At 44.0% G+C, this 72,089-nt stretch overlaps 1 long non-coding RNA gene across 1 annotated transcript; it reads left to right on the top strand.

Annotated features, from left to right (window-relative positions):
• Positions 1–36,968: 36,968 nt before the first annotated feature.
• Positions 36,969–53,213, top strand: LOC138794607 (uncharacterized). Its single transcript, XR_011363472.1, has 4 exons — positions 36,969–37,092; positions 37,559–37,611; positions 48,175–48,285; positions 52,949–53,213. It is a non-coding gene; the product is annotated as an uncharacterized lncRNA (long non-coding RNA).
• Positions 53,214–72,089: the final 18,876 nt, after the last annotated feature.

The raw sequence follows: 72,089 nt of genomic DNA, 5'->3' as shown, positions 1-72,089 counted from the left end.
GGCTTACCCGACCCCTGACTCGCTCAAGAGAGTATGACATTAGCCATCAGGGTCGACCGACGTTTGAGGGACAGGCAGCGAGAGAAGGGTACTTCAGATCTCCCTAGAACTTCATTGCCCCAGTCACCTACCCTAAACCATCTTCTCCTGTTACACCCACACCAGAAGAGCCTATGCAGGTGGATTTCACTGACTCCAAGGTCAGGCGTACGTATCGACAACAGATCAATCTCTGTCTGTACTGTGGGAAGGCAGGTCATCGAGTTCGGGAATGTCCCTCCAGGCCAGGACCACCGGCGGAAAACTCCAGCGCCTGAGAGATTATCGAGGGGGTCTCTCAGGCGCACAGGTAACCTTCAAAAATAAAGTGTTGCTACCTATCTCTCTGGTTTTGGGGAGTAAAAATATTAATGGGTATGCCCAGATTGACTCTGGGGCCTCTGCAAATTTCATTAACCCTATGTTTTTTTCAGGTTTAGAGATATGTCCCCTGCTGCTTCAGCGTCCAGTTAATGTCGCTAAAGCAGATTCTGCCCCCTTTGCCCAAGGTGATGTACGATATAGGACCCCATGTCTGAAAGTTAAGGTGGGGTCGGTCCATATTGAAAACCTTGAGTTTTTGCTTATGCATAATTTGTCATCCGATGTTATTTTGGGATTGCCCTGGCTGGAAGCACATAATCCTGTCTTTGATTGGTCCAGCAGGGAACTTGTGCGGTGGGGGCCTGGGTGCGCTTCTCACTGTATAGCTGTGTGTCTTGCAGAATGCTCCCCTGGGGAGGGGGAGATTCCGGAATTCTTATCCGATTTTCTTGATGTGTTCGATGAAAAGGCGGTAGATTGGTTGCCACCCCATAGACCGTACGACTGTGCCATTGACTTAGTTCCCGGTGCCAATTACCCTCGAGGTTGAAAATTTAATCTGTCCTGCCCAGAGAGAGAAGCTATGTGAGAGTATATAAAGGACAGTCTGCGCAGGGGCCATATACGTCCGTCGTCTTCTCCTCTAGGGGCAGGATTCTTTTTTGATGGCAAAAAAGACGGAGGGCTTCGGCCTTGCATTGACTACCAGGAGTTGAATAAAATTACTGTTAAAAATAGACACCCGTAACCCCTCATCCCTGACTTATTTAACCTAATCATTGGTGCCAAATGGTTCTCTAAGGTAGATCTACGGGGAGCATATAATCTTATCAGGATCCGGTAGGGGGATGAGTGTAAGACCGCCTTTAATACCCCAGAGGGTCATTTCGAATATCTTGTTATGCCCTTTGGGTTATGTAATACTCCGGCGGTCTTCCAGCACTTTGTGAACGACATATTCCGGGAACATTTGGGTCAATTCCTGGTTGTCTACCTAGATGATATTTTGATTTTTTCACCCGATTGGGCGTCCCACGTGTTACATGTACGTACAGTAATGGAGCTACTGAGACAGAATAACCTGTGTGCCAAGTTATCGAAGTGCCAGTTTGGTATCCAGGAGGTATCCTTTCTGGATTACTATATTACCCCAAATTCTTTTGGTATGGACCCCCTTAAAGTTACTGCCATTGAAAACTGGGAGCGACCCAATAACCTGAAAGCACTACAAAGGTTCCTGGGATTCGCTAATTATTATCGAAAATTTATTAAAGATTTCTCTCTGGTGGCCAAACCCCTTACGGATTTGACGAGGAAGGGGGCGGACCTGGTCAACTGGTCTCCGGAGGCGATCATGGCATTCAATAAACTTCGGAAATGTTTTACAGTAGCTCCAGTGCTGGCTCAGCCTGATGTTGATCGTCCCTTCATAGTGGAGGTAGACGCGTCCGAGGTAGGGGTGGGGGCCGTAATATCCCAGGGTTCTAACACCCTTACCAACCTTCGTCCTGTTGCTTATTTTTTCCAGGAAATTCTCTCAGGCCGAGGGTAATTATGATATTGGCAATAGGGAATTATTGGCCATTAAGATGGCATTTGACGAGTGGAGGCACTTCTTGGAAGGTGCTAAACATAAGATTGTCTTGCCTACTGACCATAAGAATCTGGTGTACTTAGATAGTGCTAAACGTCTCACCCCACGTCAAGCCAGGTGTGCTCTATTCTTCTCCAGGTTTAACTTTGAGATCAGGCACCGGCCTGGTTCCAGAAATGTCAAGGCTGACGCCCTGTCCCGTAGTTTTGGCATTGAAAACCATCCCAGGAACCAGTCTGATACGATTTTGAGCCCTGGTGTGGTGGTGTCCGTCCTACAACAAGACCTTGTATCCCTGATTGCTGAGTCTCAGTCCCTGGCACCCCGTAATACCCTGAGCTCTTGTTTGTTTGTACCTCCGAATCTTCGTCTCCGGGTCTTGGAGGAGATTCATGGTTCTATGTTGGCTGGACACCCAGGGGTGGCGGGAACCAAGTTCTTGCTCTCGCGACACTACTGGTGGCCCTCCTGGGCCAGTGACGTGAAAGCTTTTGTTAATGCATGTGAAACTTGTGCTAGGTCCAAGGTCCCTCGAAGGCCACCAGAGGGGTTATTACCCCCTCTACCGGTCCCTACGAGACCATGGACCCATATCTCGATGGACTTAATTACTGATCTGCCTTTGTCCAGAGGGAAGACTGTTATTTGGGTAGTTGTGGACAGATTTTCCAAGATGTGTCATCTTATTCCATTATCCAAACTACCAAATGCTCGTAGTTTAGCTACATTATTTATTAATCTTGTCTTGCGTTTACATGGTATTCCGGAGAATGTTGTTTCTGACGTGGTGTCCAGTTTGTGGCAAAGTTTTGGAGAGAGTTTTGTGAAACATTAGGCATCTCCTTATCCTTCTCATCAGCCTTCCATCCGCAGATTAATGGACAGACTGAGAGAACTAACCAGTCTCTGGAACAGTTTCTTAGGTGTTTCGTGGCTGATGCTCAGGACAAATGGAGGGATTTTATTTCTCTTGCTGAATTCGCCTTAAATAATCATGAACAATGCTCACTTGGTATGTCGCCATTTTTTTGTAATTTTGGTTTTAATCCTAGGTATTCCTCTACTCATGCCGCTGAGTCAAATAACCCTTCCGCTGAAGCCATATTTTCTAAATTGTGCGCAGTTTGGGCCCAAGCTCATCAGAGCTTGGTTAAAGCCCAAGAGCAATACAAAAAGCATGCCAATAAAAGACGCGTACCTGGCCATCAATACGTAGTAGGAGAAAAAGTCTGGTTGTCCATGAGAAATTTGAGGTTAAGGGTTCAATCAAGGGAGCCGCGGGTCTCGCGTCAGTAAGCGTCGCCCGGCCGAGCAGCTGAGTGCTGTTGTACTCAGGCTGAGTGACGGATCTCTCTGCCACTCAGCCTGCAGTGCACCAGATGCTATGTGGCTGGATTCAGGAGGCCGGACCAATCAGTCTTTGGTCCGGGTTCCTGATCCAGTATAAAGTGAAGTCAGTGCCAGTTGCATATCGCTGGCTATTAGGTTAACCCCTGGTCCCAGCTCCCCCGTGTCTACTCCTGCGAACCCCGTCCTAATTCCTTTCTGCCCGACCTACTGTTATTCTGACCCCCGCCTGACTTGAGACTATTCTTTGTATTGCCGATTCTGTACTGCGTTGCTCGTGTGGTTTGACCCGGCTTGTTTACTCCTCTTTATTGTGTCGTGTTTGTCGGTCTTGTTCTGTGTTTCACTTAGGTAGCGTAGGGATCGTCTTCGTGGTTGTCCGCGACCGCCTAGGGTCGATTGAGGCAAGCAGGCAGGGTCAGTGGGTGGATTAAGTTTAGGGCCCACTGTCTCTTGTCCTGTCCGTATTTGCTAGTCCTGACAGCTGGGCTATATATATATATATATATATATATATATATATATATATATATATTATATATATAATGGTATGCTGTGCTATATATATATAATGGTATGCTGGGCCTTGTGTATATATAATGGTATGCTGGGCTGTATATATATATATATATATATATATATATATATACAGTGGTACCTTGGTTTAAGAGTAACTTGGTTTAAGAGCGTTTTGCAAGAAGAGCTCACAGTTTTTCAAAATTGTGACTTGGTTTAAGAGCATTGCTTTGGTTTAAGAGCTCCTGGTATTGGGTGGGAGCGTGAGTGGGGGAGGGGCATGACCTGCATAGCGGGGTCTGCAGCACAGTACTCTGACCCAGGAAGTCTCTCTCACCTTCCAATTTATAGCAGATCCACTTCAGGCTGGGGCTTGCATCAGGGGACAGGACGGTGGGGGTTAATCTCTTTATAGCTTTAACCCCTCTCTCCCCGGAAAGAGAGTGCTGCTATACTGTGTCCACATCTGCCCTGCTCATTCCTTCATGCTCCCTGCAGTCTCTATCAGTCCTTGTGTTTCCCATCCTCTCCATTCCTGCTATAATGTGCTTGCACTCACACTCAGCTATACACACTGCTGCTATAATGATTATAAAATGATTTTTGGGGTGTGGAACCAATTGTCTACATTTCAATGATTTCTTATGGGAAAATTTGCTTTGGTATAAGAGTGGATTTGGATTACAAGCACGGTCCCGGAATGAATTATGCTCGTAGTCCAAGGCACCACTGTATATATGTATATATATATATATATATATATATATATATATATATATATATATATATATAAAATGGTATGCTGGGCTGCATATATATATATATATATATATATATATATATATATATAATGGAATGCTGGGCTGTATATATATAATGGTATGCCGGGCTGTATATATATAATGGTATGCCGAGCTGTATACATATAATGGTATGCTGGGCTGTATATATATAATGGTATGCCGGGCTGTATATATATAATGGTATGCCGAGCTGTATACATATAATGGTATGCTGGGCTGTATATATATATATATATATATATATATATATAATGGTATGCTGGTCTGTATATATTGTGAGACACTGAAGGGGTTAATCCTGGACGGTCGCTATGTTTCGCCTGTGTTCAGCTACTACACCTACTAGGACTGAGGGAAGTTCATGTCTCACTATCTGAGACATGGAAAAACCAGGGATGTGAGGGGATGTATTGATAAAATGTGTTTGGGCCTGGTTTTTAGGGATGGGTGGCAGGCTTGGTAGTGGGGCTGTCCATTCCACTTCCTCCACTCCAGATATTGTTTGGCGTCGGGCAGCACAGGTGCTCGGGCTGGATCATCAGCTGCTTCATAAAGTTTTGCAGAGCGATGGACAGAGTGAGGCTGGGTGCAGCTGAGTGAGCTGGAAGACTGCAGCCTCAGGAGAAACCATATACCTGACCAAGGTAAATACTGGACTGTATACAATGTTATGTTCGTGCGACTGCAGCTAGTCGTAGCGTATAGACAGGGCCGTCTTCTGTTTAGTTAGTGCTGGACAAGCAGAGTTTATTTTGTGTTCTGCCTAAAGCCAAGGCTGTTTATTTGTTTTCTTGTATTGGATAATAAACGCAGGCAAAGCCGGGACTGGGACTTATTCGTTTGAGCCTGTTGACTGCTGTTCACACTGCAATCCTGCACTCTACTGAGCAAATCCTCCCACATATGGTGCTTCGGAGCGGGCAGTGAAAAAAAAAAAAAAACAGTCTTAAAGAGAGACACACTATAAAGACTCATTTTGTGACCTGTGTATGTCCTGGGTGAAAGCTGCAGGTGAACTGCATAAAAAGACTACTGCAATGGAGGACCTGGTCAAATGATCCAAGCCAATCTGCAGCAAAAAGAAACTAATCTCCAACAGCGAGAGGAGACTAAAGCAATCATTCAGGCCATGCAGCAGCAGCAGCAAATACAGGCCCAGGCTAATGTACAACAGCAGGAGACGAATCGCCTACTGATGGAACAAGTGGCTGCACTGAGAGATGCAATAACTGCACAGCGGACTGCAACTGCTGAGGGGCAAAACACAAATCTGCAAGGGGCCCGAGGAGTGCAACCATCAACCAACAAGCTGCGCTGCAAAAGATGACTCCTACAGATGACATAGAAGCATATCTCACCATCTATGAGAGAGTTGCTGAGCGTGAAAGGCTACCCATGGACCAGTGGGCAGATGTAGTGGCGCCTTTCCTCACAGGCGAATCACAAAAGGCCTACTATGACCTGAATGAGCTGGACTCTCGGGACTACACCAAGCTAAAGGCAGAGATCCTTGCTCGGCTGGAGGTAACCATGCAGGTGCGTGCAGGCCGAGTGCACGCCTGGACTTTCTCAGAAAGCCTACCCCCACGGTCCCAGATGCATGACCTGATCCACCTAGTGACAAAGTGGCTACAGCCAGAAAAGTGTACTCCAGCCCAGGTGGTCGAGAGGGTTGTCCTGGATAAGTTCAACTGCTCCTTGCCGCCTAGGATACAGCGCTGGGTTGGACAAGCCGGCCCTACTGATGCAGACCAGCTGGTGAACTTAGTGGAGAGGTATCGTGCCACAGAGGAGCTGCTACAGACCTCTACCAGCCGGAGCAGTGCCAAGGAGACCAAGTCGGCCAAAGGAACTGGTAAGACTGCTCCATTTACTGCCGGTGGGAGTCGAGTTGTAAAGGGAGGTGTCTCAGAGGGTGAGTCTGCGGTTGGGCCACAACGTGGGTCTCGAGACCAAGGCCGCATACAATGTTGGCGGTGCCATGACTGGGGTCACATAGCCGCTCACTGTCCCCTTACCACCGAGCCCATGGACTGCACCGCCTCCAGACGTGTCTCCCTATATGCACACCCCGTTCTGGCCGCAGAGACTATAACCGAGACTGAGCCACAGATGTGCACCGTGTGCATTGGGGGATATCCCGTCCCGGCTCTGCTGGACTCTGGAAGTCTTGTGACACTAGTGCATGGAACTTTGGTCAATTCGGGGGCCTACAGTGGAAGGAAAGTTGGGGTACTATGCATACATGGGGACACTCGGGAATACCCCACTGCTACTATTTGCGTAGACACACCTTGTGGTACAACTACACATGAAGTGGGGGTTGTTAAATCTCTTATACATAAGGTGATACTTGGAGGGGACCTGTGGAGGGGAAGGCACACATGGTCTGCTGAAAATATTAATGTTGATGGTAATAATGTGTGTCAGGGAGTAACCCCCGAACCATATGACCCAGATACTGAGGTACCAGCTGTAGGGGTGACCCCAAGTGGAGATGACAGTCTTCCCCTAGCTGTACTGGCTGGTGACACTCAGAATGAGGAGGAAGCTCTGGACATGCCAGAACTAGAGGTATCACGTGACAATTTTGGGACCGCTCAACTTAGTGATCCCACATTGCTAAGGGCCCGGGAAAATGTAAAAAGCATAAATGGTATATCTCAAGTCCCAGGGGCAAATAAGGAATACCCTTACATGGCTACTAACAATGACCTACTGTACAGAGTAGATAAGGTAAGAGGGGAGGAGCTGGAACAGCTAGTTGTACCCCAACCATATCGCCGTGTAGTACTAGAGCTGGCTCATAAACATGTGCTAGGTGGTCACCTGGGGTGTGAAAAGACCAGAGAACGGGTCTTACAAAGGTTCTATTGGCCCGGGATACATGAGGATGTTAAAAGATATTGTGGCTCATGTCCTGTGTGTCAGCTAACTGCCCCCATGTCTCATTTTAGGAGCCCTTTGGTACCCCTACCGATTATAGAAGTACCTTTTGACAGGATCGCTATGGATCTAGTGGGCCCAGTAGTGAAGTCTGCTAGGGGGCATCAGTATATATTGGTTGTGTTAGACTATGCCACACGGTATCCTGAGGCTGTACCCTTGCGAAACACCTCCTCGAAACTTATTGCCAGGGAGCTATTCCATATGTTTTCCCGTACAGGCATACCCAAGGAGATCCTCATGGACCAGGAGACGCCATTTATGTCAAAGATCATGAAGGAGATGTGTAAGCTACTAAAAAATTAAGCATCTGCGTACATCAGTGTATCATCCCCAGACTGATGGCCTGGTGGAAAGATTTAACAAAACCTTGAAGGGCATGTTAAAAAGGGTGGTCAGCAAGGATGGGAAGGACTGGGATTGTTTGTTACCATATTTGATGTTTGCAATCCGTGAGGTACCTCAGTCTTCCACAGGGTTTTCTCCATTCGAACTAGTGTATGGCAGGCACCCACGTGGCCTTCTTGACATCGCCAAAGAAACCTGGGAAAATGAACACACCCCCTACAAAAGTGTCATAGAGCACATTACACTGATGCAGGACAGAATAGCAGCGGTCATGCCCTTAGTAAAGGAACACCTAGAGCAGGCACAAGAGGCACAGAGTCGGGTCTATAACAGGGCAGCTAAAGTCAGGACCTTTAACCCGGGTGACAGAGTGTTGGTATTGGTACCCACTGTAGAAAGTAAGTTTCTGGCTAAGTGGCAAGGGCCCTATGAGGTAATTGAGAGAGTGGGGGAGGTTAATTACAAAGTGTACCAGCCTGGCAGGAGAAAGCCTGAGCAGATATACCATGTGAACTTGCTCAAACCCTGGAAAGATAGGGAATCTCTTTCAGCTGTGGGTGTGCTAAATAGGGGTGTTTCAGTAAAGTCTGGGGTGAACACCCCTAGTGAGAAAGAACCAGAAGTACGTATCTCAGAGACCCTGTCTAAGGTGCAAAGGCAGAAAACAAAAGAGTTTGTGCTTAGAAACAGTGATGTGTTTTCGGAAGTCCCTGGGCATACATCAGTAATCAAACACGACATTGTAACTGAGCCACAGGTACGGGTCCATTTGAAACCGTACAGAGTACCCGAGGCTCGTAGACAAGCCATATCAGAAGAGGTCCGAAAGATGTTGGACCTTGGGGTTATTGAAGAGTCAAAAAGTGATTGGTCAAGTCCCATTGTCCTGATTCCCAAACCAGATGGTACACTGAGGTTCTGCAATGACTTCAGAAAGCTGAATGAGGTCTCAAAGTTTGACTCTTACCCGATGCCACGGGTTGATGAACTGATAGAGAGACTGGGACATGCTTGGTTTTTCTCTACATTAGACTTGACTAAAGGGTATTGGCAGGTACCACTCACTGACAGCGCCAAAGAGAAGACTGCTTTTGTTACCCCTGATGGTCTTTTTCAGTATGTCTGTCTTCCCTTTGGGCTACATGGGGCTCCTGCCACCTTCCAAAGATTGATGGATGCTGTCTTGAAACCTCACCGTAGATATGCGTCCGCATATCTAGACGACATCATTATTTTTAGTGATGATTGGGAAAGTCACTTGGCAAAGGTACAGGCTGTAATTGATTCTCGCAGGGTTGACGGCCAACCCTAAAAAGTGTGCGTTGGGTTTGGAGGAGGCACGTTACCTAGGGTACATTATAGGAAGAGGTGTCATAAAGCCCCAAGTTAATAAAGTAGAGGCCATCCAAACCTGGCCCCAGCCAGTCACTAAGAAGCAGGTGAGAGCTTTTTTAGGTATTGTGGGCTACTACCGCAGATTCATCCCTAACTTTGCCACCATTGCAGCTCCCCTGACAGATCTAACCAAGGGAAGTAGATCCATTATGGTAAAGTGGAGTGAAGAGGCTGAGCGGGCGTTCCAAAAGTTAAAGTCCGTCCTCTGCAGAGAACCAGTCCTAATTACTCCCGACTTTGTTTTTGTTTGTGGTACAGACAGATGCTTCCGATGTGGGTTTAGGGGCTGTCCTGTCCCAAGAGGTTGGGGGTGAGGAGCACCCAGTCACCTATCTTAGTAGGAAGCTTACACCCGCAGAGAGAAATTACAGCATCGTTGAACGTGAGTGTCTGGCGATAAAATGGGCGCTAGAGTCCTTGAGATATTACCTGCTGGGTCGACACTTCAGGTTGGTAACAGACCATTCCCCTCTCACCTGGATGAGCCAGACTAAAGAGAGAAATGCACGGGTAACAAGGTGGTTTCTCACACTGCAGAACTTTAAGTTTACCGTAGAGCACAGGGCTGGTAAACTACAAGGGAATGCTGATGCCTTGTCTAGAACCCACTGTTTGTTGGCTAAAGGTGTTCGCCCCCACAGGTTCGAACAGAGGGGGGAGGGTATGTGAGACACTGAAGGGGTTAATCCTGGATGGTCGCTATGTTTCACCTGTGTTCAGCTATTACACCTACTAGGACTGAGGGAAGTTCATGTCTCACTATCTGAGACATGGAAAAACCAGGGATGTGAGGGGATGTATTGATAAAATGTGTTTGGGCCTGGTTTTTAGGGATGGGTGGCAGGCTTGGTAGTGGGGCTGTCCATTCCACTTCCTCCACTCCAGATATTGTTTGGCGTCGGGCAGCACAGGTGCTCGGGCTGGATCATCAGCTGCTTCATAAAGTTTTGCAGAGCGATGGACAGAGTGAGGCTGGGTGCAGCTGAGTGAGCTGGAAGACTGCAGCCTCAGGAGAAACCATATACCTGACCAAGGTAAAACACTGGACTGTATACAATGTTATGTTCGTGCGACTGCAGCTAGTCGTAGCGTATAGACAGGGCCGTCTTCTGTTTAGTTAGTGCTGGACAAGCAGAGTTTATTTTGTGTTATGCCTAAAGCCAAGGCTGGTTATTTGTTTTCTTGTATTGGATAATAAACGCAGGCAAAGCCGGGACTTGGACTTCATTCGTTTAAGCCTGTTGACTGCTGTTCACACTGCAATCCTGCACTCTACTGAGCAAATCCTCCCACAATATATAATGGTATGCTGGGCTGTATATATATATATAATGATATGCTGGGCTGTATATATAATGGTATGCTGGGCTGTACACACACACACACACACACACACATATATATATATATATAATGGTATGCTAGGCTGCATATATATATATAATGGTATGCAGGCTGGTGTATATATATATTGGTGTGCTGAGCTTTATATATATATATATATATATATATATATATATATATATATGTGTGCAAAAAAGGGGTCCGTGGAGCCTCAAAACACGGGAATAGCCAGATATCCCTGAGGCTCCACGGACCCTTTTTTGCATATTTAAATTTTGTATGGGACAATCAATGGAGACTCGTAAATGAGTACTCCATTGGAATTTTTCAGAGTTCAGTGATTGTTTGTTGTGTTTTGTTGGTGTGTGTGTGTATATATATATATATATATATATATACTACCTTTCAAAAGTTTGGGGTCACCCAAACAATTTAGTGTTTTCCATGAAAAGTCACACTTCTTCACCACCATACGTTGTGAAATGAATAGAAAATAGAGACAAGACATTGACAAGGTTAGAAATAAGGATTTGTATGTGAAATAACATTGTTCTTCCATCACACTTTGCTTCCGTCCCAGAATCCTCCTTGTGCAGCAATTCCAGCATTGCACACCTTTGGCATTCTAGCTATTAATCTGTTGGGGTAAGCTGGAGAAATTGCCCCCCACGCTTCTAGAAGCAGCTCCCACAAGTTGGATTGGTTGGATGGGCACTTCTGGCGTACCATACGGTCCAGCTGCTCCCACAATGGGGCTTACCAGCACCAACCCCAGACCATCACATGACCTCCACCATGTATAACAGATGGCGTCAGGCATTCTTCCAGCATCTTCTCATTTCTTCTGCATCTCACAAACCTTCTTCTTTGTCATCCAAATTTCCAGTCTTCCTCTGTCCAATGTCTGTGTTCTTTTGCCCATCTTAATCTTATTCTTTTATTGGCCAGTCTCAGATATGGCTTTTTCTTTGCCACTCTGCCCTGAAGCCCAAAATCCGGCAGCCGCCTCTTCACTGTAGATGGTGACACTGGTGTTTTGCGGCTACTATGTAATGAAGATGCCAGTTGGGGACCTGTGAGGCGTCTGTTTCTAAAACTAGAGACTCTAATGTGGTTATCTTCTTGCTTAGTTGTGCAACGCGGCCTCCCACCTCTTTTTCTACTCTGGTTAGAGCCTGTTGGTGCTGTCCTCTGAAGGGAGTAGTACACACCGTTGTAGGAAATCTTCAATTTCTTAGCAATTTCTGGCATGGAATAGCCTTCATTTCTAAGAACAAGAATAGACTGTCGACTTTCAGATGAAAGTTCTCTTTTTCTGGCCATTTTGAGCGTTTAATTGACCCCACAAATGTGATGCTCCAGAAACACAATCTGCTCAAAGGAAGGTCAGTTTTGTAGCTTCTGTAACGAGCTAGACTGTTTTCAGATGTGTGAACATGATTGTACAAGGGTTTTCTAATCATCAATTATCCTTCTGAGCCAATGAGCAAACACATTGTACCATTAGAAGACTGGAGTGATAGTTGCTGGAAATGGGCCTCTATACACCTATGTAGATATTGCACCAAAAACCAGACATTTGCAGCTAGAATAGTCAGTTACCACATTAGCAATGTACAGAGAGGATTGGTTTAAAGTTAGAACTAGTTTAAAGTTATCTGCATTGAAAAGTACAGTGCTTTTCCTTCAAAAATAAGGACATTTCAAACTTTTGAATGGTAGTGTGTATATATATATATATATATATATATATATATATATATATATATATATTGGTATGCTGGGCTGTGTGTGTATATATATAATGGTATGCTGGGCTGTGTGTGTATATATATATATATATATATATATATATATATATATAGTACAAGTTGGATCCGCGGTAACGCAGTGCGGGATGCACAGTCCTCACGGGGTTCGACCCTCACCCCAATCGTATTCCAGGAAAAAGAGCAAAGGACAGCATCTCCTCATAAAGTGCTTATAGTTTTATTGTGCCAGTTTGCAAAAAGAAAGTGCAACGTTTCAGCTCTATGAGCCTTTGTCAAGCATGTCATATGCTTGACAAAGGCTCATAGAGCTGAAACGTTGCACTTTCTTTTTGCAAACTGGCACAATAAAACTATAAGCACTTTATGAGGAGATGCTGTCCTTTGCTCTTTTTCCTATATATATATATATATATATATATATATATATATATATATATATATATAAAACCAACAAAACACAACAATCACTGAACTCAGGGAGAACAGTGAAAAATTCCAATGGAGTCCTCATTTACGAGTCTCCATTGATTGTCCCATACAAAATTTGAATATGCAAAAAAGTATGGGACAATCAATGGAGACTCGTAAATGAGGACTCCATTGGAATTTTTCACTGTTCTCCCTGAGTTCAGTGATTGTTGTGTTTTGTTGGTCTTTTTATCATTGCCCCAGTAGCCAGAATCCTGCTCCACACTGACGAGGGGCAAATACCCCGAAGCTGCAGTCTGTGGATGGATGCCCGGCCTTGGTAACCCTTGTCTTATGTCGTTACACTCGCCACAGAGTTAGACTTTGACTTACAGGGGCCACTCTGGTGTTTCCCTATTTAGGTCCCAAAGCTCGTTACACAGTGAGGACCTGAGGAACTACGTATCAGGGTGGCTTGGTGCTCTCCCCACTAGGAGGCACCCCTTGGCAATGGGCTTCCTTCTCTGGAGAGAGGGATATCTGGCTATTCCCGTGTTCTGAGACTCGTAACCGAGACTCCACGGACCCCTTTTTTGCATATATTTTTATATATATATATATATATAATGGTATGCTGGGCTGTATATATATATAATGGTATGTTGGGCTGTATATAAGTATAATGGTATGCTGCGCTGTGTATGTGTGTGTGTATATATATATATATATATATATATATATATATATATAATGGTATGCTGGGATGTGTATATATATATATATATATATATATATAAATATAATGGTATGCTGGGCTGTAAATATATATATATATATATATATATATAATATGCTGGGCTGTATATATATAATGGTATGCTGGGCTGTAAATATATATATATATATATATATATATATATATAATATGCTGGGCTGTATATATATAATGGTATGCTGGGCTATATATATATATAATGGAATGCTGGGCTGTAAATATATATATATATATATATATATATATATATATAATATATATTTACAGCCTAGTATACCATTACATATATACAGCCCAGCATACCATTATATATATATATATATATATATATGGTATGCTGGGCTGTATATATGTAATGGTATACTAGGCTGTAAATATATATAATGGCTAGCTGGGATGTGTGTATATATATATATATATATATATATATATATATATATATATATAATGATATGCTGGGCTATATATATATATATATATATATATATATAATGATATGCTGGGCTGTATATATATATAATGGCATGCTGGGCTGTGTATATATATATATATATATATATATATATAATGGCATGCTGGGCTGTGTATATAGCCTGATTTCCTATGGCCACTGGACACATCTCAGCTCATCTGTATATTGAGCGCCCTGGTGAGCTGATGGCCATATCTCCAATGCGTGGCTTAGACCGGGATCGGGAAGCGCAGGAGCCGGTATGTATGCCCGGCCCTGTCCGGGGGTGGGGTGGGTTCGGAGGGGCTGACCCGGCTGACAGATTCCCTTTGTATATGTTACAGAACTAAATAGGGTTCAGGAGGGAAATGTTTTTAGAAAAAAAAATCTGAACTCAAGAACAAGAGGAGACAGTAAGAGGTTACTGGGGGAAAGATCAGAAGAAACGTGAGAAAACATTACTGAAGGAGTAGTAGATGCTTAGAGGAAACTTCCAGCAGAGGTGGTTGGTAAATCTACAATAACAGAATGTAACCTGCCTGGTGTATACATATATCTATTCTAAGATAATAAGAAGGGAAATACTAATAGGGCGACTAGATGGAGCAGGGGGCTGTACCTGCCAACAATCTGCTATGTTTCTATGTTAGTATACATGTATATTTTAGACAGCAATGGGACCCATACACAACCCAATTGGTAAAATATTCGCCAAAAGACCAGAAGATTCTAAAACCTCTCAGTATGCCTTAAAGGACAGACCCGGCACACCCACTTGTCAGGTCCTTGGGTTTAAAAGGTTTTTGGAAAAATGTGGCCCACACCTTTTGTAAATATGTTGGAACCCAAAAAACCCGACAATTTGCTGCCAGGAACATTTTAGTAAATCAGCCCCACTATGCGTGAACATAGCCAAAATCTTCCAATACCATTTTTCCCTATTAGTCTCACTCCTGATTTTGGCTGCAAATACTGACTGACATACTGACCAAAATACTGCGTGTGAACATAGCCTTATGGTGGGGGGTTCGCTAGTAAAAAAAAATAAAAAAAAATTCTGAGTGGCTTAGGTTATGTTCACACAGTAAAATAATAGCAAAATACGTTGAGATCTATTGAGGTCTATGGGAAATTAACTAAAATAATGGCTGCTAAAAAGTTATTAAGGGTAACTCTAATCTCTAGGGGGCGGCAGGGTACACAATTAAAAACCCTGCTGCTGCGCTCCTGATGCAGGCATGCGCCAGATACAGATTCTGCAACTGTGCTGCTGGAAGCAGTCCGTATGTGGCGCATGCCTGCATCGGAAGCGCGGCAGGAGAACAGTGACAGAGTTTTTTAATTGCATATTCTGCCGCCCGCTTAAGTTTATACTTACCCTTTAAAATAAAGGATGTTATTTTCAGTTTTATTGATTCCCAATTGAAGTCAATGCAAACAACGGCCGCTGTTCACACAATATATAGAATTACAGCCATTGACTATGTTCACACAAAGTCAAAAATATTGAAAAGGTGGACGATTTTCATATTTAAAATAACGGACGTTTTTTCCGCGATTTAACTGACTGCAATGCATTGAAGTCAATGGGAAGACGGACGTCCAATGCACACAGTGTATGGAATAACGGACATTTTTGCCGCTGACATCAAAATAATGAACATGATCATTATTTTTGGACGTCTTTTGCAAACAGCGGACGTTTTTTATTCGTTGTTCACACACAGTTTCTCTTTTTCCACCGTCTTTCTCCGTCTTTACTATTAAATTCAATGGACTTTTCAATTAAGCCGCATCCAACGGCCAATTAGTAACCAAACTAGAATAATGCACAAAAACCAGTCATTGCACTAAGGGAAGGCCAGGCTGCTAAATAACGTCCGTTATTTTAGACTCAAAATAACGGACATCATTTTAAACTGAGCTGAAAAAACGTTACCCATTGTTTGCTGCAGCCGTCAAATTAACGTTGAGGTCATTTATACGCGGACATTATTTTTAGTTGTTCACACATAGGGGGAAATTTATCAAGAGCTTTGCGCCTACTTTTAGGTAAATAATTGGATTTTTTATCCATTTTAAGTCTACGTTGTTTTTTTCGTATTTTTCGTATTTTTTCAATGCAATTTTTAAAAATCTGTCTGTTCTAATATTCACCCAATAGTTCCCATAATCCGGGATTACCGCCCAATTTATCATTTGCGATTTTTTAAGAAAGTTGCAGAAACTGGTGCAGGCCGAGGTCTAGTCAGTACCAGGGGAATTTGCACAATTTTTCCCAACAATTTTTTTTACTTTTTTGCAGCTATTTACTTAGACGCAATCACTATGGCAGTGCGACATTTTAATAAATCAGTCACAAGATATTGGAGAAAAATATTCACAGATCCTCATTAGAGATGAGCGAACCTGGAGCATGCTGGAGTCCATCCAAACCCGAGCATTCGGCATAGCGGGGGCTGCTGAACTTGGATAAAGCCCTAAAGCTATGTGGAAAACATATCCATGTATTAATGTTTTCCAGACAACCTTAGGGCTTTATCCAACTTCAGCAGCCCCCGCTATGCCGAATGCTTGGGTTTGGAGCACACATAACGCTGCTTAGTAAACGTCCGCCATAGTTTTATTTTCTCCCCGTCGTTCCACAGTTTTTAACTTAAATTCAATTTTACTTCGTAAATGGGTGTTACCAGGGGCCGTCTTTAAAACTGATCCATGATAAACCAACGGCCATCATTGCAATAAAAGCTCCCAAAGTATCACGTCCATCATTTTAGACTAGAAACAACGGCCATCTAAAATGCTGACCAGTAGAAAACGTTGGGTAAGCCTTATTACTATTTAAAAGAGGAAATAGATTTATTTGCCTGTTATGACATCGTACTGATCTATTCCATCCCCCGTCCTTCTGTAGGGGTCACCCAGGCTTTATTCCCTCTAACCTGGATGGCTCATTAATTATTGATGCTACATTGTTGTTTTTTAGATTTACCCACATTTCCCGGCCAAACAATACACTTGTGTTGGATTTGGCAAAGATTTTTTTCATTTACTTTCAAGGTGTGGAGAGAGTAATCTGCAATCACTTGAGCTGACTGTTGGATAGATGTGTAGAGTTACAGTACAGCACTCCCACTAACATAAACTGATCCCTCTCCATCACCGCCACATTCCTGCTATTAACTCATTATATGCATCGGTAGAGTTTTTTTGTTTTTTTTCAGTTTTTGCTTGTCATTCATTCATTCAGTATTACTAATTATGTATGAAGTAGGTGAGTTATTAGATTTTTTATTGTTATTATTGGAGTTGCACACATTCTTTCAGACTTTTATCCACAAACAATTTTATGTTTTATTAAAGGGGTACTCCGGTGAAAATATTGTTCTTTCAAATCCACTGGTTTCAGAAAGTTATATAGATTTGCAATTTACTTCTACTTAAAAAACACCTTCCAGTACTTATCAGCTGCTGTATGTCCTGCAGGAAGTGGTGTATTCTCTCCAGTCTGACACAGTGCTCTCTGCTGCCACCTCTGTCCATGTCAGGAACTGCCCAGAGCAGCAGCAAATCCCTATAGAAAACCTCTCCTGCTGTGGACAGTTCCTGACATGGACAGAGGTGGCAGCAGAGAGCACTGTGTGAGACTGGAAAGAATACACCACTTCCTGCAGGACATACAGCAGCTAATAAGTACTGGAAGGCTGGACATTTTTAGATAGAAGTAAATTACAAATCTATAGAAGTTTCTGAAACCAGTTGATTTAAATGAAAAATATTTTTGCCGGAGCCCCCTGTAAAGGGATTTTCCTGGTATAGGGTGTACTGTACTTTGTCATCCTGGCTGCCTTGAAAATAGCAGAGTTATATACTTACCTGACATGATGCTGCTGGTTTCTAGGCTATCTAGTCCCAGCAGTGGTCCTCTCCTTCCCTATGTAAGAGCTGAGCAGACATTTGCAATTCCAGGCGTATTTGTCATGGTACCTGGAGTTCACGGCCGGCCCTGTGGATTCCTGGAGCTAATTTCTACCCAGAAAAACAAAATAATCTTTAAAAGGCAACTGTTATGTGTGTAAGATATTGTGAGACACTGAGCCATATTTGTCTGGCAAAAAGACACAAAATCATCTAAAAAAAAAGTAGCTGTTAAGTGTTTCAAAATATGTTTCATTAAAAGGTTTAAATTATACTGATCTATGAGATGACATTGTTAGTTTATTCTTAGTTTGATGACTGAGACACATCTAAAGGTAATAATAATATATAAGTATATATATATATATATATATATATATATATATATATATATATATATATATATATACACAGTATATGATAGATGATCAGGCCGTGATCAGGGGTTTATTCCTGAAAAGCATAGGCCCTGCGATTTTACAGTTGTTTTTTTTTTTTACATTTTTATGCTGTATTAAATAAAGACTAAACTTATTATGAGAAGATGTGGATCCCCAGCTCTGTTTTCTATTTGGACTTCTCAGGTGGCGGCTTCCCGCATCTTTCCACGTGCTTCATAGCTGGGAAACACCACAACGTACTACAAGCCATGCTGGGTGAGCTGATATATCTTTTTAAATATATATATATATATATAATTAGTAAATAGCCAAACACATTGGGAACAATTAGTATTGGGTCTAAAAGTGTGATTTTTCTATTATTTCTAGTATTATTTCTAATATTCATCTGTTTTTTACCCAGCCAGCTAGGACTAATTAAACAAACTTTTCATAAATTTGTAAATAGAATATTCTCTGAATATTCACAAAATATTCACAAAAAAATTGCAAAAACATATTCCCCTGGTACTGACCAGACACAGGCATTCACCACTTTGTGCGCAAATGATGAAGTAGCAAATGATAAATTGGGCGCTAATCCCGGATAATGGGAACTTTTGGATGAATTCTCAAAACAGGCAGATTAAAAAAAGTTGCATCTAAAAAATATTCGCCCGTCGAATACTGGTATACTTGGCGCAAAGCCCTTGATAAATGCCCCAATGTGCTATTAAGAGGAAATAGATACAAATATGTTGTTGGCAGATGAAGACATAGTACGAGTGGGAATCCTGCATTCTATTAAATAGCCTGCAGGTGGAGCTAGAGTTAGCCCCTGAGCAGCTTTGTGATGGGCATTGCTGACCTCATTGAAAATACTTCACTATAATAGTTTATTTAGGCAGCTAATATATCTTGCTTTTTAATATCCAAGATTTGGATATAATTTTTTTTCTTTATTTGTATTGCAGGGGCTTCACCCCAGATCAGAGTGTATGTATTAATATATGTAGTGTAACAATGTATTCTATATATATATACACACACACACACACACACACACACACACACACACACACAGTGGTACCTTGTATTGAGAGCGTTTTGGTTTAAGAGCTCACAGTTTTTTAAAATTGTGACTTGGTTTAAGAGCATTGCTTTGGTGTAAGAGCTCCCTGTACTGGGAGGGAGGGGGAGTGGGGGAAGGGCACGGTCTGCATAGCGGGGTCTACAGCACTGTACTCTGACCCAGGAAGTCTCCCTCACCTACCAAGTCATAGCAGATCCACCTCAGGCTGGGGCTTACATCAGGGGACAGGACTGTGTGTGGGGGGGTAATCTCTCCATAGCTGTAACCCCTCTCTCCCCGGGCAGAGAATGCTGCATGTATGTGCCCCCATCTGTCCTGCTCATTCCTTCCTGCTCCCTGCAGTCTCTCTCCGCCCTTGTGTTTCCCATCCTCTCCATTACTGTACAGTAACTTATAATATCACAGATCCAGCTGTTTCTGAATGTTTGTTTCATCTGTTTTACATCTTATTCAGAATAATAAATCCTTATTTTTGGGGTGTGGAACCAATTGTCTGCATTTCTATGATTTCCTATGGGAAATTTTGCCTTGGTTTAGGAGTGGATTTGGATTACAAGCGCCGTCCCGGAAAGAATTATGCTCCTAATCCAAGGCACCGCTGTGTGTGTGTGTGTGTGTATATATATATATATATATATATATATATATATATATATATATATATATATATATACACACACACAGTGGCAAATATTTTATATATTTTTTAAATTTAAGTCTATTTTCTGATGTTCCGTTCTCATGCACGACCAAATGACCAATCTGTTGTTTTTTAACACGTAGGAAAAGGTAACATTTTGTAAGGTCACAGACCGGGTAACAAGCAGTAGCGGTCTTGGGCACCAAGCATCCAGGGGGGCCCCCACACCTCGCTCTGGTGCCCAAGACCGCTGGACAGGGCCGCTGCCCCACTGCCTGCTTTGCTCTAAACTGTAACTATGACTGATCGCAACGAGCGCTCATAGCTACATCCATTGGTTCCCCCCCTGCCAGCCACTCTTGTGGCCGCAGGCAATGTCTTACCTGGTGTCACAAGAGGCTGCTCTCTCTTTGTGGCGCTGGTGCAGGAGTGATGTCACTGGAGCGCCGGAAACGCAAAGGGAGAGCGGACTCTTGTGGCCACAGGTAAGACACTGCCTGCGATCCCAAGAGTGAAGTGAAGAGGAGACGCCTGTACCCAGGTGAGCATAAGTGTTAGTTTTTTTGTGTTATATACTATATGGGAGGGGGAGCACACAGGGGTCTGTATAACTGGGGGAGCACACAGTAGGGGTCTATATAAATGGGGGGAGCACATAGGGGGTCTGTATAAATATGGGAGCACACAGGGGAGCTATATATAACTGGGGAGCACACAGGGGGGCTATATGACTTGGGGAGCGCACAGGGGGGGAGCACTTAGGGGGTCTATATAACTGGGGGAGCACACAGGGGGTCTATATACAACTGGGGCAGCACACAGGGGGTCTATATAGTACACTAGGGGAGCACACAGGGATCTATATACTTCTGGGGAAGCACACAGGGGGCTATATATAACTGGGGCAGTACACAGGGGTCTATATGCGATGCCCTGGCCCCTAGGGGCCACTCCGCAGTATACAGATGTTGTGAGGGGTGCAGGAATCGGGGCAGCTGTAGGAGAATATTGTCACGGTGTAGGCACGAGGGTGCTACAGCTGGAAACCGGGCTCCTGACCATGCGGGAATACTGGGCATGCGATTCTTCGTTGTCCTTAGTCAGGGTACCAATGATCACACCAATGCCAAGGTTCAGAAACAACGGTAGTTGTGTGTTTATTGTAACGGTGGTAACTAGTAGTAACAGTCTCTCCGGATGCAACTGGGAATAAGGCAGACTTGAATAAAGCAGAATAATGGGTGATGCTGCAATAGGCTGTGAGAGTAGCGTGCTGAATGATGGGAGTAGTAGTGAAACTGAAGATGAGATGCTGGGTGGAATGAGACTTGAATTGAATACTTGCTGTTGATGATTTGAGAAGATGATGATGAGAGGAACTGAAGAATGACTGAAGAATCGACACCCAGATGAGAATCTTGAGACTTGAGACAGGAACACAGCCAGTGGACTGGAGCAGCAGAGCACACGCAGGCCTCTCTCTTAGCAGGGAGAGAGGATGAACACACAACCTATCCCCTTGATGGTAGGGAATAGACTGAGGTAGCACAGGAAGTCACATGGTAACCCCAGCCAAAAGCTCGATGACCATTGGTGTTACCATGGAAGCAGGGCACAGTCACGTGACATCCAGCCATTGCATCATCACACCATTAGGCATATACAGAGGAATATACATGAGAAGTACCATCCTTGAACACTAGGAGGCGACATATTACCTTTTGACACTGATACCTGAATATACATGCAATAAATGACTGAAATGGCAGACCTAAATACTGAGAAGGGGGACACAATACACGCAGTTTGCAGTGGACCATAGCTTTCCAGAACAGAACTGTTTATAATGAAAGTGTGAGCATAAGAAGGGCTGTTCTGGGACACTGCATATATACTACTTGGGGAAGCACAGAAGGGGTATATACTACTGAGGGCAGCACACAAGGGGTATATACTACTGAGGGCAGCACACAAGGGGTATATACTACTAGGGGCAGCTTACAAGGGGTATATACTACTGGCGGCAGCACAGAAGGGGTATATACTACTGAGGGCGGCACACAGCGGTCTATATTACATTGGGGCTGCACAGAGGTGCCTATAAACCTTACCACTATACTGGGGCACAGAGCATACCTAACTAAGTGAGGGCACAGGAACACCTTAAAACTAAAGGGGGGGGGGCAGACATAACTTTGCTTGGGGCCCCAGAAATGCAAAGACCGCCCCTGGTTACAAGTCTCTAGGACCTTTGGATCATCAGATATTCCCAAAAGGTCTTTGCACCTCTCACACCTTCTGCGGTTCCTAGGCCCAGGTTATTGGAGGTATACAGTCTTATACAGAACCTTTATCTTGCCGCTGTATGCCGTCCGTTATATGCCTGCACTATAGGGAAACACCAATACTCACAGCATATATAATGCAGAACACGGTTTATTTCTGCGGTGCATTATAGGGTAACTTGCTGACAAGGCTGAGCACAATGTGGTGTATATAGATGTTCCCTATAGAGGGGCCTGCAGGACATTCACTATGCTGCAGCCCCCAGTCATCTGCTGTAATATCATGTATAATATAGGGGGAGATTTATCACAGCCGGCCCAGCTGCCCCTAGCAACCAATCAGATTCCTCCTTTCATTTTCCAAGACATCTATAAAGAATGAATCTGATTGGTTGCTAGGGGCAAATGGGCCGGCTCTACTTCTCACCATGTTTGATAAATCTCCCTGTAGTCTCCTTGCTGCAAGATTCCAGGAGAAGGTAACACTGAGGTAATGTAACACTGAGGGACTGTCACACTGAGGTAATGTAACACTGAGGTAATGTAACACTGAGGTAATGTAACACTGAGGGACTGTAACACTGAGGGACTGTAACACTGAGGTAATGTAACACTGAGGGACTGTAACACTGAGGTAATGTAACACTGAGGGACTGTAACACTGAGGTAATGTAACACTGAGGGACTGTAACACTGAGGTGATGTAACACTGAGGTAATGTAGCACTGAGGGACTGTAACACTGAGGGACTGTAACACTGAGGTAATGTAACACTGAGGGACTGTAACACTGAGGTAATGTAACACTGAGGTAATGTAGCACTGAGGTAATGTAACACTGAGGTAATGTAACACTGAGGTAATGTAACACTGAGGGACTGTAACACTGAGGGACTGTAACACTGAGGGACTGTAACACTGAGGTAATGTAACACTGAGGTAATGTAGCACTGAGGGACTGTAACACTGAGGTAATGTAACACTGAGGGACTGTAACACTGAGGGACTGTAACACTGAGGTAATGTAACACTGAGGTAATGTCACACTGAGGTAATGTAACACTGAGGTAATGTAACACTGAGGGACTGTAACACTGAGGGACTGTAACACTGAGGTAATGTAACACTGAGGGACTGTAACACTGAGGTAATGTAACACTGAGGTAATGTAGCACTGAGGTAATGTAACACTGAGGTAATGTAACACTGAGGTAATGAAGCACTGAGGGACTGTAACACTGAGGTAATGTAACACTGAGGGACTGTAACACTGAGGTGATGTAACACTGAGGGACTGTAACACTGAGGTGATGTAACACTGAGGTAATGTAGCACTGAGGGACTGTAACACTGAGGTAATGTAACACTGAGGGACTGTAGCACTGAGGTAATGTAACACTGAGGGACTGTAACACTAGGGACTGTAACACTGAGGTAATGTAACACTGAGGTAATGTAACACTGAGGGACTGTAACACTAGGGGCTGTAACACTGAGGGACTGTAACACTGAGGTAATGTAACACTGAGGTAATGTAACACTGAGACAATGTAACACTGAGATACTGTCACACTGAGGAATTGTCACACTGAGAGATTTTCACACTGAGGGATTGTCATGCTGAGGGACCGTAAAACACTGAGGTAATGTAACACTGAGATACTGTAACACTGAGGGACTATAAGACTCAGGTACTGTAACACTGAGATAATGTAACACTCAGGTACTGTCACACTGAGGTAATGTAACACTCAGATAGTCACACTCAGGGACTATAAGACTCAGCACTGTCACACTGAGATAATGTAAGACTCAGGTACTGTCACACTGAGGGACTGTGACACTAATGGACTGTACCACTGAGACAATGTGAAGTAACCATGTGTAGTGCCATAGGGGGCCGCAGAGCCAGCTGTTAGTAGGGGGAGGGGAGTTTTACAGTAATGGCTGAGTCCAGTTGTTATAAGACGAGTTATGGAGCCAGAGACTGCACAGCACAGCAAGGGATGACTGTAGGCGCCACCAGGAATGAGCGGGGGGGATTGGGAGACATTGGGAGCTATCGCTGGATTAGTCTTTGCAGTGAGATTACTAATCCTGAGTGGAAGAGACCAATGGATAGTGAGATTGGCTTCCTAAGACGTCTATCTACCAAGGCCTGACAGAGGGTGTGGACTGGTGGAGCAAAGGCGTATATGAGACAACCAGAACAATCCTATTAAAGTCTATGGGAGGAAAAATGCCACCCCCTCAGCATGCTGGGTTTGGAAAGACTGCCACAGAGCCTCAAAAACTCCAGAAAGGAGAGAAAAACACCACCCCAATAATACACCATGTGTGTACAGCCGATCATAAACTTCCCATGACCACCAGCTAACGTCTGGCCGCTGGTGTTTTTTATGGTGTTTTTCCAGGAATTTAAAGCAGCATGAAGCCGTCCTCAGAGCGATACAAGAAAAAATCCACCCACTTTTACCAAACTTGCAGTTTCAGCAGTGATATTGTGCTGGTGCACACCTGTAAGAAGGATCCAATTTAGAATAATGCAGATAAACAAACACTGTTATAACAGTAGCAGATCGTCAATAAACAGTCCCTCAGATAGTCTATGAGCGGTCTTTCAGATAGTCTATGAGCGGTCTTTCAGATAGTCTATGAGCGGTCCCTCAGATAGTCTGAGCGGAGCCTCATATAGTCTATGAGCGGTCCTTCAGATAGTCTATGAACGGTCCTTCAGATAGTCTATGAGCAGTCCCTCAGATAGTCTATGAGCAGTCCCTCAGATAGTCTAGTTGACCACCTTAGACAAACTATAGATTGGACCTGCAGTAGAGCACAGTGCAAGTTCAGCCGCTCTCTACTGACTGCCATTACAAGCCAGCTTCACCCAGAGCTGAGACCTGGGACTTGTACTACCCCATTAGGACGGAAACTCAACACTGTGGGACAGAAGGCGGTAAGGTGACATAACTGGGACTCATCCTTGTGAGTACAAGGATTTGTTCGAACACCTCTCAACCCTTCACCCCATCCCGGCAGAGTACATAGTACATTAGGCAGGGGCCCTTCTTATCTTGTCCCTATCACCTGTTACAGTTTCTTCTATCAACTCACCTATCTACCTGGTGGAATATTATTGCTGATTATTTTTGCACTAAGTACCTGAGCACTGTTTGCACTAAGATTCCTTTTTCAAGTAGTTCAAGTTTACAAGTTGTTTAAAGTGGGACTCTGTCATCTCTGCCACTGCACCTGCACCAACACTCCGCACCTCACACCTGTCCAAACCATGATGGCAATTGTAGTTTTGCAACAGCTGGAGGCCCACCAGTTTGACACCCCCCCCCCTGCTCTAGATTAGTAAACTTAGGAGGGATAAATCTCTAATACTTCAAAATATATTCTAATGCCTCACTTGGTCGCTCACTGCCCATAGCGTTTTTTTGTCCCATAGACTTCCATGTGATTGTTCTGGTTGTTTCAAAAATGCCCTTGCTTTGCGTATGGAGTTGCTGGCATTTTTGTCACCTTTTGTGGCCCAGCAGCTAGGTCATGTGATGGCAAAGGAAAAAAAAGATCATTCAAAGTAACAAAAGTAAAAAACGAGTTCAAATGCATGGAAAAATGCACCCTGATGGTGTGTTAAAGTGACTCTGTACCCATAATCTGACCCCCCCCCCCCCAAACCCCTTGTACCATCAGATACTTTTAATCCAAGATCTGTCCTAGGGTCCGTTCGGCAGGGGATGCAGTTATTGTGCTAAAAAAACTTTTAATCCTGCAGAGCTGTGTCTAACGGCCGGGGCTTTCATTTGTATATGCATTAGGCTGGCACCACCTCTCCGTCCTTCCTCCCCACCCTCCTCATTATTAGGAATGATCCAGAAACATTTACTGCTGTTTGAGCTTTGCACAGGTGTATTAACGATCCAGCCCATGTTCATTATGCACACAGGTGGGGAATAGGAAGCAATCTGCTTGGAGCATTCCTAATGATGAGGAGGGCAGGGAGGAAGGACATAGATGGTGTGCCAGCCTAATGCATATACAAATGTAAGCCCCGGCCATTAGACACAGCTCTGCCGGATTAAAAGTTGTTTTTATGACAATAACTGCATCCCCTACCGAATGGACCCCAGGACAGATCTTGGATTAAAAGCAGCTATCTGAAGGTACAAGTGGTTTGGGGGGGTCAGTTTGTGGGTACAGGGTCGCTTTAAGGGTCAGTTACCTTTTTTTTTAACAACAGCAATGCGGCTAGGCTCAGACAAGATGTCTTTTGCTTAGAAAAAAAAAAAAAAGACTAAGTACTGCAGTACCAACTGGATGAACTTCATTTCCGAGCATGCACACATTCCAATTCACCATAGCTGACAATGTAAAGTGCATCCGGAGCCACGCTTTACATTGTCTGCACTGTCAGTTTTGTGCGGCTGCTATTCAATGTGGCCTCAAGGAATCCCAGCCGGAGTGTATACAGTTTGTATACACTCTGGCGGGATTCTATTGAAATCAATGTATTTTTTCATTTAATAATGGGGGGTGTTACAATCTGCAACAACGGCCGCTATTAAATTAAAAAATACGTTGTGTGAACTTAGCATAAAAACTCCAAATTTGGCGCATAGCTTTTTTGGGGGGGCTCAAAACATTGCAGCCAAAGGTTATCTGAAAGTCAATGGAGGAAAATGACATGTAATACCCACATAACGTTTTTTATAGTTTTTTAAGGGTACTTTGGAATTTTTCACTGCATTTACTGCTTTTTTTTTGCAGCAGATGCCTACATTTGGCATCTTTCCACAGAAATGTTGATGTTTTTCCGCTATAGACTTTGATAGGAAGGTGAATATGCCAGAAAAAATGTCATGTCTATATGCACATTGGTGTTTTTTTCTGGCAGTTCCTCAATAGAAAACATGGAATCACAAAATGCAGGGGATAAAACATTAAAGGTAAAAAAATCTTATAGTACTTTACACTAAAAGGAGAGAACTACCAAAAAGGCATAAAAAGTCGGAAAAACTGCTGGCATTTTTTGGACATTTTTGTAACTTTTTTCAGCTAAACCTATCTCTGGGAATTATAGTCCAATGACCCAGTCCCAGATTAACTAGATGGAAAAGAAGTCCGGAGACGCTGCAGGACATAGCAGCACGTTCAGGCCATATAGCAGCTCTGCAGGCTGCATAGGTTTTTACAGTATAGTTACACAGAAGACATTTTCTTGTAACCGTTCTTGTTCCTTTTATTCTCCATCGGCCCAGACTGAAATAAAAAATTCTTCCAGTCCTGACTCTTCTCTGCAGAACCCGCAGCATAAATATCCCAGAAGTCTGTTATATCAATGACTTATCCTGAAAACAAACATTTGTGTGAATGCTCATTCTATTTAATTTGGAGTGTAAAGGGGCCACTGGACCCCCAAAGAGAAATGAGAAAATGCCAAATGTCAGCTGATTGTATGATTTCTGCTGCCATTAAAATCATTATTAGTAGGCGACACGTCAACTCATTTCACAATAATTGAATAAAGGGCAACATAAACAGGTGATGGTGTGTGGCCTGTCTGCATTACAACTGAGCCACCTAAAGGCTCCCGGTAGGTAGAAAGATGACCCAAGCTAGTAGAGAGGTCTGTTTAGTAGGTGGGTCAGTAAGTAATAATAATCTGTCATGTGCCAGAGTAGCCTATGCGGTGTTGTGGCAGCTCTGTGGGTGTTGGGTCATTTGGGTACTTGTCACGGTAGCCTGAAGTGGCTTTGGAACCCACCCTCGGACAAACAGACGCCACGCTATTGGGTTTGTGTCCAAGTGTAATCTAGTGTAGGTGCCGATGCAAAATGATAGACCAGAGTCCAACACTTTGGTATCTGCAGGTGCAAGCAAGAGGTAGTTGTATAGACTTTGTAGGTAAGAGTAGAATGGAGTAGTGAAGCGTCTTAAGAGCCCTGTCCAAGGTAGCTGTGTACTCTGCCGGGATAGCATAGTAGAGAAGAAGAAAAAGATACTAGTACTCACGTATAGATCCCTTTGATCTGGCCTTATGCCATATAGTGTCAGGGTACCTGTCCTGCTAGGGTAGTACAAGGTCCCAGGTCCCTGACCTGGGTTGAGCAGACTTCCCATGGTTTCCCAGAATAGCTGTGCGTTGCAGTAGGATATGTATATATGTATAAAAATAGTGGGCAGCGCTATAAATAAGGAGTGCTAAACCAATGCATATAAATAACACATAACTCCCCAAGAAGAAAAAAGCATATGCACAAAAAGGTAGCACATCACAAAAAATACTTTATTTATAACATTATAGAAATATCATAACAAAAAGACTATGCAGGAGTAAAGCAATAAGGGAGACAAACCCCAAACATTACCCTACATTAAAACCACTTAAAATGTCAACATAAGACCTGCCGGCGTACCAGCCAGATCTATAAAACCACACTGACCCCGGACCATATGAATAATATTGGGATATAGCAAAACTGTCCAAGTAGAGTCCCTATAACAAGTCACATCACACACACTGTGGTTTAGGTATTGGACAGAGAAATAAAAACGATCACCATATGTAGTCCTACAATATAGAAAACGGGTCAGATAGGCAAGAGTCACCCCACGCGTTCCGCCGCCAAGCGGCTTCCTCAGGGATGTGGGTAATGGGGTAAGGGGCACACTATATATACATGTAAAACATGTGGAGATAATTCCCAACCTTAATGGAAGCATGTGCAGGAGAATCCGACGTTCAGCGATGACAATCGCCATCTTGGAATGCTGCGCATGCGCAGAACATACACCGTGACGAACACATGAGGCAATATTGCATGGACTACAAGAACATGGCGACCACAAACTATGAGCAAGGTTCCGTGCCGGGAAGCAAGACATAATGCCATATGCAGAAAACTGTAACATCTAGTGATAACGGGCGCCATCTTGAAGGAGTAGCGCCTGCGCAGTAGATACAGAAAGACTGTGATGTCCAACAATAGCGGACGCCATCTTGGAGAAGTTGCGCCCGCGCAGTAGAAGATAGCAAGCGCCATCTTGAAAAGGCTGCGCCTGCGCAGTAGACACAGATGGAAATGTGCACAAAAAGCTGCGCCTGCGCAGTAGATACAGTACAACATGGAAATATGCGCAGGAAAACAAAAAGCGAAATGTATGAAAAAGTGAAAAAATTAACAAGTAAATTTTATTTGTTAATTTTTTCACTTTTTCATTCTTTCATTTTTTTCTTTTAGTGGAATTAGTGATCACTTTATTGCAGCCTTATTATGGGGATTTTCTTTTCATCTGTAATATATATTTGTTATATGTTTTTCGTTAGTGAGAGCCTATGATGATGTATGCGCAGGCGCAATTATCCTATAGAAGCGCAGAGCCTTTTATATACAGCTATGGTCGCCATAATTCCGTACATTTCGCTTTTTGTTTTCCTGCGCATATTTCCATGTCGTACTGTATCTACTGCGCATGCGCAGCTTTTTGCGCACATATCCATCTGTGTCTACTGCGCAGGCGCAGCCTTTTCAAGATGGCGCTTGCTATCTTCTACTGCGCGGGCGCAACTTCTCCAAGATGGTGTCCGCTATTGTTGGACATCATAGTCTTTCTGTATCTACTGCGCAGGCGCTACTCCTTCAAGATGGCGCCCGTTATCACTAGATGTTACAGTTTTCTGCATATGGCATTATGTCTTGCTTCCCGGCACGGAACCTTGCTCATAGTTTGTGGTCGCCATGTTCTTGTAGTCCATGCAATATTGCCTCATGTGTTCGTCATGGTGTATGTTCTGCGCATGCGCAGCATTCCAAGATGGCGATTGTCATCGCTGAACGTCGGATTCTCCTGCACATGCTTCCATTAAGGTTGGGAATTATCTCCACATGTTTTACATGTATATATAGTGTGCCCCTTACCCCATTACCCACATCCCTGAGGAAGCCGCTTGGCGGCGGAACGCGTGGGGTGACTCTTGCCTATCTGACCCGTTTTCTATATTGTAGGACTACATATGGTGATCGTTTTTATTTCTCTGTCCAATACCTAAACCACAGTGTGTGTGATGTGACTTGTTATAGGGACTCTACTTGGACAGTTTTGCTATATCCCAATATTATTCATATGGTCCGGGGTCAGTGTGGTTTTATAGATCTGGCTGGTACGCCGGCAGGTCTTATGTTGACATTTTAAGTGGTTTTAATGTAGGGTAATGTTTGGGGTTTGTCTCCCTTATTGCTTTACTCCTGCATAGTCTTTTTGTTATGATATTTTCTATAATGTTATAAATAAAGTATTTTTTGTGATGTGCTACCTTTTTGTGCATATGCTTTTTTCTTCTTGGGGAGTTATGCAGTAGGATATGTAGGCGCTAACTGCAGCTTTGTCCTACTGGGTCAGTACCTAGCCTGGGACACTACAAAAACTACATTTTATTTATATAGCACCAACATATCCTGCAGCGCCCTAGGATCCTATTAGACAATGCAATTTTTAACAATTAACGATAAACGTTTGCAAACAAGATCGTTTATCGTTAACCTGAAATCGTTCACCACATTACACAGAACAATATTCGTTAGTTACAATCATTATTACAATCATTTACTCCATCTGATCTCAGCTAATGAAGAAACTATCAGCCCTTATTGAACGATTACCGATGATTTTGGTGTCAGCACCAAACAAACAATGAATAATTTCATGTTGGTCGTTTGATCGTTGGCTGCATTCACGTGAAACGATTATCTTTTAAATTTGAACAATATCACGACAACTTGCACAATAATTGTCCCATGTAATAGAGACCTTACGGAGACTGTTCTCTCTCACATTAATTTCGGTTCTTACAGAGGCTCAAAAATATCAGTATGTGTCAGAGAGTGGGAGGAAACCAGAGGACGTGGAGGAAACCTATGTTATCCATGGCCCAGATTTATCAAACATTTTTAAAAAAGAATCTGGTGTAAACTGCCCATAGCAACCAATCACAGCTCAGCTTTCATGTTATAAGAGATGAGATAGAGGAAAAGTAAGATTGCACGCGGTCGGGACCTCTGTACCCCCCGACAGTCTACGCCTCGGGCCCCGGCTTCTCTGTTATAAATAAAGCAGAGGTGGGGTCATGTGCCGTACCAGCAGCTCTATTCATAACACAGAAGCTGGGGGCCAATATGGAGATGGGTGGTGGAGTACGGAGGTCAGACCCCCCACAATCTCTTACTTTCCCCCTATCCTCTAGGACATTTATCATGGATGGAATAAACTTTTCCAGCATACAGTGGGGAAAAAAAAGTATTTAGTCAGTCACCAATAGTGCAAGTTCTCCCACTTAAAAAGATGAGAGGCGTCTGTAATTTACATCATAAGTAGACCTCAACTATGACAGACAAAATGAGAAAACAAATCCCGAAAATCACATTGTCTGATTTTGTAAGAATTTATTTGCAAATTATGGTGGACAATAAGTATTTGGTCACCTACAAACAATCAAGATTTCTGGCTCTCACAGACCTGTAACTTCTTTTTTAAGAGTCTCCTCTTTCCTCCACTGATTACCTGTAGTAATGGCACCTGTTTAAACTTGTTATCAGTATAAAAAGACACCTGTGCACACCCTCAAACTGTCAGACTCCAAACTCCACTATGGTGAAGACCAAAGAGCTGTCAAAGGACACCAGAAACAAAATTGTAGCCCTGCACCAGGCTGGGAAGACTGAATCTGCAATAGGAAACCAGCTTGGAGTGAAGAAATCAACTGTGGGAGCAATAATTAGAAAATGGAAGACATACAAGACCACTGATAATCTCCCTCCATCTGGGGCTTCACGCAAAATCTCACCCCGTGGGGTCAAAATGATCACAAGAACGGTGAGCAAAAATCCCAGAACCCCGCGGGGGACATAGTGAATGAACTGCAGAGAGCTGGGACCAATGTAACAAAGCCTACCATCAGTAACACACTACGCCAGTGCCAGGGACTGCTTAAGCCAGTACATGTCCGGGCCCGTCTGAAGTTTGCTAGAGAACATTTGGATGATCCAGAAGAGTATTGGGAGAATGTCCTATGGTCTGATGAAACCAAAGTGGAATTGTTTGGTAGAAACACAACTTGTCGTGTTTGGAGGAAAAAGAATACTGAGTTGCATCCATCAAACACCATAGCTACTGTAAAGCATGGGGGTGGAAACATCATGCTTTGGGGCTGTTTCTCTGCAAAGGGGCCAGGACGACTGATCCGGGGACATGAAAGAATAAATGGGGCCATGTATTGTGAGATTTTGAGTGCAAACCTTCCTCCATCAGCAAGGGCATTGAAGATGAAACGTGGCTGGGTCTTTCAACATGACAATGATCCAAAGCACACCGCCAGGGCAACCAAGGAGCGGCTTGGTAAGAAGCATTTCAAGGTCCTGGAGTGGCCTAGCCAGTCTCCAGATCTGAACCCTATAGAAAACCTTTGGAAGGAGTGTAAAGTCCGTGTTGCCAAGCGACAGCCCCAAAACATCACTGCTCTAGAGGAGATCTGCATGGAGGAATGGGCCAACATCCCAACAACAGTGTGTGCCAACCTTGTGAGAACTTACAGAAAACGTTTGACCTCTGTCATTGCCAACAAAGGAGATAGAACAAAGGATTGAGATAAAATTTGGTTACTGACCAAATACTTATTTTCCACCATAATTTGCAAATAAATTTTTACAAAATCAGACAATGTGACTTTCTGTATTTGTTTTCTCATTTTGTCTCCCATAGTTGAGGTCTACATATGGTGTCAATTACAGACGCCTCTCTCATCTTTTTAAGTGGTGGAACTTGCACTATTGGTGACTGACTAAATCCTTTTTTTTCCCCACTGTATATACTAAACAGACAGAAACAATGTGATGTGAATAACTCCTTGTACGCTCACAATATAAGGTAAAGCCTCTTCAAATAACATGTTTGTAGGACACTGTATGTTCAGAGTTCTTTTGTAAATAAAAAACAATACACTGTTGCAAAATGTATATGAACATGGACTGATTCACAGAAGCTTATCATAAACTGTAGCTGAGTCCCAAAGGCTTTTCGGAAGCTGAAACAGCCATCGCCGTTCTGGGTAAGTATGCCGTGAATTAGAGAAAATAGGCGATCGTTAAAGGATTAGACCTTAGTGACCTCCAATTACGTAATGAAGCCTCCATGTATGCAAGGACTGGATATCGCTTCCTCACTGTACAGAGAGTAATGTAATAGTACACACAGGCCACGTAACAATATATATATTACGGTTTAGAATTTTGGCTTTGTTAAATTACTAAATAGAAAAAAATGTATAGTATGGCACCGTGTTAGCCAGAAAAATCCATATTGTGGTAAATACTTGTAATTAAATTACTAAATAAAAGGGCCACAATTCATGGATTTAAAGGGAAAAAAATTATGTCACATCTTTACAGTTCTGCATATTGCACACTTTGTTTTTGCTAAAAAAAAAAAAAAAAATTGCAACTGTTTGCCTTTCTGTACCACCCATGCCAGGTATAGAAAAAGTGGGTTGCTGGGGCATGGCTCATAATTAGTATAATCTTCTGGTCTGGTGAATGGACTGTGCATAAGATATGCCAAATTGTAATTCAGATTCCTTTTATTAAATTATCTAATGTTGCGTTTACATGGAACGATTATCTTGCGAATTCGCAAGATAACGATCAGATTCGAACAATAATCGTAAACGCAGTGAACGATCAAACGACGAGCGAGAAATCGTTAATTTTGATCTTTCAACAAGTTCTCAAATCGTCGTTGATTGTTGGCGAAAAATTCGCAGATCGTTCAGTGTGAACAGTCGTTCGCCGATTTAACCAATGTGTGAGATAGGCTTCAAGCGATCGCAAAACGATCGCAAAACGAATTTCCGTACGATATATCGTACCATCTAAACACTGATCGTTATGAAAAATAAATCGGTACTCCGACATCGTTAATCATACGATCGGGCGAATTATTATTCCGTGTAACTGTAGCATAAGACACCAGTATTGATTAATTACGCGGCTTTGTGTCCAAGTGCACATGTAGCACAACTGACAAATCATATGTTCAGCTCTAGCAGCAGCTTATCTCTCCAAGAACAAGGGGGCAGGGGCAGTCAAATTTCATCATGCTTAACCCCTATCTCCACCGACATCATCTGCTTTTGTAAACTCAATAGTCTCCCATACACTATAGGTTTTTTTCAACCAAAACCAGGAGTTGGTTGAAAACACAGAAACTGGGCACATCTTTTTATTACAATTTTGCTCTGTCAGTTTCACTCCTGATTTTGGTTAAAAAAAGACTTATGGAAATCCTGTGTGTGAGCATAGCCATATACTGCTGCCAGCGATGGGTTCACATTAGTATAAAGAGAGACCCAGCGGGGTGGAGGGGGAAATTCCCTCTTCTGATGTGCATATGCCATCATTTTTTTTATTTTATCTTTTTCCAGAGAGTGCCGAGCACCTATCTCGTGCAGGTGTTGTGCCTGGTGTTTTTTATTTGGATGGGAGTAAGCAGCAATTCTAGACATAGTCCATGTGGATAAGGCTGGTTTGATTCTGTTCCTAATCAACAAGCTTAGAATGTTTTTTTTATTTTTTTATTTTTTTATTTTTTTTATTTAAGTTAGGCTGGGTTCACACTATGTTTTTGCAACATGTTTTTTTTTCATCCGTTTTTACAAAATGGATGGAAAAACGTATGCATTTGTGTGCATCTGTTTTTATCCATTTTCCCATTGACTTTCATTATAAAAAAAACAGATCTGTTTTTTTAACGTACACAAAAACGTAGTCAACCTCATTTTTGCGTCCATCAGAAAAAAACGGATCCGTTTTGATCAATACACTGTGTGAACAATGGCCGTTGTTTGCATTGACTTCAATGCAACACTTTTCACCATGAAAAGAATGGCCATTTTTTTCATTGAAAACAACGGCCGTTCTTTTCATTAAATGTACGTTGTGTAAACACAGCCTAAACGTAAAAAGAGATTATACATTCATCTAGTGACTACTCTCATACATTGTATTGCATATAAGGTGGTGCACTCTGTTATATAGATCACTGAACTTTAAGTGACCTAGCTGCCCATTATAGTGAGCATACACAACAATCCCTGGCTACAGAGGTCATTTTAGCAATATACCTATTTCCACCAGACACTGTTTGCAAATTCCCAAAGTATTTGTACCGAATAGAGGAATTATCCAGAAAGGAATAAGATATCAACTAGGAAATATCACAAGAAGCGTTTAGCCTGATCATTAAGGGATAATGTTCTTAAATATTGTTGGGATAATAGTGATGTATAAGGGGTCATTATGGGCTTATAAGGTATAGACCAAATGGACAATACCCTAATATACCATTTATATACCTGACCTGAAGATAAGCTATATCACATCGGTGTCCGGGGGGATTGTGTTGCCTAATTGTCAACTGGGGCGGTAATATAGACTCTTTTTTGAAAACCTTGATGAACTTTTGCCCACACAAGAAGATACTAAGCAACGTGACGATGGAGTCATACTTATATGTGAGTATGGAAGAACAAATAGGAAATAATTCCTCTCTGCATTCATTCTCCATTCAGAATGTGATTCACGATGATTTGTTGCAAATTGATTTAAATAACTTGAAATGAAATGTTGAAAATTGTATCTTTCCCTCCCTGAAATGTAACTCAGTTCTGAAGTTCTGAGAGGCGAAGTTCACACTATGGGATTTTTTGGCCGTCATTGCTGACGGACATGGCCAATAGATTTCTGCTATTTTGAATAATGTTTAAAAGGTATAATAATCTGGAAATTGATTCAATCTTATATGCAAAGAAAGTAATAGCATTCAGGATTTTTTAAATGTACACAAAACCGTGGTTGACCAAACTTTTGTGTATGAGGAAAAAAACTGATGCATTTTGATAATAATGAAAGTCAATGGAAAAAACAGATCAAATCAGATGGGCACAAATGCATACAATTTTTATCAGTTTTTTTTGTAAAAACGTATTGCAAAAACGTACAGTGTGAACCCGGCCTAAGTAAGTAATGATGCCACCAAGTGAGTGTTATGCCAGTGGAAGGCTATGTTCCCACACAGTCTTTCTTGGTAGCTTGATAGTCGCCTTTTAGATCGTCAGGGCTGCAGCGGCGTCCCGTGTTCCGGGCCGCCGCCGCCGCACCCCCTCTCTGTCTTATGCAGCCGCCGGTGTCCCGCTGCAGGGAACCGGCGCTGCTGCTAGTTCGGCCCCCGGGGGCGTCTCACCTCGTCCCGCTCCTGTCTCCGTCTGTCTCGGCCGGCGCGTGCTTCCCTGCCTCCTAGGGCGCGCGCGTGCCTGCTGTCACAGATTTAAAGGGCGCACAGATTTAAATAGGCGTCACTACAGGTGTAAACTGTTGTATATGCAACCACTAGCGGGGGCTGGCCGCAATAGCCAAGACAGGGGGGTGCTAACTCAGGATACAGTCCATCGTAAATCCACAATACATAGAGAAAAAAAAGTTGCACTCACCCACAAAGTCTTCTTAAAACTGTTTCTTTATTTTTAAAGGAGGTCCGTAGAGCGTGAAACAGGCTTGTCACCACTCCATTCACAAGGCGTCTGCTCACCACCGTGTCCGCACTATGTCCATATACTAAAAATAAAGAAACGTAAAGAAAAGTTTTAAGAAGACTTCGTGGGTGAGTTCAACTTTCTTTTCTCTATGTATTGTGGATTTACTATGGCAGCAAACAATGATCATCAATATTTTCAGCAGTCAGTATCAATAAACGTCAGACTTTTGCTGTTAAATGACGGCCCGTTCCCGTAGTGGGAAGCCTAATCGTGCCTTTATAATGTGTATGGTTACACAACCATCCAGTGCTCGTTTATTGACCTTGAATAATGTTTTGTGCATCTACATGTAGCATTGAAATTGTGATCAAATTGTAATCATAGTCACATGATACCTTGAGGTGTGTATGTCGCTGATACCGCGTGGAAGAGCCGGCACCAGTTTGGAAGATGCGTGGATGCAGTGCTCTGTGGTCTGGAGACTTGGGTCCCGGCATTGATGGAGATGTCACTTTGACATGGCTCACCTAGCTGTAGACAAGTAAACCCTGCATGGCCATAGTATTCCCTAACCGCAGTGACCTCTCTCAGCAGGTTAAAGAATTGTTCGGAAACGGTTTGAGGAAGATGACAAAGAGTTCAAGGTATTGATTTTGCCTTTAAAGGGGTTATCCAGTGCTACAAAAACATGGCCACTTTTCCCCCCTCTCTTGTCTCCAGATTGGGTCGAGTTTCAAACTCCGTTCCATTGAAGTAAATGGAGCTTAATTGCAAACCACACCTGAACTGGAGACAAAAGAGGGGGAGAAAGTGGCCATGTTTTTGTAGCGCTGGATAATCCATAGATCTCAATATAATCAAGCATTTTTAGAATGCTATATATATATATATATATATATATATATATATATATATATATATCTTCCAATGTTCTAACAGCTGACTTTGTCTCTAAGTTGCCATTATGTTCTACCTTCTATAGATAAATGGGATATAAAGGCTCCTACCTTAGGATCTCCTTGTGGCAGCATATTCAGGCGTTGGGGATGGCATTGGTTTTCAGGAGTATCATTAACTTAAGCCTTGCCGCACACAGTGGTGGGACAGATAATTCTCATAAACCCCTCGGTGAGAAATTACAGGGGTATTAAAGCCAGGAATAACAACGCCGTCAGCCACCTGCCTTGGTCCAAGCGCTTGGTTAAATGAGGTTAGCCAGTAGTACTTTCATTGAGCAGATTTTTCGCTGACCTGTGATCTCTTCTCTCTATTTCGGAGGTTCCTTTGATTTCATGCTGGCTTTTTAAATTGGGGATAAAGTTAATTCACAGCTGGAATTGAATATGCCTCCTCTGCTCGGGCGAGGGAGGGGCTGGAAGTCGCCGGTGGCACCTTATTGGGTCTTTAACACCCCTCGGGGATGGCACGCACACGTATGCCCCTCGTGACAAACAAGTTATCTAATTGTGAACATATGGTTCAATGGGAAAACCAAACTCAGCAGACACCTTGTTAGATTGGATCAGGGAAGGTGATTTTGGGAAGGGGGAAAGTTTAGGCTGAAGGAGTGGCTTAAAGTCCCACTGACAAGCCTTGGGGAGGCCGGATTGATCCTAATCTATTCTCATTGTTTTGTGGCAGCATGCTGCCGGCAGCAACAGCTTGGTAATAACAGAGATTTATAGCCTTTAAGTCCTTGTGGTTGTGACCAGCACGAGCCACTCAATTGACTCCTCTCATGCTCCTCGTTTAATTGGCCTCGCTGGTCAAAAATGAGATGTTAGGTAAAGGTACGACACATGGTCTACCTGAAATTGCACACTGTGACTTAGAGCACAGATGTCCTCTTTATCAACTCGTTTACCACAAAGGGAATTAGAGAGCCCTCCGGAGGAAAGGAGCGGAGAACTTCGGATGGGATCACTGGATGGATAATGTCGAGAACAGAATTAATTAAAGGGACAGTCAGGGACGCTCTGTCATATTGGAAAACAAGCTTGTGTGATGCTGCCTCAGATGCATTGTGGTGTATGCAGAGACTGGTACACGGCTTCCGAGGTCCTAGAAACTGAACATTACAGTAATAGCAGGGTCATCTGTGGTTGGTAATATATATATATAACCATCAAAATCAAATAAATAAACCAAATGGCTAAAAGTGGCAGATCCTCTTAGTCAAAGAAATTGCTGCTCCTATATGCCAAATTTTCCCCCATATCACAGCTTGAAAGAGATATATTTATATATATTCTGCACATACTATTGGCCAAGGCTCCCCCATCCAGAAACTTCCACTCTTTGCTTGGGGTATCATGGGACACCAAGCAGTCATCTGATCACCATTGTGGTTCCTATTTCTATAGTCTATAGTAAGACAACCCCTTTAAGTTCTTGTGGTTGTCACTAGTCTTAATAGATACAGGTCTACACTACAGCTGTAGATTGTTCTCTTATTCCTGACACAGTACAATAGAAGCATTGTTATAATGGTAAGAAAATATTATAGAGGGACAGATGTGGCAGATTTACTATTTCCTATACAACCCAAGTGGGTGGGTGATCAGAAACCCCCCATACAGATGTAGCAGATGAAGCTTTAATAGAAGAATAATTGCCAGCATACACATTGTTTTACAATAACAAAAATCGAGTGACGTTTACAGTAAATCCGGCATAAATCCGCAACAAAATCTGCAGGTAACAAACTTATATGACCATGGGTTTGTATCAAAATTTGAAGCAAAAACTATCTGCAGCATTTCTGCAATGTGTGAACATGCCCTAAATGTAGATTAAAATGTGTTTTAATATTAGATTTGTCCATGCCACTGGTTTATACTGCTGCAAATTACTTAAATTGGTTATTTACAAAAAAAAAATTATTTTAAATCAAATGGTGCCAGAAACTGCCAGAGATTTGTAATTTACTTCCATTAAAAAAAATCTCCAGTTTTCCAGTACTTATCAGCTGCTGGATGTCCTGCAGGAAGTGACATATTCTCTCCAGTCTGACACAGTGCTCTCTCATGCCACCGCTGTCCATGTCAGGAACTGTCTAGAACAGTGGCCAGTCCGCTCTAGTCTGCTCTTCAGACTAGAAACAACACACTTTTTCCTGCAGGGCATACAGCAGCTGATAAGTACTGGAATACTTAAGATTTTTAAATAGAAGTAAATTATAAATCTCTGGCACTTTCTGGCACCAGTTGATTTGAAAGAAAAATATTTTGGTGAACATTCCCTTTAAGTGTATGTGCTATCTCTCAGAAAAGGCAGGAGAATTCATGAAACAGAATAATTCATTGCCAGAAATTGTAGAGACAGTGTCCTTGTTATCAAGTATCTGTAATTGTAGCTTCTCTGTAATGCTGGGAGGGATAATCACAGTGAGTTCTTCAGCAACTTGACCTTAGAATAACCCTCCCAGCATTACAGAGAAGCTACAATGTTGCAGATAAAGCCTGCCAGGGACTTTGTTTACATCAGCCGTCTCAGAAGGGAGGGGGAGACAGAGAGAAAAGCTCACACACAGATTTTTGTGTTTTCAGCAGAAAGCAGCAGCTAAGGAACTGGGGGAAGGAGACTGAATAGATAATAACAAGTATGGAAGGAATTGTTATATCAAAAGTTATGTTTGAAATGATAGTTTTTCATAAAAAAGCAATAGAAATCCCCCCTTAGAGGTACCCTAATATTGCTCTTTCCAACTACGCATGTAATTAGTACTTCCTGGAAGAAAAGATGATTTGCTGCTTCAGTGATATTACAATATAATAATCTACTGCTCGCTGGATGTTCTTTTCTGAAATTCTCAGAGACATATTTCTCAGTAGAAAGTTTAATTGTTAGCATATTATTCACCCTGTCTTCTGGAGTCAGTGATGCAGCTCTGCCTCCTCTGAGAATCCACGAGATGAAAGAGACATTCCTCATCCATCCAGGTAAAGCATCAACTAACATTTTAAACTCAGTCTCTGGAAACTGAATTTTTATTATGTCCCACAGCAGTCTGGTTTCAGTAGGCAAAATATGTGATCAATGAATAATAATAAAAAAAACAACCAAAAAAGCAGCATGAAGTATAACACAATTCTGTGGATATTACATATTATCATTATTATTATTATTAATAATAATAATAATAATAATAATAATAGTTTTTATTATAATATTTAATTTTATATTTAAAAATTTCTAAGAGCCCTAGTGCTTTTATTTTTCACTGACCATAGCATTGATCAGTATTATCAGTGCTCTTCTAATAGACTCTGCCTGAGGCAAACTTTATTAGAAGATTCCCAATAGGACTTCACAAAGGTAAGTATTCTTCCTTTAGAGTCAGAAAAACTGATCAGGGCACTGTGGGGGTTCACATCAGTAAGTGACAGGAGCTGCATCTGTCACTTAATTTAAACACCACAATCTGCTGCCCATCATTGAAGGTGAGGCCTGGAACCAAGCTTTCTAGTTCTGTAGCATGGCGTACGGTCATTGAAGCATAGGCGCCCATGCCGTGCCTGTATGTCATGTGTCATCTTGGAGTTAAGTTAATATATTGTTATATAAAAATATATTAGTGATTGAGCCCTCCAGCACTGATATAACTGTCTGTTTAGTATTATGGAAATGAGCTCTGAAAACTCAGGGGGTGTTTCCCTAGGACAAGAAGCCCAGCTATGTAAATCCCAGCGCTTGCCTGCAATATCTCTGATGCTTGCTTTCATTGCCTTCCCTACACAGGGCCGGCCTTTGGGGTGTGCGACCTGTGCGGTTGCACAGGGCGCATAACTCCCGGCCAGCTAGGGGGCGCTCTGGCAGACAGTGACAGCTGCACATTTAGCTATAGAAATGTGTTCTGTCTCTGTCTGCAGGAGCGCAGGCACACTATAGGAGGAGGAAGGCGCAGGGCGATCAGCCATAGAGGCGCCCAGGCAGAGAGGCAGCTCTGCATACCTATCTTTGGTGTAGAAAAGATCACTGTATGTCTGCAGGAGCGCCGTTAGAAACCACTGTATGAGCAGGGTGCCGGGCGGCCAGCTGGGGGAGCGATCGGGGCGGACAGACATACACAGCACGACACTGTCACATAATGCATGTTGTGTATGTCTGTCGGCCCCGATCGCTCGCCCTGCTGGCCGCCCGGCACCCTGCTCATACAGTGGTTTCTAACGGCGCTCCTGCAGACATACAGCGTACCGTTCCTTTCTACACCAGATAAGTATACAGAGCTGCCTCTCTGCCCGGGCGCCTGTATGGCTGATCGCCAGCGTCTCGTGCGTCCCGACGGATGAGTGACGTCACTGGAGCGACGCCTGCCGAGCTGAGGAGAGGAGATGCGCGGCGGGGAGCCAGGTGAGTTAAAGTGTCTGTTTTTTTTTGTATGTGTGTTTGTTAGTGCCTACATGGGGAGGGGATGGGGTGGCAACTCCCTACCTACAGCTACCCACAAGTACCTACCTACAGTTACCTATAACTAACTACAGCTACCCACAACTACCTACCTACAACTACCTATAACTACCTACCTACAACTACCTATAACTAACTACCTACAACTACCTACCAACAACTACCTATAACCTACCTACCTGCAGCTACCCACAACTACCTACAGCTACTTATAACTACCTACCTGCAGATACCCACAACTACCTACAGCTCACTATCTATAACTATCTACCTACAGCTACAGATAACTACCTACCTGCAGATACCCACAACTACCTACAGCTACCTATCTATAACTATCTACCTACAGCTACCGATAACTACCTACCTACAGCTGCCTACCTACAGCTACCTATAACTACCTTCCTACAGCTATCTTCTTACAGCTACCTTTAACTACCTACAGCTACCTACAACTACCTACAGCAACCTACCTATAACTATCTACCTACACCTACCTATCTACAGCTACCCCCATCTCCTATCTGTACAGCAGCCCTGCCCACCAGCCTCATCCCCCTCCTCTCATCTCTCTCCTATTGTTTGTAATGGCTAACCGCCATTTTACATCTTTCCCCAAATTTCCTCTTATTTCCATCTTTTCCCTGCCCTTCTTTCCTTCTCCGATACTGCCAATTCCCTCTCTCTATGATCTATCTCAGGAGATCGCTCTTGCTCTGACATTCTGGTGCTCAAGTGACAAATAAGTGCGCTTGTGCATTATATGGGGGCACAGAGGGGGCCTGACTACTGTTTGGTGGCATGTATTTGGCATACTGCTTATATGGGGGCACAGAGCAGCCTGACTACTATTTGGGGGCATGTATTGGGCATACTGCTTATATGGGGGCACAGAGGGGGCCTGACTACTATTTGGGGGCATGTACTGGGCATACTGCTTATATGGGGGCACAGAGCAGCCTGACTACTATTTGGAGGCATGTATTGGGCATACTGCTTATATGGGGGCACAGAGCAGCCTGACTACTATTTGGAGGCATGTATTGGGCATACTGCTTATATGGGGGCACAGAGCAGCCTGACTACTATTTGGGGGCATGTATTGGGCATACTGCTTATATGGGGGCACAGAGCAGCCTGACTACTATTTGGAGGCATGTATTGGGCATACTGCTTATATGGGGGCACAGAGCAGCCTGACTACTATTTGGAGGCATGTATTGGGCATACTGCTTATATGGGGGCACAGAGCAGCCTGACTACTATTTGGAGGCATGTATTGGGCATACTGCTTATATGGGGGCACAGAGCAGCCTGACTACTATTTGGAGGCATGTATTGGGCATACTGCTTATATGGGGGCACAGGGCTGCCTGACTACTATTTGGAGGCATGTATTGGGCATACTGCTTATATGGGGGCACAGAGGGGGCCTGACTACTATTTGGAGGCATGTACTGGGCATACTGCTTATATGGGGGCACAGAGCAGCCTGACTACTATTTGGAGGCATGTATTGGGCATACTGCTTATATGGGGGCACAGGGCTGCCTGACTACTATTTGGAGGCATGTATTGGGCATACTGCTTATATGGGGGCACAGAGGGGGCCTGACTACTATTTGGAGGCATGTATTGGGCATACTGCTTATATGGGGGCACAGCTCAGCCTGACTACTATTTGGGGGCATGTATTGGGCATACTGCTTATATGGGGGCACAGAGCAGCCGACTACTATTTGGGGGCATGTATTGGACACACTGCTTATATGGGGGCACAGAGTGGTCTCTGTTACTGTGTGAAGTGATACAGATGAGGATTTGTATGGCGATGAGGATGGTGCTGCATTAGAGAGGAGCCTAATATGTTTCTCTGGCAGATTCTGCGGAGTCGAGGTGTCACCAGGAAAAGTCTCCATGATGGTCTAAACAAGAAGAAAAGAAAAAGGGCCTGCAAAATCATCACCTGCCATTCATACAGAGAAAACGCCCCCTGTGAGTGTAGTATTGAGTATTGTCGTATGTTAATGTATTATTATTTTTTAGTTGTATGTGGTATTACAGTTTGTCTCTATTCACACCAATGGAACTGGGTTGTAATACCACACACAACCTGAGGACTGGGAAGGAGCAGTTTATGAAAGATAGTAGCCATGTTTTTTTTAATCCTGGATAACTCCTTTAATAGGGTTGTCTAAAATTGGAAAGGACAGCTACTTTGTTGCAGAAACAGCACAGCCACAGGGGCAGCAGCAGCTCCGTCCCTGTGTGTGTGTGTGTGTGTATATATATATATATATATATATATAAAATTTTATTATGTTGTCCTGGGGGGGGGTGGGGGGGGGGGCGCCAGAAGACGGTTTCGCACAGGGCGCCATCTACCCTAAGGCCGGCCCTGTCCCTACATTATTGTTTTTCCTGGCTATCCTTGGGAGTTTACTGAGTTGTCAAAAGCCCAAGTGCACACTATACACCTATACACACTGGTGTCTCCAGTTTTCAACCTAAGCAGGCCAGACTTAACACCTCTCATGGCTTATCTCTCCAAGAACATAAGGATCATGCAGTTAAAAATCTCCTGCCTATCAGTAATAGCAAGACAACCCCGCAACTGCAGAGATCCGGGCCAATCGCAGCCCCAATAGTGCTAAAAGAGGGGAGGATTCTCCCCATTGGTGCTATGCGGTGTGATGTCACAGCCCCGATGGTTTCTCTGATGTCAGGAGGCTTCCCTGAATGTCTCCTGTGTCACAGTTACGGTGGCTGATCAGGCTCAGCCTAAGGTTGAGTCTGATCAGCTTTACCTATTACAGGCATATTACAATGCAGTACAGACCACCCTACCTTTCCTGGTTTGGCTGACAGTTACCACTCCGCTCCATCTCCCTGGTTTGGCTGACAGTTACCACTCCGCTCCATCTCCCTGGTTTGGCTGACAGTTACCACTCCGCCCTACATTCCCTGGTTTGGCTCACAGTTACCACTCCGCCCCATCTCCCTGGTTTGGCTGACAGTTACCACTCCGCCCCACCTTCCCTGGTTTGGCTGACAGTTACCACTCCGCCCTACATTCCCTGGTTTGGCTGACAGTTACCACTCCGCCCCACATTCCCTGGTTTGGCTGACAGTTACCACTCCGCCCTACATTCCCTGGTTTGGCTGACAGTTACCACTCCGCCCCATCTCCCTGGTTTGGCTGACAGTTACCACTCCGCCCCATCTTCCCTGGTTTGGCTGACAGTTACCACTCTGCCCCATCTCCCTGGTTTGGCTGACAGTTACCACTCCGCCCTACCTTTCCTGGTTTGGCTGACAGTTACCACTCTGCCCCATCTCCCTGGTTTGGCTGACAGTTACCACTCCGCCCCACCTTCCCTGGTTTGGCTGACAGTTACCACTCCGCCCCACTTTCCCTGGTTTGGCTGACAGTTACCACTCTGCCCCATCTCCCTGGTTTGGCTGACAGTTACCACTCCGCCCCATCTTCCCTGGTTTGGCTGACAGTTACCACTCCGCCCTATCTTCCCTGGTTTGGCTGGGCGTCAGTCGCTGCACTCAAATAAGTGCAAAACACAGACAGAAAATACAGCGTCTTTGGCTCAGAGGTCGAATCTTCACCGCAGGGAGTGGCACTGATGCCTTTTTAGGTACGATCATGACATGGACATTCAGCCATGACGAATGTATATGACGAAATCGGGAGAGAAAACTGTCAGCCAAACTAGGGAAGATGGGGCGGAGTGGTAACTGACAGCCAAACCAGGGAAGATGGGGCGGAGTGGTAACTGTCAGCCAAACCAGGGAAGATGGGGCGGAGTGGTAACTGTCAGCCAAACCAGGGAAGATGGGGCGGAGTGGTAACTGTCAGCCAAACCAGGGAAGATAGGGCGGAGTGGTAACTGTCAGCCAAACCAGGGAAGATGGGGCGGAGTGGTAACTGTCAGCCAAACCAGAGAGATGGGGCGGAGTGGTAACTGTCAGCCAAACCAGGGAAGATGGGGCGGAGTGGTAACTGTAGCCAAACCAGGGAAGATGGGGCGGAGTGGTAACTGTCAGCCAAACCAGGGAATGTAGGGCGGAGTGGTAACTGTCAGCCAAACCAGGGAATGTGGGGCGGAGTGGTAACTGTCAGCCAAACCAGGGAAGATGGGGCGGAGTGGTAACTGTCAGCCAAACCAGGGAGATGGGGCGGAGTGGTAACTGTCAGCCAAACCAGGGAAGATGGGGCGGAGCGGTAACTGTCAGCCAAACCAGGGAAGATGGGGCGGAGTGGTAACTGTCAGCCAAACCAGGGATGATGGGGCGGAGTGGTAACTGTCAGCCAAACCAGGGAAGATAGGGCGGAGTGGTAACTGTCAGCCAAACCAGGGAAGATGGGGCGGAGTGGTAACTGTCAGCCAAACCAGGGAAGATGGGGCGGAGTGGTAAACTGCTCCAGTCCCCTGGGTCCCCGGGACGCAACGTGTCAGGGCTGCTCAGCCAGTTAGCAGCCGTAAAGAGGTCCCACCTCAGCCGCTGACTGGCTGAGCAGCCCTGACACGTCACATGCCGGGCCCCTTCTCTAACCAGGAAGCGGACGGCGACCAGAGTGGTGGAACGCCGCATCCATGCTGGATCTGGGAAGATGAGAGCATGTTATTTCTTTCAGCCTCGCCCATCCCCCCCCCCCCCCCCCTACCCCCGGGACTTTTCCAAAAGATCACTCTACCCGGAGTTGTCCTGTAAGTTATTTATCGGAGCTCTAAATCTTCTGCTTCTCATCCATTTTATATCAGACTAAAAAAAGCAGTGCTAGTAGCATAAAATAGATACCCCCTAGTAAGGTAAGTAGTAATGTCTGACATCATGGGAACCAGAATGGATACGAAATGACTGGCATTTGAGGCAGCTGATGGATAGCTATTGAATGAGAAAATTATACCTTATCTTACCTGATCTTTCAGCTGATCTTCTGATCTAAATAAAAAAAATAAAATAAACAAAGACAATGTTGCAAGAAACTCATGAGGGGACCTATACTTATACTACTGTATGAATTTACAGGAATCTATCATTTTTATCTAGTAAGCAAAGCAAAAAGGTAAAAGTGAGGACATTCACAATAAAAACCATCCTTTAGTTCTCAAACATAAATGCATAAAAGCCATGTGAATTTACTTCTATTTTAAAATCTTCCAGTACAGGAGAGGTTTTCTATGGGGATTTGCTGTTGCTCTGGACAGTTCCTGACATGGACAGAGGTGGCAGCAGAGAGCACTTTGTCACACTGCAGAGAATACACCACTTCCTGTAGGACATACAGCAGCTGATAAGTACTGGAAGACTTGGGGTTTCTAAATAGAAGTGAATTACACATCTGTATAACTTTTTGAAACCAGTTGATTTGAAAGAAAAAGACTTTCCCCCCTTAATGTGATGAATGGGTCTAGGGACCCCTTTTCCGGTATAAATAAATCTGCGGTTGAGACATTTAACAGTTTTTGTAATATAGAATATACTTCAAGTAATGGTATAAACCTGTCGCTCTGTGTTGAATAGAGGAGATGACCCAGCCTGCATCTACTCGAAGAAGCTTGGGGGTCTGACTGAAACGTCGCCAGTAGCCTTATACACCTTGTCTAGTATATGTTTTTTCATTATTGGTCTGTCTGGATTATGGTAAATGAAACACTGGAATAAAATTCTGTTCAGCTGCATACCACTCCGAGTGCCGTGATTCCTGGTCATTTATATGGTGATTGAGCACTCTAATAACTCTATGGACTTATATCTAGTAACTATCCTTATCTTTGAAGACTCTTGCAGGGGATCTCTTTCGGGAAAATGTATCATACAGCCGTTCCTGGCTGGACGTCCCGCTCAGCCGGTGTGCTCGCCGCCCAGAAACAAGCTAGAGCACGGAGCAGGTAAAGTATACTCCGGCTGGCGGGGGGTTAACAGGGCTGTCACTTGCATTCTCATATAAACTAACAGGCAAGGGATCAGCAGTAGAATTTGCAGCGTGAAGTCCGCAGCGGATCCGGTACATGTGAATCTAGCCTAAACATTGTTTCTATTATTGCACACATAGAACAGATCTACAAGAAGGTCTAAACGGTTCCCTGTACATTGGCTCATACGAAATACGCCCAAAGCCATCCTCAGGGTTCTCTTCAGGTGGATCATTGGGGACCTGTAGGATTATTGTCACATCCCCGTACCCCCTTTCGTATATCCCTCCTATTACTTTATTCTTTGGGTTAGTCCCATTCAGTAACTAATATAATACAGATCATATCCATACATATAGCACTATCCATATACATATAGCACAGAATGAATGGGATCAGCAGGTAACTGTGTCTTTACTTGCTTCGAGTTCTCACCCTGAGGCTCTGCGGAGTCTTTCCCGCCAAATGGAGGAGGTGTCATTCAGGTGGCTTGGATACTGCTGGAAGCAATATGCCTCGTCTCCATCATACAAAGGGTTTCCTGAAAGAAGCCACACGGGACTGAGCAAAGTGGCTCAGTAGGGGCATATGAAGCCAACCCTTATGGAGGCGAGCGGCAGCCTGTGTTTGTAAACAGAGCCTGTGAGGACCAGTGGGAGATGCTTGAAGACTGTCAGCTAGTTAATTGGATGTCTGATCGTCCTGAAAACACTGTCTAATGATCCATCCTGTAATGATGAGGAAGAAAGGGAGATCTGCGGTGCTGTATCTACATGTGGCCCGTCTGCTTCAGATTAAGGGATTAAACCTCGGTGCACGGCTGCAGGAGCCTGTGTTTATATTGACTTTAATGGATCAGATGCTCAATAAGGTGTTTATGAGGGCGGCTAAAAGCTTACCGAACGTGAGGCAGAAGCCGTGTGAATGGTATTAGGGAAAGCCACTCTGGGATAGGTGCTATGTACTTGGATTTATATAGAAAAAAAAATTACCACTAAAGATGATGAATTCACAATGAATCGAGGGCGCTTCATAAATAAATAATAATAATAAATTGTCACTACAACTGGTTCGCTCTGCCTCTGGTTTGCATAGAATTCTTAGAGGGTTATTCTGAGATTTTTTTATTTTATTTTATATTATTATTTCAATACATTTTTGCCATAACCTCCAAAAATCCAGCTCACTGCTAGATTAATATTTATTTTTTTCTAAATTGTAAATATGAGAAAGGGGTAAAATGCATTACATAACACTAAAGCAATTAGAATAAAATAAGAGAGAGCCTGGTGCAGAGGGAGTGAGGATCTCTATAGAGGCCTATAAGGTTAGAGGAGGGAGACAGTAGGTGATGGAAGCAGCAGACCATACAGCAGGGCAGCAGCAGCAGTAAGATGCTTAGGAAGGTTGTAATAGTGGGTGACAGTCTGATCTGACAGGGTAGCGAGTTCCGGAGTGTAGGGGGTGGATGGGAGAAATACTGGAGACGTTTTTTGTAAAGAGCGGACAAGAGGTCGCATGGAGAGTACGTGGCTGAAATTATCCGGGGATTATATAATGATGTATGGAGGGGACAGATTATATGTCATTGTCAACTGTTTAAACTGTATTTACTGGCCGGTAGGTAAACAGTAACGGGAAGGAGGTCAAAGAAAGAGGCAAAAGAGGATCAGTAAAGATGGGTTGGAGGGGTACAAGAGCATTAAGGGGTACAGGGCAAAAAAAAAAAAAAAAGGGCAGAAAAGCACCAATGCGGCACATGGCTTTTTAATGCATTTGTGTTTTTTTCTGGCGTTTTTTATTTGTGGTTTTGTGGTTTACGCCAATGGCATTTTTGAGACAACCAGAAAAAATACTATTGAAGCGTATGGGAGAAAAAATGCCACCCCATCAGCATGCTGCGTTTTGGAAAAATTAACAGTAATCCTTAAAAATGGCAGAAATCAGAGAGGACAGTCAGACATATTAAAATGTTGTTCTATAAGTTCGAGAGATTTTGAGACACAGAAGCCGAGGATGAGTCAAGGGATGGCTTTTGAAGATGGGTCTTATGGTTGCATGTTTAAATGAGAGATATGGGGAAGGAGCAGTTGGGAAGAAATAAATTGTGCTCATGGTGTGCTGTAGCTGGCAGTCCCCTAGTGAGCATGGTGCCTTTTAGTAATTAGTCTGTATAGTTGATTATGCACAATCTCACGTCTCCTATTCCTACTTCGACTGTAATAAAGAGTCAAAGAGGAGTTGTGCCTTAGTGTTTGTGCCACACTCTGGACGCTTCACCCCTCCTTCCTCCTGCCTCTCCTTCATGAATAATCAATACTCCCTGGCCTCCTGCTCACTCAGCTGTCAGTCAGTATCAGCCAACAGAGGACTGATCTGCAATCAGATATAGTTGAACCTCCTGGCCTGTGCTGGAGCTGTGGTCTAGAGACCACCAGACGGTCTTTCTTTGATTTGAATTCCCTAATGGAAATTAAATATTTTTTTCCCCATTATTATAACATTTTTAAAAGTGCAAAGAATTCCCAATCAGGTCCACATTAGTTTAGTTCTTTTAATACAAACATGAGAAAAATAAATAAATTTTATTTTTTATTTTTCACGTCATTGTATTTATTTTTTTTAAACTAATTTGGGCCTAATTGGGAATTCTTTGCACTTTTAAAAATGATACAAGAATGAGAAAAATAAAGACCTATATTTCATTTCCATCAGGGGATTCAAACCAAAGAAAGACCTACTGGTGGTCTCTAGACAGGTGAGTGTTTCTTTCAGACATAAACGTCCTACAAAGGACTGATCTGCAATCAGAGACACTGGCTGACAGCTGAGCGAAAAGGAGGCCAGGCAGCTTTGATTATTCGTGAAAGGAGAGGGAAGAGGAACCAGTGGTGAGGTTTGCACAAATGCTGAGCCACAACAACAATTCTGTATTACAGTAGGAGACGTGAGATTGTGCATAATCCACTGCACGGACAAATTACCAAAAGGTACCATGCTCACTAGGGGACTGCCAGCTACAGCACACTGTCAGCACCTTAGGTAGGGACGGTTCAGAGCGGGGTCGCAACGCGGCCACGCTCTGAACTCCCTTACCGCCGCAGGGCGCAAATATACGCCCGCGGTCGTTAAGGGGTTAAAGCTGGGGTTAATAACCACCAGCTTCCTGAATATATGGCAGTAGTGAAGTAGTTTTACAAAGGTGATTGCAGACCTAAAATTGGTTGTCCGACCAATTTTTCGAACGTCTGTACTTCCCACAACATTACTAACCTCTGTGCCACCCACAACATTACTAACCTCTGTTCCCCCAAAGCATGGCTAATCTCTGTGCCCCCCACAACATGGCTAACTTCTGTGCCACCCAAAACATGGCTAACCCCTGTGCCCCTACAGCATGGCTAACTTCTGTGCCACCCAAAACATGGCTAACCCCTGTGCCCCTACAGCATGGCTAACTTCTGTGCCACCCAAAACATGGCTAACCCCTGTGCCCCTACAGCATGGCTAACTTCTGTGCCACCCAAAACATGGCTAACCCCTGTGCCCCTACAGCATGGCTAACTTCTGTGCCACCAAAAACATGGCTAAACCCTGTGCCCCTACAGCATGGCTAACTTCTGTGCCACCCAAAACATGGCTAACCCCTGTGCCCCTACAGCATGGCTAATCTCTGTGCCCCCCCCCCCAACATTCCTAACCTCTGTGTCCCCTACAGCATGGCTAAGCTCTGTGCCCCCCACAACATGGCTAAGCTCTGTGCCCCCCACAACATGGCTAACCTCTGTCCCCCCCACAACATTAGTAACCTCTGTCCCCCCCCCCCAACATTCCTAACCTCTGTGTCCCCTACAGCATGGCTAAGCTCTGTGCCCCCCACAACATGGCTAACCTCTGTCCCCCCCCCACAACATTAGTAACCTCTGTCGTCCCCCACAACATTAGTAACCTCTGTCCCCCCCACAACATTAGTAACCTCTGTGCCCCACACAGTTTTAGGACTGGGGAGGAGACAGTTATTACAAGAATAAACATAAAGGGGCAGTGTATGTTTTTAAAAAGGTCTGGCCTTAATTCTCCTATGTAAGCTGGCCTCATAGCATTGCTTATGTCTCTATCCGTTTGAATTACATGCCTCTTGAGAGCTTAAAGGAGAAATCTGGGTCGGACGTTTTTTTGTTTGTTTGTTTTTCAAAAGAACAACATGCACCTACCTCCCCGGCTCCAGCACTGGGGTCCACTGTCCCCCGCTCTGGTTCTTGGTCCCCTGTCCAGTTCCTGGTCTGAGCAAGGACTTAAGTTATGACATATAAGGCCCGCTCAGCCAGTCACAACACACTCAGCCGGGTCCCTGCTCAGATAAGGAAGCGGCCGGGGACTGGAGAGGAGGATAGCGGACCCCAGCGCGGGAGCCGGGGAGGTTGGTGCATGTTGTTATATTCAGCCACCTCCTCCCCAGCTCTTTTGTCAGACCCCGGACTTCTCCTTTAAATACTGGATGACAACAAAAAAATGTAAGATTGTCAATTCAAATATTAACATTTACCAAATTTTAATGTTTATAAATCATTTGTAAACGTGAAAACATATGCAACTTTTTATTTGTTTTACTTTCACAAATCTCTTTCTGCCTTGCTAGCCATAAAGGAAGATGTCACTCAACCGGAATAAAGGAATAAAGGCAGCAGTGATGACAAGGAAAGTGTTAATAATGCCGGTTCCTAGAATGAAACTACAGCTGAATGAAACAAAACATTTTTTAATGGCTGAAACTCCTCGTGAACAGTTGGACACCCTCTCGGCGTTGCTTTTGTCTTCTAATGTGACTATTGCTCTCTAACTCTGTTCACATTTACAATGAAACTCCTTTCTGTAACTTGAGCAGCATTGCCAATTGTTCTGAATTTGATAGCTAGAAAATCTTATAATTGTGTTAGCTATATGTTATGTGTACAAAACCTTAAGACCCACGAGACCCATCACAAGGTCTCGCTAGAAGGTTAGATGCTTGAGAAAGGACCCTGTGTGGTCTGAAAGTTCTCATTTGTATGTGTCGCGCGTATTCCTAAATAACATGGAACTGCTGAGCGCTGTGGACATTTCTTGTTGTGTTATCAATAATATTGGCCGGAACGGACCCTACCAGCCTTCGAGATGCCCCAGCCCTAAGCAAATCACCTCTGTATGCCTAGGTTAGATTAGGTTAAGTAAAAATAAAAAGAAAAAAAACTGGTTATTTTATAAATCACTGTGATTATAACAATCCAAATTATAAATCTAACAAATAATCTTTGAATAAAACCATTTATCATCTGCACTTTACTCCGATATTCAGCAATATGTTATGAACCTATATGGATGTGCAGCCAATAAACATAAATCTTACCAGTATATAAAAAACTCACTCAGCCAACCAGGGGCGGATTAAAGGAGAAGTCCAGTAAAAATTGTTATTAAAGTATTGTATTGCCCCTCAAAAGTTATACAAATCCCCAACATACACTTATTAAGGGAAATGCTTATAAAGTGCTTTTTTCCCTGCACTTACTACTGCATCAAGGCTTCACTTCCTGGATAACATGGTGATGTCACTTCCTGGACAACATGGCAATGTCACTTCCTGGATAACATGGTGATGTCACTTCCTGGATAACATGGTGATGTCACTTCCTTGATAACATGGGGATGTCACTTCCTGGATAACATGGTGATGTCACTTCCTTGATAACATGGGGATGTCACTTCCTGGATAACATGGTGATGTCACTTCCTAGATAACATGGTGATGTCACTTCCTGGATAACATGGGGATGTCACTTCCTGGATAACATGGGGTTGTCACTACCTGGATAACATGGGGATGTCTCTTCCTGGATAACATGATGATGTCACGACTCCCAGAACTGTGCGGCTGTGGCTGCTGGAGAGGATGATGGCAGGGGGATGCTAAGTGTCCCTTCAGTGCCCTGTGTGCCTCAGTGTCCCCCTGCCATCATCCTCTCCAGCAGCCACAGCCTGCACAGCTCTGGGAGTCGGGTCATGACATCACCATTATATCCAGGAAGTGACATCACCATGTTATCCAGGAAGTGACATCACCATGTTATCCAGGAAGTGACATCACCATGGTATCCAGGAAGTGACATCACCATGTTATCCAGGAAGTGAAGCCTTGATGCAGTAGTAAGTGCAGGGAAAAAAAGCACTTTATGTGCATTTCCTGTAATAAGTGTATATTGGGGATTTGTATAACTTTTGAGGGGCAATACAATACTTTAATGAAAATTTTGCTGGAATTCTCCTTTAACTTTACAATGGGCCCCAGACTGTTCCCCCCATCCCACTGTAACTATGGCAGCAGTGGCATAGTGTTCATATTACAGGATAGATAATGTCATATTTACCATGTACCTGTAAAAATTTATGAAAAATTATTATCAGGCAGTACTGTGCTGACTTTTTCTTCTCTAAATTATTTCCATTTTGAATGTGTTGTCTAAATACCTTAATAGAGACGCCATTGTAACCGCTCCCTGTATGTACCTGAAGGAGGCAAAGAACTGTAGCAAGGAAAAAAGACTTCTCTGAAGTCTGTGTGGGTGGCCATGGGACCCCAGGAGCTCAGAGCCCCAGGCTACTGCCCGAAATGGACCAATTATAATCTGCTACTGCAGCCAACAAACAGGCATTTTCCTGCTCTACAGATAATCCCTGGCATTTTTACAGAGGCCCCTAAAAGTGATATCCTATCTGATCTTTAACTTTTGACATGTCTGAGGATTTATTTGACAGTAACACTTAGATACACAAGATAAAATGATGAAAAGATTATTTAATACCCGCTAAAGGTTAAGATAGAATTGGGAGGAGGAAAAAAGATTTTGGGATGTTTTGCCACAATAAGGTTACAGGTTAAAAACCTTTTCATGCATCCTTTACCTGATGAAGCGCACATGCGCGCGAAATGGCCGTCATGTTTATGTTGTCTTTGGGAAGTAGGTTGGCGCCTGCTGAATAGTGAAATAGTGAAATTCTCAGATTCCATACATCCAAAATTAGTTTTCAGATAGGCAAAGAATTTGGGAAGTTTAATGGAACTGATAGTTGGGAGTAACTCCTTACAGAGAAAAAAGAAAACTCCGTACACATTCCATCAGTTAGGGCTCTATGTCTTGAGTTGAAGATCCCTATTAAATATTTCTTTAATTCTGAAGGAAGTAAGAGATTTGAAATAAGGCATTTTAGAACATGTTAATCAAAGAGGGGACATGTATGTAATAACGAAGAATTAATAAACGCCTTTCTGTCATTTGCAGTAACATTTGACATTTCTTCAGACATGTCAAGGGTTAAGACACGGCCGTAGGTAGAGTATAGCCAAAGAAGGGCGGGGGAAGGACTCAGGCGGTGAGCCCTAATCTGATCCCACCAGCTGACCCTGCCTACTGTGGACAATCACCTAGGACCTAATCCCTTCTTCCGATAAAGGTTATAACAAAGAACAAGGACAAGACAGACTTACATATAAAGGGTGGTCAACAGGCCAGACTCAAAACCAAACAGGCAGCAAATTACGAATACAGAAGAATAGTCAGGCCACAGAGCCGTCGTCAGGGTCTTAGGTCCTTGGGAGAGAATGGCCCCCACTCTCCCACTAAATTGATTATGAACAGACTATCTACTAGAAGTCAGACTGAATTAATACTGGTGCTTCATCAAAGCATCTTTTGAGCTGTCCAAAGGCCTGATTCTGGGGACCAATTGACCAGATCGGGCCAATTTCCTGGTAAGATCAGTTTATGATCTGACGCCAACTGAGAAGTTCATAATGAATTTACGATAGTAGTTAGCAAAACCTAGGAATCCTTTGAAGTACTTTCAAGCAGGTAGGACATTCCCTGTTTTCAAAAGCAGTGATTTTAAACGGATCTGTAGTATCCAGTACAGGTGTGCCTCTAACTTTTTATTGCACTTCCAATGGAAAGAAGGAAAGTCGGAGCACGTCTTTAAACGCAGCAATCTTAGTCTTTATTCAGCAAACAGGCAGTGCAGATGAATGTGAAGACTGAACAGGGTTCTTAAAGTGGGATATACTCAGAGATCTTCTGTGTTTTCCCCACTAGGTGGCACTACTGTGTTTTTGTATGCCTTATTTTTTGCACAACTGAAGCAAACACTGGGTTAAACTGTTTATGTCACATGTAATTCTTATGTCTAGTTAAAGGTGCAGGAATTTTCCCTTCTTTTTCTCTCCTATCACCACTTTCCTTTCTTCTACACACACAGCCCCACCAGACTTAGTTGCCTATATAAAAGGAGGTCAGTTCCTGCTGGGAAGGGTTCTTTTTCCAGTCACTAGAAAGAGCCACACAAGTCAGCAAGCAGTCACCACTTGCATGCAGTGCTAGAACCCTAAGGAGGAAAGGATGTCCTTTGAAGATCACCTTATCCATACCAGGGATACTCTCAACACAGTACAGAGCAGTGACCCGTATCCAATTAAGCACTGACCCCAGTAGAACAAAGCTGCAACTAGCCTACGTTTTCTACTGCGTAACGCATGGCTGTCCTAAAAGGATTTGTGAAGTCTGTTTCACCCAGCGCAGCGACCTGGGGCCTCATACTACCCTTATAGGACAGGTAACCCAACTCTGTAGGGCATTAGTTGGTCAGAAACATGAAAACAAGTGTTTCTTCTTCTCTCAACTATACTATCCCACAGAGTACAAAGCTACAATGGACAGGGCCTTAAGACGCTCCTCTACTCTCACCTCTGTTGTTGCAACTACTTCAACCTCTCACCTGCACCTGCAGTTGCCTTATTCTGTATTTGCACTGGAAAAGTATCTCAGTAAATGGACGCTATTTTGGTTAAGTTACTGGACTCTGTCAGTCATTTTTGCACCTACACGCCAGGTTACACTTGGGTTATCCAAAGCTGCGGAAGCAGCGCCTGTCTGACCGGGGGTGGATGTCTACACTACTCCAGGCTACATGTGACAAGTGCCCAAGTGACCCACACCCACCTAGCAACCACAACACCGCTAGAGCTACCCCAACCAAGAGGCACCGCCGCTGCTACACCGCAGAGCCATGCAAAAATAATTTGGTGTTGGCACATAACACAGAAAAGTGACCTTTTGGAGCTTGAACGGGCACTTGGACAGCTTGACAAAAAGGTGGCTCTTATGTAATAATGTATCCACAAACATGCAACAAGCCAGCTGCATCCACTCACAGAAAAATCCACAGGTGCACAAATCACTTCAAAGCAGAAGTTCAGCATCCGATGTGGATTAAAAACTTTTTTTTTTATTTTCAATACGGGACAGTCATGGAAAAAACATTGTTTATGCGTTTTGGCGAGAGCCTTTTTCATAATCAACTTAAGTAACAATGACGTGATCGTCTAACGAATGATCCCAGTCAGGAGAAAAAGTCAAGACGTTACTAAGGTAATCAACAACAAATAGAGTCAGGAATTCTCTAAATATATGTTTAACGAAGTGTCAGAAAATGGCCGGTCCATTGCACAACCTGAAGGGCACCAAAGGACTCTAAGGGTGCTATTACACCAAGCAATTTTCCGACGACTAACGATTAACGATAAACGATCTTAAACGATCGCTATTGCGTACGTTTCAGCTGTGAATTCTTATTCCACCGAACGATATGCGAACGATGTGCGAACGATGAGCGAACGATCAAACGATAAAAATAGGTCCGGATCCTATTAAACGATCAACGATTTCTTGTTGGTCGTTTAATCGTTGCCTGCTATTACACGAAATGATTATCGTTCAAATCCGAACGATTTACCGATTTTTCGAACGATAATCGTTCCGTGTAATACCACCCTAAAGGTCTCCAATTTATCTTGATCCCCTGAAAAGCTATCTGGTAATAACATCGCAGGTTGAGGAGTACTAGCCACGACCAGGAGTAGAGCAGTAGCGGGATTTTCTGTCACCTTGACCTGGTTCTCAGTACACGTACTTGAGTTGCCAGCTTGGCCACCAAATCATCCACCCTCTCAATACGGTTAACCAAGTCCTGTATACTCGCCATAAGTATTGAAGAGACTTGCCAGTCACAAAAAGACACCTAACTTTCAAACCTTCCTTCTGGGTGGCACTGATCCGTCACACCCTGGTTGCTAGATGTTCTGGCCGGGATATGGAACACAAATGCCTTGGACTTTGCCTGGCTATATCACGGGATCACAGAGGGTCATGGGAATCGCAGCGGTAAATACTAGCCAGACCACTGCTTTTAAAGCAGAGTGGTGGTCGGAAACCTAAACAACGAGCACTCAACATGAGGTTGAAAATGGCAAGTATATCTGAAGTATATCAAGTATATCTGAAGAAGAAAGCTAAGTAGCTAAATGAATATATTTGCGAAAATATTAAGCTTGCTGTGCCCGACATGTGTACCTATATTAGTTGAGATGAGAGTACCCCTATAACCCCATTCAATAGGTAATGGGTAGAGATGAGTGCAACCTGAGCATGTATGAGTCCAATCGTTTGGCATTTGAATACCGATGGCTGAAGAAGTTGGCTGTATGGCTGTATCCATGTTTTCCAGGACTTCCTAGGGCTTCATCCAACTTCTTCAAGAATATATAAGAAATATTGCTTTTATTTGGTTTATTAAAATAATGTATTGAGGTCATTTGGGGGAGAAGACACACCTATCTATGACAGGAGGAGGATATATAGGTTAGGACCCAGATGATTTACAGTCCATCTCCAAGCTCCGGGTGAGAAAGGCTTATTAAGGGGGGACAAAAACAATGCACATTTTTTGGTGGTACATGTTGCAATAACCAATATTTTGTTTGTACATCGGTTGGCTGTGAGTGCTGCAGTTTTGCCTCCCCCCCAATTTCACATTTATCCAGTTATGCTATCTTTCACATTATAACTAAATGCCCCTGCTGTATAATGCACATTTACCTATGGCTGCGTGTTTGGAGCACCTTCCCATCCTGTAGGTCTGTCTATTAATTGGGACTCCTACCTAGAAGATTGTCGCATTGTCGTCCTTCTCTAATTGCATTTTTGCTGTTTAATCAACATTTGTGGATAAAATAGTACAAAAAAACCCCAATAGTACACATATAAAACAAAATACACGCGGAAGCGCCCATATCCATAGCTTCTATACAAAGGAAACCACTCAGCACAATTGTACATATTCTGTGTGTTCCCTGCTGCACAGTACAGCTCTACAGCAGAGAACCAGATCAGGGTGATGATTGGTTCCCTTTAATGTCCAGTAAAATAGCAGGTAATCTGTCCGCCTGGTCAGGGTCTCGATAACCTATAATTATGGAATCTTTTGTCCACTTGTACTTATGTTTCTTTCATAATAGATGCAGCATTTAGGTGTTCTTGACAGAATTTCAAACTCTGTAAGGCCCAGTACACACAGGTATTCGCTCTGATAGGTAACATCATGAAATCTTAACATACAAACACATTACACAGTACAATATATTTTTTTACTTATAAGCTATTTTTAGGTCAATATAAAGTACCATTTGTACTTAGTATGTATTTAAGTATTTAAGTAAGTAAAGATAATTTTAATGGGGCACTCCTGCGAAAATCTCTTTCTTTCAAATCAACTGGTTTCAGAAAGTTATGTAAAATTGTAATTTACTTCTATTAGAAAATTTCCAGTCTTCCAGTACTTATCAGCTGCTGAATGTCCTGCAGGGAGTGGTGTACTCTCTCCAGTCTGACACACTGCCACCTCTGTCCATGTCAGAGAGGTTTTCTATGGGGATTTGTTGCTGCTCTGGGAAGTTTTTGCGCTTTCGTTTTTTCCTCCTTGTGTTGAAAAGGCCATAGCGCTTGCATTTTTTCACCTACAGACCCACATTGCCCTTATTTTTTACACCACTAATTGTAATTTGCAATGGCATACATAATTTTTGCATTTATCATGCTGCAGAACCAGGAAAAAAATTATTTGCGCAGTGAAATAGAAAAAAAAAAAAACATTTGGGGAGGGGTGTGTGTGTTGTGTTTACGCTGTTCGCCCTATGGTAAAAATGACATGTTAAATATATTCCTTAGGTTGGTACAGTTACAATGATATGTCACTTGTATAACTTTTATTTTATTTGACAGCTTTTAAGAAATAAAAAAAAAAAAACTAAATGGTTCTTAAAATTACTCTATGACTGTGCTTATAACACTTTTATTGTTTAATCTATGGGGCTGTGTGAGGTGTAAAAGGTGTCGTTTACCGTGCATGATCATGTGCGTAATAATGTAATAGTTCAAGCAAATACGGACACGGCAATACCAAATATGATTATTTTTCGATTAATTTATAATTAATTAAAATATTTTTATTTATAAAATGGGAAAAGGGGAGATTCAAATTTTTATTAGGGTAGGGCGTTTTTTATAAAAACTTTTTTTTTTTTTACTTTACATTAATTAGAAGTTAACCTATGTGACTTCTAATACAATTACACTGATCTATCATATAGATCAGTGTAGTGTACATAATACAGCACTGATCCACTAGATAACTGCTGTATTGCTCTGGTCTTCTGCAGACCAGATCTATCGATTTCAGAGCCTGGATAAGCGCCAGTCTCATGCTGAGGTCCGGCCAGCTCAGAAAAAGGGATATCCCCTCTGTGGTCCTCAACTACACATAGCAGCCGGTAGCAGCTTTGGATGCCTACCGCACCAGTACTGACCAGACGTACGCCCGCACCAGTACTGATCAGACGTAGGCCCGCACCAGTACTGACCAGACGTGGGCCCGCACCAGTACTGACCAGACGTAGGCCCGCACCAGTACTGACCAGACGTAGGCTCACACCAGTACTGACCAGATGTAAGCTCGCACTAGAACTGACCAGACGTAAGCCCGCACCAGTACTGACCAGACGTAGGCCCGCACCAGTACTGACCAGACGTAGGCCCACACCAGTACTGACCAGACGTAGGCCCGCACCAGTGCTTACCAGACGTAGGCCCGCACCAGTACTGACCAGACGTAGGCTCGCACCAGTACTGACCAGAGGTAGGCCCGCACCAGTACTGACCAGATGTAGGCTCGCACCAGTACTGACCAGACATAGGCCCGCACCAGTACTGACCAGACGTAGGCTCGCACCAGTACTGACCAGACATAGGCCCGCACTAGTACTGACCAGACGTAGGCTAGCACCAGTACTGACCAGTTGTAGGCCTGCAGCAGTACTGACCAGACGTAGGCCTGCACCAGTACTGACCAGACGTAGGCTCGCACCAGTACTGACCAGACGTAGGCTCGCACCAGTACTGACCAGACGTAGGCCCGCACCAGTACTGACCAGACGTAGGCCCGCACCAGTACTGACCAGACGTAGGCCCGCACCAGTACTGACCAGACGTAGGCCCGCACCAGTACTGACCAGATGTAGGCCCACACCAGTACTGACCAGATGTAGGCCCACACCAGTACTGACCAGATGTAGGCCCACACCAGTACTGACCAGACCTAGGCCCACACCAGTACTGACCAGACATAGGCCTGCCCCAGTACTTACCAGACGTAGGCCCGCACCAGTACTGACCAGATGTAGGCCCGCACCAGTACTGACCAGACGTAGCCCGCTCCAGTACTAACCAGACATACAGTAGGCCCGCACCAGTTTGTGTGACTTTTTGAAAAGCCGGAAATGATAAATATTTTGTCTAAATACTCAAAACAGGCAGATTAAAAAAAAGTTGCATCTAAAAAATATTCACCTATCAAATGCTGGTTTATAAATACAACTTAGAACAAAAATGGGTGAAAAATCCAATTATTCACCTAAAAGTAGGGGCAGAGCCCTTGATAAATGTCCCCCGAGGTGTATTGGGAGGAGCCCTCCTTTACAGTGCTAAAATAAGTATCCAAAACAGCAGCGCTACTGTATATAATGTGATAATATAAGGTGTACGCACTGGTTCAGCCCACGTCAGTCATGCATGTATTATAAGGGGACAGATCTGCTGATACGCTGCTTCTTCTGCTCTCTAGGTTCTTTGTTATTCGGCCTTGCAGCATAATTTCTGAAATCATTTCCTGCTACATTCCTGACTGTATTTGAGGCCGGGTTTATCTGCCGCCCTGCTGTTAGCTGACCTGCCTCCCTGTTACCAGCAGCCCAAACAGACAGCACAGCTCATGCTACCTGCTGATTAGACGCAGATTAACTCTCTGCACGCCAGATGGACAAGGAGCTGCAGAAATTCCACTTTCTCTGGGTCTGTGGTCGGTGCCTCATTGAGCCGTCTGACATCACACTACATATGGTTCTAACAGACGCACATTGTGTATAGGAGGCAATACTAAGGTTTTTACTACTAATAGTATTGGCTTTCCTTAAGAAAATATGCATCAAATGCAGGAGGGCGATTATTTACAGATTTTCCATTTTATATTTTGTTACAAATAGTTTTTAATTTCTATTTGTGCTAATTTTTTTAGTTTCTTTTTTTAAATTAACTTTTTGTCCACTGTCCCATTCAGAAACGGAGATCCACTGTCCATCGTCAAGTGCGCAACAAGTGATTGTTTTATTGTCAGCGCATAGTACAACATATGGCAACAACTTGACCCTCACAAATGTGTCAATTACCCGATTAACCAATCAGTGTACAAAGCACCTGATTTATCATGACTTGTGACTTAAGGGTATGTGCACACTATGGAATTTGCACGGAAATCCCATAACTTATCATGGCAGAGATCACAGGTGTCAAACTCAAATCCTCCAGCTTTTACAAAACTACAAATCCCATCACGCCTGGAGAGACAAAGCTCTGTAAAACAAAGCAGAACTTACCAGAAATCCAGGTCCAGTTTCCTAAAGGCAGCTACATAACAGCTATACTTACTGTATCCAGGTCCAGTCTCCTGAGGGCAGCTATATAACAGCTATACTTACTGTATCCAGGTCCAGTCTCCTGAAGGCAGCTATATAACAGCTATACTTACTGTATCCAGGTCCAGTCCCCTGAAGGCAGCTACATAACAGCTATACTTACTGTATCCAGGTCCAGTCTCCTGAGGGCAGCTATATAACAGCTATACTTACTGTATCCAGGTCCAGTCTCCTGAAGGCAGCTATATAACAGCTATACTTACTGTATCCAGGTCCAGTCTGCTGAAAGCAGCTATATAACAGCTATACTTACTGTATCCAGGTCCAGTCTCCTGAAGGCTGCTATATAACAGCTATACTTACTCAGGGCCGTTTCTGCCATGAGGCGGAATGAGTATTCCGCCTCAGGCGGCAGATTCTGCGCCCCTGCAGGGGGCGGCAGACAGCAGCCCTGCAGCCGCTCACCTGTCCTGCCGCAGCTGTCCCGTCGCCATCGCTCACCGCTGTCTTCCCGGCCCTGCAGCCGCTCACCTGTCCTGCCGCAGCTGTCCTGTCGCCAACGCTCACCGCTGTCCCGCGCCGTCAGCCAGCAGCTGTCATCACCCTCCAGCGAGTCATGAGTGCCCGGGGTCAGTGGGGGCATCACGGCCCCTGCTGACCCCGGGCACTCACGACTCGCTGAAGGGCGATGACAGCTGCTGGCTGACGGCGCGGGAGCACGGAAGGGAACAGCGGTGAGCGTTGGAGGCAGGACAACCCATCGGCGGCAGGACAGGTGAGCGGCTGCAGGGCCGGGAAGACAGCGGTGAGCGTTGGCGGCGATGACAGCTGCTGACTGACGGCGCAGGACAGCGGTGAGCGTTGGCGGCGGGACCGGACAGCTACTGCAGGACAGGTGAGTGGCTGCAGGGCCGGCCGGGGAGGGGGGGGTTGTGCAGGCGCGGGGGGGGGGGGGGGGGTTGTTGCTAGTGAGGGGGCGGCCGCCTGAGGTTTGCCTCAGGCGGCAGAGACCCCAGAATCGGCCCTGTACTTACTGTATCCAGGTCCAGTCTCCTGAAGGCAGCTACTGTATATAACAGCTATACTTACTGTATCCAGGTCCAGTCTCCTGAAGGCAGCTACTGTATATAACAGCTATACTTACTGTATCCAGGTCCAGTCTCCTGAAGGCTGCTATATAACAGCTATACTTACTGTATCCAGGTCCAGTCTCCTGAAGGCAGCTACTGTATATAACAGCTATACTTACTGTATACAGGTCCAGTCTCCTGAAGGCAGCTATATAACAGCTATACTTACTGTATCCAGGTCCAGTCTGCTGAAAGCAGCTATATAACAGCTATACTTACTGTATCCAGGCCCAGTCTCCTGACTGCTATATAACAGCTATACTTACTGTATCCAGGTCCAGTCTCCTGAAGGCAGCTACTGTATATAACAGCTATACTTATTGTATCCAGGTCCAGTCTCCTGAAGGCAGCTATATAACAGCTATACTTACTGTATCCAGGTCCAGTCTCCTGCAGGCAGCTATATAACAGCTATACTTACTGTATCCAGGTCCAGTCTCCTAAAGGCAGCTATATAACAGCTATACTTACTGTATCCAGGTCCAGTCTCCAGAAGGCTGCTATATAACATCTATACTTACTATATCCAGGTCCAGTCTCCTTAAGCTTTTTAATCTTGTGCTGGTTGAAAAGAAGAGACTGAACACATGAAGTCCTGGCCAGTACAAAGAGTCACAGCTCATTGCGTCCATCAATCACATGACCTCCTTCTCTGTCGGCGCAGATGACCTGGGAAACATGAGACTTCCTCTGTTTAGACTCTGGAAAAAAAAAAGAGTCAAAACACATTGCTGTGTTTTCGTCATAAAAAAAAGTTAATTCCAAATTTGCTTTATATCACATCTACTGTTGATTTGGGTTTTGAAAAAATAACGACAGCGACAATTTAAGTACTGCAGTTTTTTAACTTTACTTTTGCCTCGCTGTAAACTCTCCAGAGCTGGTACCTTCCTTAACCCTTTAAGGACGGAGACAATTTAAATTTTTGCTTTTTCGTTTTTCCTTCCTTGTGCTGAAAAGGCCCTAGCACTTGCATTTTCTCACCTAGAAACCCATATGAGCCCTTATCCTTATTTTTTGCGTCACTAATTGTACTTTGCAATGACAGGCTGAATTTTTTCATAAAGTACACTGCGAAACCAGAAAAAAATTCAATGTGTGGTGAAATTGAAAAAAAAAAACATGTACCAAACATGTTTATTTATATTTATAACATGGGAAAGGGGGGTGATTCAAACTTTTATTAGGGGAGGGAGCTTTTTATTAATAACAACACTTTTTTTTTCTTTTACACTTACTGTATACTAGAAGCCCCCCTGAGGTTAGGGTTATTCCCCCCTGGGGTGAGGGTTATTCCCCCCTGGGGTGAGGGTTATTCCCCCTGGGGTTAGGGTTATTCCCCCCCTAGGGTTAGGGTTATTCCCCCCTGGGGTTAGGGTTATTCCCCCCTGGGGTTAGGGTTATCCCCCCTGGGGTTAGGGTTATTCCCCCCTGGGGTTAGGGTTATTCCCCCTGGAGTTAGGGTTATTCCCCCCCTGGGGTTAGGGTTATTCCCTCCTGGAGTTAGGGTTATTCCCCCCCTGGGGTTAGGGTTATTCCCCCCCTAGGGTTAGGGTTATTCCCCCCTGGGGTTAGGGTTATCCCCCCTGGGGTTAGGGTTATTCCCCCCTGGGGTTAGGGTTATTCCCCCTGGAGTTAGGGTTATTCCCCCCCTGGGGTTAGGGTTATTCCCTCCTGGAGTTAGGGTTATTCCCCCCCTGGGGTTAGGGTTATTCCTCCCCTGGGGTTAGGGTTATTCCTCCCCTGGGGTTAGGGTTATTCCCCCTGGGGTTAGGGTTATTCCCCCTGGGGGACTTCTATTATAAGTACTCTGATCTCTCATTGAGATCTATCCTGTATACTAATAGAGGATAGATCGATGAGATAGGCACTTTGATTGCTTTCGGCTGCTGCAGCCGGAAGCAATCGGGTGCCGAGCCGGATCAGCGACATTACGGCGCAGACCCCGGACGTCGTAAGATGTGTGGATTGCTGCGGACGCCGTTGTCCCGGAGGAGCAATCCTCCCCACTAGACACCAGGGATGACTGCATTCAAGTAATCGGATGCAGCTGTCAACTTTGACAGCTGCATCCGATTACTTTATTAGCGGACCGTGCCCGCTAATAGCCGCGGTCCCGAGCTACGAGCGGCACCCAGGACCACCGCGGTTCAGAGCGCAGCCCCGCTCTGAACACATGGAGATGGCCCTGGACGTATGGGTACATCCAGGGTCGCCTAAGGGTTAAAGCGGTCATCCAGCGAAAATCTTTTCTATTAGATCAACTGTTTTTAAAAATTAATATAGATTTGTAATTTACTTCTATTTAAAAATCTTTTCCAGCATGGACAGCCTTCGGGAAAATTAAAAAAAAAAATTGGTGTACAAACGTTGCAATTTTGTTTTTTGCGCCATGCTGTTTTTTTCTAAAACACTGGAAAACCTTCACAAAAACCATTGATAATTTCTTTAGGGTAAAAAAAAATATATGTGCAAAACAAAAGCTAAATTTGTATATGTCTGAACAAGACCTTCCTCCTAACTTCATCACTGGACAATCAGCACAATCTGCAGGCACCGGCTAAGAGATGAGTTCTTCTGTTTTTAAGCGTGCATTATATATTCAAGCAGGTGTATGTTGAACACACGTCTTCAGTGACTTTGGTTACCAGCAGTGTATTCACATCAGCCAGGCTAATCTTCCTTTAGTAATTTGATATTATGAACCCTATTGTAATTGTAAATCCAGCACATTTCCCCAGATCGTGTTGACATTCCAGCACACAATTCATTGCTATGGGGAAAATGTCCCCACAACATGTGCCCAGGCGAGGTGATGTGTGTGATTGTGACAGTCGCCTTTCTTCATAATCGGTCACACAGTTAGATGCTTCTATTTGTAACCGAAAATGGACACAATAATAACACTCGGTGCGGTATCCCCATACAGGTCCTGCTGCCTAAGTGTATTGGTTGCCGCATGCTTGAAGTTCCAAATATTGTGTTTCGCTACTTTTATATTCCTAAGCATTTTTCCAGATAGTAGAAATAATAATAATATTTATTTGTATAGCGCCACATACGCGAACACTGTGAATGTAAAGCTGCCTGGTGCCTCCACTTCCCAGTTGTACCCTGGTCCTTGTCCAGCCTGTTCTTTTGATGCAGCGCACACCTTGGTCCCTGCCATCACTCTGCCATGCTTTCGTCTGGCTTCCTTTCTCCTCCTTGTGTATAGGACACTGTAACTTTCATGAGTGCTTAAAGGAGAAGGAAAATTTCTTTTTTAAATATTATATTGCCCCCCAAAAGTTATAAAAATCACCAATATACAATTATTACCGGAAATGCTTATAAAGTGTTTTTTTCCCTGCACTTACTACTGCATCAAGGCTTCACTTCCTGGATAACAAGGTGATGTCACTTCCTGGATAACATGGTGATGTCACTTCCTGAATAACAAGGTGATGTCACTTCCTGAATAACAAGGTGATGTCACTTCCTGGATAAAATAGTGATGTCACTTCCTGGATAACATGGTGATGTCACTTCCTGGATAACCTGGTGATGTCACTTCCTGGATAACATAGTGATGTCACTTCCTGGATAACATGGTGATGTCACTTCCTGGATAACATGGTGATGTCACTTGCTGGATAACATGGTGATGTCACTTCCTGGATAACATGGTGATGTCACTTCCTGGATAACATGGTGATGTCACTTCCTGGATAACATGGTGATGTCACTTCCTGGATAACATGGTGGTGTCACCTCCTGGATAACATGGTGATGTCACTTCCTGGATAACATGGTGATGTCACTTCCTGGATAACATGGTGATGTCACTTCCTGGATAACATGGTGGTGTCACCTCCTGGATAACATGGTGATGTCACTCCCTGGATAACATGGTGATGTCACTTCCTGGATAACATGTTAATGTCACTTTCTGGATAACATGGTGATGTCACTTCCTGGATAACATGGTGATGTCACTTCCTGGATAACATGGTGATGTCACTTCCTGGATAACATGGTGATGTCACTTGCTGGATAACATGGTGATGTCACTTCCTGGATAACATGGTGATGTCACTTCCTGGATAACATGGTGATGTCACTTCCTGGATAACATGGTGATGTCACTTCCTGGATAACATGGTGGTGTCACCTCCTGGATAACATGGTGATGTCACTTCCTGGATAACATGGTGATGTCACTTCCTGGATAACATGGTGATGTCACTTGCTGGATAACATGGTGGTGTCACCTCCTGGATAACATGGTGATGTCACTCCCTGGATAACATGGTGATGTCACTTCCTGGATAACATGTTAATGTCACTTTCTGGATAACATGGTGATGTCACTTCCTGGATAACATGGTGATGTCACTTCCTGGATAACATGGTGATGTCACTTCCTGGATAACATGGTGATGTCACTTCCTGGGTAACATGTTAATGTCACTTTCTGGATAACATGGTGATGTCACAATCTGATTCCCAGAGCTGTGTGGGCTGTGGCTGCTGGAGAGGATGATGGCAGAGGGATGCTCAGTGTTCCTCCAGTGCCCTGTGTCCCTCAGTGTCCCCCTGCCATCATCCTCTCCAGCAGCCACAGCCCGCACAGCTCTGGAAGTCAGGTTGTGACATCCCCATGTTATATAGGAAGTGATATCACTACGTTATCCAGGAAGTGACATCACCATGTTATCCAGGAAGTGACATCACCATGTTATCCAGGAAGTAACATCACCATGTTATCCAGGAGGTGACATCACCATGTTATCCAGGAGGTGACATCACCATGTTATCCAGGAGGTGACCTCCCCATTTTATACAGGAAGTGACATCACCATGTTATCCAGGAAGTGAAGCCTTGATGCAGTAGTAAATGCAGGGAAAGAAACACTTTATAAGGATTTCCTATAATAAGTGTATATTGGTGATTTGTATAACTTTTGGGGGGCAATACAATAATTTAATAAAAATTTCCACCAGAATTCTCCTTTAACATTGATCTATTTAAACCCCACTTGGAGACAACTAGTAAAGATTCCTTTAGAGGAGCAGGTCAGGACACTCTTTTGCTTCCATCCTCACAATGCTAGGGTTGTGATTACTCTTCCTAAAAGAAAGGTGTACGGTATAGAGTGTGCCCCAGGCGGTTACTTTACTCCTTTGTTACTGCACTTCTTGCTACTGTGACATTTCAATTGGTGACATTGGTCCCTCTAACACTACAAATCCTATGGAGCCCTGGAACACTTCTGGTTATGAGCTACATTAAGGGTCAGTTCACACGTACAGACTCGCAGCGTAAATCTCGCTGCGAGTCTTTCAGGTCCTGGCAGCTCCCTGTCACTACATACTCGCTGCTGTCTGAACGACCGCTGCGTGTATGTAATTCTGCCGGCCCCTTAACCCCTTCGGCTCCCGCCTCGCTGTGTCTGTATATACATTACCTGTCCTCACTACACGGGGTCCCGGCGTCCTGCTCTCCCGCCCAGCCAATCAGTGGCTGCGGCTGGGCAACACACTGATTGGCTGGGCGGGAGAGCAGGACGGCGGGACCCCGTGCATTTTTGATTAAAGGGGAGGGGGGGAGGTGCGGAACATGCCTCTAATGGCGACGGCCATTTCTGGCCTCTAGGGCCTGTCGTCTAGCCGAGAGCATGCGCCGTGCAACAGGAAGGTTTTTCACCCTCAGACTTTGACGTTGATCTGTTTAAGGCTATCAGAAAAATAAATCTCACTAAGCACTTCGCAATCAATAAATTTCATACACAACACCAGAAACCTACACTTAGAGGCTCCATCGGACCATTGGGTTTTATTCCCCCTGAAGGGTTCACCGAGCAGGAGATTGCTTGTCTACAGTTCATGGCCCACGACCAAACCCCACATACCATAGCAGATGTCACCCAACAATCACATTTTAAGGGAGGCAAACCATCTACTTTCACACCCCAGGTTGCCCCGGGCGGTGCCCTGGACCTCTTCCATAAATTGGTAACCAGGGATGTGAAAGCCTTATCCTACCCGCAACCCACACAAAACCTATCAGACAGGGAAAAGCGAGCCCTTAAATGGTTGAGATCTAGAACAGATCTAGTGGTTAGGAGGGCGGACAAGGGAGGAACAGCCGTAATAATGTCCAGTGCTTACTATCACACTGAAGCCCAGAGACAACTTAGCGACACGAATACATACTCTGTCCTTGGCAGGGACCCTATGGCAAAGATTAAAGAGGATTTGAGATCACTGCTTAACAGACATATAGTAGCGGGGGCCATTGACGCTAGGACGGCTGAGAAACTGATGCCAAACTCCCCTAGGGCGCCCAGGTGGTACTTCCTCCCCAAAATACACAAATCCTTGGAGAATCCACCTGGGCGTCCTATAGTGTCAGCTGTGAACTCTGTTACCGAAGGTTTGTCTCAATATATTGAGTGGTTACTTAGGCCCATACTTGAACATACACCCTCCTACTTGAAGACTATTGAGGATATACATTGGGAGGCAGGTCTGTCTCTAGCCTTCATAGATGTCGAGAGCCTCTACACCCGCATCCCTCATGATGCAGGTGTGGAGGCGGTAGACTGGTTTTTGGAAAAGGGGGGTAACCCCATTGTTATGCGTAATTTTGTGAAGGAAGCTTTATTGTTTATTCTGAATCATAACGTGTTCCAGTTCGAGGGCAGATGGCATCGACAGGAGATCGGCACTGCAATGGGCACGCCGGTCTCCTGTATGTACGCCAATCTGTTCCTCGCTAAACTGGAACACGATATCATATACTCCATTACCAACCCCTTCATTGGACACATCAGGGCCTATCATCGATTTGTGGATGATGTGTTTGTGGTGTGGAGTGACTCCAGGGTATCCTTTTGCGAATTTGTGCAATTCCTCAACACACAAAACAATAGGAATATGTTCTTTACACATAAAGTTGGTGGCACTACATTAGAATTCCTTGATGTCCTCGTGGAGATAGAGAATGACAACATAAAAACCTCTGTATATAGAAAGCCTACTGCGTGCAACTCCCTTCTCCACTTCGCCAGCTCACACCCGAACGTCGTCAAGAAAGCTATCCCCCATGGACAAATGCTACGCTTACGTGGAGTAAATAATGATGACGACACATTTAGGGTGCAGGCTGGCGATCTGGAGAGGAGACTTGCACGCAGGGGCTACCCACAAAATGTAGTCCAGGATGCATATACTAGAGCTGCCGGTCAGGATAGAATTTCTCTTCTTAATTCCACAAATAGGAGGAGCAAAAAAACAGAAAAAAGATTTATGTTTATTTTTCAGAATTCCCCACTAAATGATATAATACGTAATGCCATAAACCGACATTGGTTTTTATTGGAAAATGACCCCGACCTAAATGAGATCGCTAGTCGCAAACCCTGTATAACACACAGAAAAAACAAGACTATAGGAGACATGCTTAGCGGCAATACAGACCAGAGTAAAAAATGTAACTGGCTGAATGCGTCTCTACCGCAAGGTAACCGCAGATGCGGTCAGTGCAATTATTGTAGTCAAATGTTAAGTACTGCTTATATACATTTAGGAGATAAGGACTGCTTCATAAAGGACTTTATCACCTGTAAGTCCACTTACACTGTGTATGCGATAGTGTGTCCCTGCAGGAGATATTATATCGGTAAGACGAAGCGCCCCCTATGGACCAGATATAAGGAGCATATGTACTCCGTACGCACTGGCAAGGGGGTGCCTCGTCTTATCGATCATATCCGGAA

This window comes from Dendropsophus ebraccatus, chromosome 6 (assembly GCF_027789765.1).
Source record: "Dendropsophus ebraccatus isolate aDenEbr1 chromosome 6, aDenEbr1.pat, whole genome shotgun sequence".
In the NCBI taxonomy this organism is placed as follows: domain Eukaryota; kingdom Metazoa; phylum Chordata; class Amphibia; order Anura; family Hylidae; genus Dendropsophus; species Dendropsophus ebraccatus.
This window is presented reverse-complemented; position numbering and strand designations above follow the sequence as displayed.